The sequence below is a fragment of the Magallana gigas genome, chromosome 4, assembly GCF_963853765.1.
Source record: "Magallana gigas chromosome 4, xbMagGiga1.1, whole genome shotgun sequence".
Lineage (NCBI taxonomy): Eukaryota > Metazoa > Mollusca > Bivalvia > Ostreida > Ostreidae > Magallana > Magallana gigas.
In genome coordinates, this window is record NC_088856.1 from 49,228,628 (window position 1) to 49,300,716 (window position 72,089).

Consider the following 72,089-nt stretch of genomic DNA (forward strand, 5'->3'; position numbering starts at 1 on the left):
AGGAGAAGGAAAAAAGTGTATTCACAGTGTGTGATACAAGTTTGTTACTGACTGAAGATGTAAAATTTCCCAAAAGGTTTTTTGTGTTTAGTAGCCTGCTATATGTCAAATGGCATAGAAAATAATAAAAAAAAATTTTTTTAGAATTTAAAAAAAAAGTAATCTTATTTTTATTAATGTAAAATTTAATCTATATTTGTATTTATACATTTTACAGATAAATGTTTCCTGATTGTGTTAGCCTATTGACAATATTTATTAAATCAGTCTCTGTACTTCTGTGTATTTGGGGTATTAGTCCAACCCATTGACCCACTTACTACCGTTTTGTAGAGGATCTAGATCTGTTTAGACAAAAAAAATTATAATAATTTTAACATTTACTGCAGAATTATAAACTACTAACAGCTTATCAACTAACTGTAATATCAGAAAAAAAGTAAATTAATAAACATCGTTTTTAAAATTACACCATCTCTGTCTAAGGAAATTCTGGCTAAGTTACCGATCACAAGAAACAGTTTACAACGCGGTAGTGTTGCACATATTCACAGTGCCTTTATGACTGCTGAATATACAATATATATTTAGAATAAGTATAGTTTTCTTTTAAGTTACGTTATTAATTTTGGGCGATCTCAAATTGGGGAAAACACTCAATTTTGGGGGAAAATATGCCTTTTCACGTTGGGAATGGGGCCGAATATCGCCCCCAATTAAAGAGAATCGAGAGGCTTGAAATTAACTGAAAAAAACTGAAAGTGTAAAAGTTAAGGTAATTTTTTCGTGAATGAAACCAATTTATGTGGTTTTTATTGATATTTTTCACTAGCCATTTTATTTTATTTTTTGTATTTCTTTAAATTTATGTCGGTCAGTAAAAAAAAATTTGGAAAAGTGCATTTTATTTTTTTTCCAAAAGTCAAAAAAATTCGGTCGGCGGATCCGTAATCCAACTAATAAAAAAACGTTCGCCTAAAACATATTAAGTATTATTATCCTGTAAGTTTTAACTAGTTTTTCTATATCTATTCAACACTTTCATGCTGTAACAGGTTGGGCACAGTTACCCTATTGACTCAGGCCATTTCAGTCATAATAAATTCCCGCAAATGCAGAATTTTTACACGTTTTTCCATTCATATTCTGTTTTCTTTAAACTGAACAATAAGCACAAGAATATTTTTACATTTTATTATTAACAAGGACCAATTAACTATGTGTATGCTTTAAACTCTAACATTTACAGCTGCATTTCAGTGAAATTCAGTAATAAACAAACTCTATTCAGCAAATTCCTTACGGTAGCCTCTATGTATGTGGTTATTCTGTGCACATGTTAAGTCGTACATAGAATTATTCCCTCAATATCTTTTTTATTGAAATAAGGAAAAAAATTCTTTTAATTATTGTTTGGTTTTGGATTGAATTTTTTTCTAAATAAAAATAGTTCATTAATATATACTTTTATTTTAAATGATAGTTTACAATATGTGTTAAATTCATTGCTGATACAAGCTTCCGTCTGTCCGTAGTTTTCCCAGAGATAAAACATTAATTCAACATAAACAACAATTTATATGCAATTAATTTAAATTTCTTGTGCATGGTCAAGTTGTGTCAACTCATTGAACACAAACTCAAAAAATTTGGGGGTTGAAGGCAAAAATAGCAAACTATTAATGGAAAATTCACAAGCACTGCAACAATACTCACAATTTCCATAAGTTCAAAATCGTCTTATATTCGTTTGCAGTGGTGGAAGACTGCAGTTTTAGGCCACGAAGGTCAGTTGTATGTAGTACTTTTGCACCACTTTGCATTTCCCATGCAGTTATTTTTATATAAATGGGATTTTTTATTTATTTGGGATACATCGAGGAGAAAATTCCATATTTGCGGGATTTTTTGTTACTTAATGGGGGAATAGTTCCCGTTCAGCGTAATCATTCATCAACTGGGTAACTATGCTCAACTTACATAAGCCCACATCTTTTTCGAATGAAATCAGCATTTTACTTACACGTTTTCTATGTAGGTCAGCTGTAGGTCTCTTTCTTATAGAACCTGTGGCCCAACTGTACAAAGTACTGCCTTTACAAACTATTCAACGTAACCAAGTATTGTGGTTGTAGTAGATCACTCCAATATTTACCAGTGTCGTCGATGTTGCTCAGATAGCTAGCTTCCAGCATGCGGTCACATACCACTATTTTTACCCCGTGCTCATTGACCACGCAAGTAGTTCCATTCTAAAAATGTATGTATTATTTCAAAAATTCCTAGGGGTACCAAATGGTCGAATTTGGTTCCTTTTATGGCATGGATGGAAAGAAGAAGGTTTGAAAAAAAATACAGGCAGGAAAAAATTTAGAAAAATTATCTTTACAGGCGCAATAGAAAGGGTGTAAAAAGGCCAATGTTTACACAAATTCCAAAGTGAAAGTGAATTTTTCATGGTAGGGGTTATTTTAGGGGCCATATCTCAGTCCCCTCTCGATTGATTTTCCTGTAGTTTGGATATGTTGTTGGACTAGTGTCATTCTATAGGTATGCTGTATTTGAACTCATTTGAGCCGGTGGAATTTTTAATATGATTTATTTTTGTATAAAGGAATAAGAGGGAAAAATAATTGTGGTCTGTGTCCATGCCGCACGAGGAATATGAGCTATTTTCGTACTCTCGAACCCGATGGAGTGGTTTTGCTAAACGACACGATTTTACCAATCTGATTAAAATCAGAATACTTTAGAATCAATTAAAAAGAAATAACATGAATAATTAAATCCTTTACCTTTTGTTATTGTCAGAGACGAATAAGTTATGTATGTCTTTGTTATTATTAAACATGATTTTCTATATGGCGTGTTTATATTTTGCATATTGATGCCACATAGGTCACGCCCTTTTTTCCTACTCAGTAATGACCTGCGTCATGTATAATGTTCATGGACACGAAAGCTAAAATAATTATTCGTAGAAAAATTACTGTATCAACTGATTTTTTACATACAATTTGTAGACTGTAAAAAATTAAAAATATGGTGCCTATTTTATATGCGGAACGATGAAGTATGTTCACCCCCACCCCCTCCCCCTCCCAACACCCCCCCCCCCCCCCAAAAAAAAAAAAACAAGAAAAGAAAAATCCATGATCTACTAATATTTACATATCTAATGTATACGTAATAAAAGAACTCCTTCCTCCGTTGATTTTGAATGCATCTTCATTAAAATTAAAATTAGATGAAATAAAAAAATATATATATATATATATATATATATATATATATATATATATATATATATATATATATATATATATATATATATATATATATATATATATATATATATATATTACACCTACATGTTATTGTAAATACTTATGTTACATACATGTAACTATTCAAACAAGTTGTAAAACTGAATAGTTTCTGGAACAAAACAAAACACAAAGCTTCTAGGTAATTCTGTTTGCGCATGATTAGTACTGCCTCTATACTGGAAGACAGATCATTGGCCTCGTTTTTAACCATGCACGGTCCAGCTTTTCAAGGTCAGATGGGAGATGATCATGCATATTGATCATAGTTTATAACAAGGCACTATATATGGAGTCCGCTCTAGTAACCTATCCACTATGTTATTCAAGAGAGCCACGGTTTAATATTTTAATCCGAACAAAAGGTAACATTATCTTTAAAAATTTAATTTTGATTACTTTATAATCTTTTTTAAACGTAGGTGTTATAAAACACGTACTTCCTATCGAAATAAACAATAAAATAAAGTATAATTTTATAAATGTTATATGCAATGGGCCATCTTTTGGAGCATTAATTAACTACTATTCTGTAAACTATAAGTTCGAATCCCGCTTTTATAATTTTTACCTTTGACACCCCCTTTTTCCTTTTTATTTAAAATGTCAGGAAAAATCATATCTAATCCCCCTCCATTTCTTCAACGCCTTCGTATACATTTCCAGTTGACTGATTAAGAACATTTCAGTAACACATTGTGAAAAGAAAGATAACTCCAGAAGTGTATAAGTAGTTACACTTTAATTTTCAGGGTAATATTTTCAAAAAATCATATTGAAGTAAGTAGTCATTCCTCGGACACAAAATTTGGTATGCCTACAGTATTTATGTTCTATTTTCTTAGAGCAAAGCGAGATAACTCTTTCAATTATTTTTTTTTTGAAATTTAAACAAGTTGTGATCTTTAGGCCTTCCAAACCCCAATAAGGAGTCAAAAAGTGGCCCCTCGGACCATAGTTTTAAGATTGTACTCTTTATTCTTAACAATATACTGAAAAGAGTTTTAAAATCAGAAGAGAAATAAAAAAGTTACAACTAAAGGGCTGTTTTGCACAGTGTCCCCTGCAGATCCCTTATGTTTTCGAATTCTCTACCCAAAAACTTTTCCGGTCTGTGCATTGGTAGTGTCATTACACAAAAGAAATATTGTAATTTTTACTTACAAACTTTTTGAGAAAACGAATCACGCGTGATTTTAGTTTAACATTGAAACTCCCATAGACATTTTTTCATAGGCTCATAAAACCGGAAGTACTCAATATTTTGTATTCAAATTTGGAATATATGTTAAATAGTGCTATCTAAACAATGTTTAGGCGTCTTATAAAATTTCTATGGTTTAAAAAAAAAAATTCTTTTTCACCCCCCTTTTCTCAAGTTCGAGCTTTAATATCTCAAAAATGATAAGAGATAGAGGAATGACTACGCTTACGATTTTGTACAACTGGACAAGATGCATCTAATTCTTAAATTTGAATGCTCTAACTTAAAACATAATAAAGATATTACGTTTCAATGAATTTTTAGTATTTTCCTTGTCAAAACCGGAAGTGTCGGAACCGGAAGTCCAAAACCTTACATACGCGTGTCATCAACAATTGCTATAAGACTATTGAATTATTGTTTAAATATTCCTTTCCGTTTTCAAAAAATCGCTGACGGAAATTCTGTCGAGAATATAGAATAATAACTAGAACTTTTTTTTGTCTTCAACAAAAAGTAAGGGCTTTTCGACAGCCCCATTATCCCCTTTTAATAAAATGTTTTAAAAAAATATTCTCTAGTTTATTTCCAAGTGTTCTAAACGCCTTGGTATCCCAAGTTGCTTAGATAGCAACTTATGAGTAGTGCAATGTGAAAAGAAAGATAACTCCAGAACTTTACAGGTAGCTATATTTCTAATTTCCAGAAAATTATATTCAAAAAATCATATTGAAGTAAGTATTCATTCCCCGGACACCAAATTTGGTATGCCTACAGTATTCATGCTCCTTATTCTTACAACAAAGCGAGACAACTCTTTCTAAAAAAAATTTGAAATTTGAACAAGTTCTGATCTTTAGGTCCTTCAAACCCCTATTAGGACTCAAAAAGTGGCCCTTCGGACCATAATTTTTAAATTGTACTCTTTATTCTAAACAATAAACTGAAAAAAAAATTGAAAATCGGATGAAAGGTAAAAAAGTTACAGCTAAAAGGCTGTTTTGCACGTTGGCCCCTGCAGATCCCTAATTTTTTTGAGTTGTCTACCCAAAACTTTTTCAGGTCTGCGGATTGTGTGTGTTATTATAAAGATGAAATATTGTAGCAATTACTTGAAAACCTTTTGAGAAAACGAACCACGTGTGATTTTTGTTTAACATTGCAACTCCCATAGGCGATTTCATTGACCTATAAAACCGGAAGTAGTCATAATATTTTAATGAAACTTAGAATATATGTTTATTACATCTATGTTAGTAATATTTAAGCGTTAAATAATTTTTTAGAGGTCATTTGAATTTTTTTGTTTTCTCATCCCCCCTTTTTCAAAGTTTAGGACTCTGTATCTCAAAAACAGTAAGATATAGAAAGTTGTGTACGCTTACAATTTTGTACAGCAAGACAAGATGCATCTAATTCTAAAAGCTGAACATTCTAATATAAACACTAAACAAAGCATTGCGTTTTAATCAATTTTTACATTTTTCCTTGTAAAAACCGGAAGTACCGGAACCGGAAATCAAAAACCTTACATTCCATGGAATAAGAGATTTGCTGTCAGACCGTTCCAAAATTGTATCAATATTGCTTCCAGTTTTTAAAAAATCGCTGACAAAAATCTGTCGAGAAAAATAATAATAACTAGAACCTTTTTTTGTCTTCAACAAAAAGTAAGGGCTTTTCGACAGCCCCATTATCCCCTTTTAATTAAATGTTCAAAAAAAAATATTCTCTAGTTTATTTCCAAGTGTTCTAAACGCCTTGGTATCCCAAGTTGCTTAGATAGCAACTTATGAGTAGTGCAATGTGAAAAGAAAGATAACTCCAGAACTTTACATGTAGCTATATTTCTAATTTCCAGAAAAATATTTTCAAAAAATCATTATGAAGTAAGTATTCATTCCCCGGACACCAAATTTGGTATGCCTACAGTATTAATGCTCCTTATTCTTACAACAAAGCGAGACAACTCTTTCTAAAAAATGATTTGAAATTTGAACAAGTTCTGATCTTTAGGTCCTTCAAACCCCTATAAGGACTCAAAAAGTGGCCCCTCGGACCATAATTTTTAAATTGTACTTTTTATTCTAAACAATAAACTGAAAAGATTTTTAAAATCGGATGAAAGGTAAAAAAGTTACAGCTAAAAGGCTGTTTTGCACGTTGGTCCCTGCAGATCCCTAATTTTTTCGAGTTGTCTACCCAAAACTTTTTCAGGTCTGCGGATTGTGTGTGTCATTACAAAAATGAAATACTGTAGCAATTACTTGAAAACCTTTTGAGAAAACGAACCACGAGTGATTTTTGTTTAACATTGAAACTCCCGTAGGCGATTTTCATTGACCTATAAAACCGGAAGTAGTCAATATATTTTATTGAAACTTAGAATATATGTTAATTACATCTATGTTAGTAATATTTAGGGGTTAAATAATTTTTTAAAGCTCATTAAAATTTTTTTGCTTTCTCATCCCCCCTTTTTCTAAAGTTTAGGACTTTATATCTCAAAAACGGTAAGATATAGTAAGTTGTCTACGCTGACAATTTTGTACAGAAGGACAAGATGCATCTAATTCTAAAAGTTGAACATTCTAATATAAAAAATAAACAAAGTATTGCGGTTTAATCAATTTTTACATTTTTCCTTTTAAAAACCGGAAGTACCGGAACCGGAAGTTAAAAACCTTACATTCCATAGATTGATAGATTTGCTGTAAGACCGTTCAAAAAGTGTATTAATATATCTTCCAGTTTTTAAAAAAATCGCTGACAGAAATCTGTCGAGAAAAATAATAATAATAACTAGAACTTTTTTTTGTCTTCAACAAAAAGTAAGGGCTTTTCGACAGCCCCATTATCCCCTTTTAATTAAATGTTCAAAAAAAATATTCTCTAGTTTATTTCCAAGTGTTCTAAACGCCTTGGTATCCCAAGTTGCTTAGATAGCAACTGATGAGTAGTGCAATGTGAAAAGAAAGATAACTCCAGAACTTTACAGGTAGCTATATTTCTAATTTCCAGAAAAATATTTTCAAAAAATCATATTGAAGTAAGTATTCATTCCCCGGACACCAAATTTGGTATGCCTACAGTATTCATGCTCCTTATTCTTACAACAAAGCGAGACAACTCTTTCTAAAAAAAAAAAATTGCAATTTGAACAAGTTCTGATCTTTAGGTCCTTCAAACACCTTTAAGGACTCAAAAAGTGGCCCCTCGGACCATAATTTTTAAATTGTACTCTTTATTCTTAACAATAAACTGAAAAGATTTTTAAAATCGGATGAAAGGTAAAAAAGTTACAGCTAAAAGGCTGTTTTGCACGTTGGCCCCTGCAGATCCCTAATTTTTTCGAGTTGTCTACCCAAAACTTTTTCAGGTCTGCAGATTGTGTGTGTCATTATAAAAATGAAATATTGTAGCAATTACTTGAAAACCTTTTGAGAAAACGAACCACGCGTGATTTTTGTTTAACATTGAAACTCCCGTAGGTGATTTTCATTGACCTATAAAACCGGAAGTAGTGAATATATTTTATTGAAACTTAGAATATATGTTAATTACATCTATGTTAAAAATATTTAGGCGTTAAATAATTTTTTAAAGGTCATTTAAATTTTTTTGCTTTCTCATCCCCCCTTTTCTAAAGTTTAGGACTTTATATCTCAAAAACGGTAAGATATAGAAAGTTGTCTACGCTGACAATTTTGTACAGAAAGACAAGATGCATCTAATTCTAAAAGTTGAACATTCTAATATAGAAACTAAACAAAGTATTGCGTTTTAATCAATTTTTACATTTTTCCTTGTAAAAACCGGAAGTACCGGAACCGGAAGTTAAAAACCTTACATTCCATAGATTGATAGATTTGCGGTAAGACCGTCACAAAACTGTATCAATATAACTTCCAGTTTTCAAAAAATCGCTGACAGAAATCTGTCGAGAAAAATAATAATAACTAGAACTTTTTTTTGTCTTCAACAAAAAGTAAGGGCTTTTCGACAGCCCCATTATCCACTTTTAATTAAATGTTTAAAAAAATATTCTCTAGTTTATTTCCAAGTGTTCTAAACGCCTTGGTATCCCAAGTTGCTTAGATAGCAACTTAGGAGTAGTGCAATGTGAAAAGAAAGATAACTCCAGAACTTTACAGGTAGCTACACTTTTAATTTCCAGAAAAATATTTTCAAAAAATCATATTGAAGTAAATATTTATTCCCTGGACACCAAATTTAGTATGCCTACAGTATTAATGCTCCTTATTCTTACAACAAAGCGAGACAACTCTTCCTAAAAAAAAAATTTGAAATTTGAACAAATTCTGATCTTTAGGTCCTTCAAACCCCTATAAGGAGTCAAAAAGTGGCCCCTCGGACCATAATTTTAAAATTGTACTCTTTATTCTAAACAATAAACTGAAAAGATTTTTAAAATCGGATGAAAGGTAAAAAAGTTACAGCTAAAAGGCTGTTTTGCACGTTGGCCCCTGCAGATCCCTAATTTTTTCGAGTTGTCTACCCAAAACTTTTTCAGGTCTGCGGATTGTGTGTGTCATTATAAAGATGAAATATTGTAGCAATTACTTGAAAACCTTTTGAGAAAACGAACCACGCGTGATTTTTGTTTAACATTGAAACTCCCATAGGCGATTTTCATTGACCTATAAAACCGGAAGTAGTCAATATATTTTAATGAAACTTAGAATACATGTTAATTCCATCTATGTTAATAATATTTTGGCGTTAAATAATTTTTTAAAGGTCATTTAAATTGTTTTGCTTTCTCATCCCCCCTTTTCTAAAGTTTAGGACTTTATATCTCAAAAACGGTAAGATATAGAAAGATGTCTACGCTGACAGTTTTGTACAAAAAGACAAGATGCATCTAATTCTAAAATTTGAACATTCTGATTTAAAAACTAAACAAAATATAGCGTTTTAATCAATTTTTACATTTTTCCTTGTATAAACCGGAAGTACCGGAACCGGAAATTAAAAACCTTACATTCCATAGATTGATAGATTTGCTGTAAGACCGTCTAAAAATTGTATCAATATACCTTCCAGTTTTCAAAAAATCGCTGACAGAAATCTGTCGAGAAAAATAATAATAATAACTAGAACTTTTTTTTGTCTTCAACAAAAAGTAAGGGCTTTTCGACAGCCCCATTATCCCTTTTTAATTAAATGTTAAAAAAAAATCATTCTCTAATTTATTTCCAAGTGTTCTAAACGCCTTGGTATCTCCAGTTGCTAAGATAGGAACTTATGAGTAGTGCAATGTGAAAAGAAAGATAACTCCAGAACTTTACAGGTAGCTACACTTCTAATTTCCAAAGGAATATTTTCAAAAAATCATTTTGAAGAAAGTATTCATTCCTGGGACACAAAACTTGGTATGCCTATAGTACTTATGCTCTGCATTCTTACATCAAAGCGAGATAAATCTTACTAAAAAACATTTTGAAATTTCAACCAGTGATGGTCTTTGGGCCCTCCAAACCCCTATAAGAAGTCAAAAAGTGGCCCCTCGGACCATAATTTTAAAAGAGAACTCTTTATTTTAAACAATAAACTGAAAAGATTTTTAATATCAGATGAAAAGTAAAAAAGTTACAACTAAAGGGCTGTTTTGTACGTTGGCCCCTGCAGATCCCTTTTTTTTTTCGAATTGTCTACCCAAAAACTTTTCCGGTCTGCGCATTGGTAGTGTCATTACACAAAAGAAATATTGTAATTTTTACTTACACACTTTTTGAGAAAACGAATGACGCGTGATTTTAGTTTTACACTGAAATTCCCATAGACGATTTTCATCGACTTATAAAACCGGAAGTAGTCAATATTTTTTACTGGAACTTAAAATATATCTTAATTACTTTAATCTTAATAATGTCAAGGCGTCAAATATAATTTTTAATTTCATTTGAATTTTTTTATTTTGTTCACCCCCCTTTTCTAAAGTTTGAAGCCTTATATCTCAAAAACGGTAAGATATAGAAAAATGTCTACGCTTACGAATTAGTACATTTAGCCATGATGCATTTAATTCTAAAATTTAATTGCTCTAACTCAAAAAATAAACAAAATATTTTGTTTAATATATTTTTTACAATTTTCCTTGTAAAAACCGGAAGTACCAAAAGCGGAAATCCAAAACCTTACATTCCATAGATTGATAGATTTGCTATAAGATCCATGCATAATTGTATCGTCGTGTCTTCTAGTTTTCATAAAATCACTGACAAAAAACTGTCGAGTATAATAATAATAATAACTAGAACTTTTTTTGTCTTCAACAAAAAGTAAGGGCTTTTCGACAGCCCCATTATCCCTTATTAATTAAATGTTCAAAAAAAAAAAAAATTATAATTTATTTTCAAGTGTTTTAAACGCCTTTGTATCCCCAGTTGCTTAGATAGGAACTTACGAGTAGTGCAATGTGAAAAGAAAGATAACTCCAGAATTTTACAGGTAGCTACACTTCGAATTTCCAGAGGAATATTTTCAAAAAATCATATTGAAGTAAGTATTCTTTTCTCGGACACAAAACTTGGTATGCCTATAGTACTTATGCTCTACATTCTAACAGCAAAGCGAGATAGCTCTTACTAAAATGAAATTGAAATTTAAACAAGTAATGATCTTTTGCCTTCCAAACCCCTATAAGGAGTCAAAAAGTGGCCCATCGGACCATAATTTTAAGATTGTACTCTTTATTGTAAACAATAAACTGAAAACATTTTTAAAATCAAATGAGAAATAAAAAAGTTACAGCTAAAGGGTTGTTTTATATGCTGGCCCCTTCAGATCCCCAAATTTCTCGAATTATCTACCCAAAAACTTTTCCGGTCTGTGCATTGTGTGTATTATTATACATCTGAAATATTGTAATGTTAACTAGAACAGTTTTTGAGAAAACGAACGACGCGTGATTTTAGTTTAACACTGAAACTCCCATAGACAATTTTTCATAGGCTCATAAAACCGGAAGCACTCAATATTTTTTATTCAAACTTGGAATATATGTTAAATAGGTCTATTTAAACAATATTTAGGCGTCTTATAAAATATCTAAGGTTTCTAAAAAAAGATTTTGTTTTTCATCCCCCCTTTTCTCAAGTTTGAGCCCTAATATCTCGAAAAGGGTAAGAGATACAGAAATGCCAACACTAAAGATTTTGTACATCTATACAAGATGAATCTAATTCTAAAACTTGAATGCTCTATCTAAAAAAATAATGGAGATTTTGAGCTTCAATGAATTTTTAGCATTTCCCTTTTCAAAACCGGAAGTGCCGGAACCGGATGTCCAAAACCTTACATACGCGTGTCATTTAAAAGTCCTATAAGACTGTTGCATAATTTTTTCAATATGTCTTTCCGTTTTCAAATAATCGCTGACGGAAATTCTGTCGAGAAAAAGAATAATAAGAAACATCAGAATAACAATAGGTCTTTTCGACCGAAAGTCGAAAAGCCCTAACTAGACCTATTTTTGTCTCCAACAAAAAGGAAGGGCTTTTCGACAGCCCTTAAAACCCCTTAATTAAATTTATAATATTTTCTGTCAGAATCTGTATATTAAAAATTAGGAAAATATCATGAGCATATACCCACACGTTAGCATTTCAGAAATTAAATGCCCAAAGAAAGACAACTTCAGAATTTTTTATCCAACTATATCGTTTGTTTCCTGAAATAAAAGTTCTAAAAATTCATATATAAGAAAGTACTCATTTAAGATTCAAGAGTTTTGGTATGCCAAAAGCTCTAATGCTAATCATTCATTGAGCAAAGCGAGATAACTCTTGAATTTGAATTTTTTGGAATGTGATAAAGTTATCATTTTCAGACCCTTAAAACCCCTATAAGGAGTCAAAAAGTGCCCCCTCGGACCATATTTTTTCAATTGCACTCTTTATTCCAAACTATAAACCGAAAAGATTTTGAAAATCGGATAAACAATAAAAAAGTTACAGCTAAAGGGCCGTTTTTGATATTGACCCCTTTAGATCCCTTATCTTTTAGAACTTTTTTCCCAGGACCTTTTCCGGTCTGCGCATTAGGTCCCTTATTGCAAATACAAGATATAAAAATATTTGCTTGAAAACTGTTTGAGAAAACGTTACATGCGTGAATTCAATTTAACATAGAAACTCCCATAGACAGTTTTCATCGGCTCATAAAACCGGAAGTACTCAATACTATTCAATGAAACTTGGAATATATCTTAATAACATCTATATAAACAATGTATATCCGTCTAAGAACAATCCTGAGCTTTTCTGAGTTTTTTATTTTTTCATCCCCCCTTTTCTCAAGTTTGAGGCCTAAAATCTCAAAACTGATAAGAGATAGAAACTCGCCGACGCTTTACTTTTTATACAACTCGACATGGTTGATCTAACTGTAAAATTACAACGAATTTCCTTTAAAAATAAAAACAATATATTGATTCATTTAATTTCTACTATTTTGTTTGTGTAAACCGGAAGTAACGGAACCGGAAATCCAAAACCTTACATACTGGTGACATTTAAAAATGCTATAAGACTAATGTATAGTTATTTCTGAAATCCTTTCCGTTTTCAAAAAATCGCTGACGGAAAATCTGTCGAGAAAAAGAATAATAATAACTAGAACTTTTTTTGTCTCCAACAAAAAGTAAGGGCTTTTCGACAGCCCTAGTTTCCTTTTTTAATGTTTAAAAAAATTTGTCTTATCTATTTCCAAATTTTCTGAACACCTTGGTATAACCAGTTGCTTAGATAGGAATTCATGGGTATTGCAGTGTGAAAAGAAAGATAACTCCAGAACTTAACAAGTAGCTACACATCAAATTTCCATTAGAATATTTTCAAAAAAATCATTTTAAAGTAAGTATTCATACCTTGGACGCAAAACTTGGTATGCTAAGAGTATTTGTGCTATACATTCTTAGAGCAAAGCGAGATAAATCTTCCAAAAAATAATTTTGAAATTTAAAAAAGTAATGATCTTTAGACCCTTCAAACCCCTATAAGGAGTCAAAAAGTGGCCCCTCGGACCATAATTTTTAAATTGTACTCTTTATTTTGTACTATTAACCGAAAAGATTTTGAAAATCGGATGAATAATAAAAAAGATACAGCTAAAGGGCTGTTTTTAATACTGACCCCTGCAGATCCCTTATTTTTCAGAAGTTCTTTTCCAGGACCTTTTCCGGTCTGCGCATTAGGTCCCTTATTGCAAATACTAAATATAAAAATATTTGCTTGATAACTGTTTGAGAAAACGTTACACGCGTGAATTCAATTTAACACAGAAACTCCCATAGACAATTTTCATCGGCTCATAAAACCGGAAGTACTCAATACTATTCAATGAAACTTGGAATATATCTTAATTACTTCTATTTAAACAATACCTATCTGTTTTATAGCATTCCTAAGCTTTTTCTGAATTTTTTGTTTTGTCATCCCCCCTTTTCTCAAGTTAGCGGCCTAAAATTTCAAAACTGATAAGAGATAGAAACTCGCCGCCACTAAACTTCTTAAACAACTCAACAAGGTTAATCTAACTCTAAAATTACAACGAAATTCCTCTAGAAATAAAAACAATATATTGATTCTTTTTATTTCTTGTATTTTCCTTGTGTAAACCGGAAGTTCCGGAACCGGAAGTCCAAAAAGAGACATACGCGTGCCATTTAGAAATGCAATTTGTCCATTCCATAATTGTTTCAATATTCCTTTCCGTTTTAAAAAAATCGCTGACGAAAGTTTGTCGAGAAATAAAAAATAATAATAAAACAGAAGAATAACAATAGGTCTTTTCGACCGAAAGTCGAAAAGCCCTAATAACTAGACCTATTTTTGTCTCCAACAAAAAGGAAGGGCTTTTCGACAGCCCTTAAAACCCCTAAATTAAATTTATCATATTTTCTCTCAGAATCTGTATATTCAAAATTAGGAAAATATCATGAGCTTATACCCACACGTTAGCATTTCAGAAATTAAATGCCCAAAGAAAGACAACTTCAGAATTTTTTATCCAACTATATCGTTTGTTTCCTGAAATAAAAGTTCTAAAAATTCATATATAAGAAAGTACTCATTTAAGATTCAAGAGTTTTGGTATGCCAAAAGCTCTAATGCTAATCATTCATTGAGCAAAGCGAGATAACTCTTGAATTTGAATTTTATGGAATGTGATAAAGTTATCATTTTCAGGCCCTTAAAACCCCTATAAGGAGTCAAAAAGTGCCCCCTCGGACCATATTTTTTATATTGTACTCTTTATTCCAAACTATAAACCGAAAAGATTTTGAAAATCGGATAAACAATAAAAAAGTTACAGCTAAAGGGCCGTTTTTGATATTGACCCCTTTAGATCCCTTATCTTTTAGAACTTTTTTCCCAACACCTTTTCCGGTCTGCGCATTAGGTCCCTTATTGCAAATACAAAATATAAAAATATTTGCTTGAAAACTGTTTGAGAAAACGTTACATGCGTGAATTCAATTTAACATAGAAACTCCCATAGACAATTTTCATCGGCTCATAAAACCGAAAGTACTCAATACTATTTAATGAAACTTGGAATATATCTTAATTACGTCTATTTGAACAATATATATCCGTTTTAGAACATTCCTAAGCTTTTCTGAGTTTTTTTATTTTTTCATCCCCCCTTTTCTCAAGTTTGAGGCCTAAAATCTCAAAACTGATAAGAGATAGAAACTCGCCGCCGGTTTACTTTTTAAACAACTCGACATGGTTGATCTAACTCTAAAATTACAACGAATTTCCTTTTAAAATAGAAACAACATATTGATTCATTTAATTTCTACTATTTTGCTTGTGTGAACCGGAAGTACCGGAACCGGAAATCCAAAACCTTACATACTGGTGACATTTAAAAATGCTATAAGACTATTGTATATTTATTTCTATAATCCTTTCCGTTTTCAAAAAATTGCTGACGGAAATTCTGTCGAGAAAAAGAAAAATAATAATAACTAGAACTTTTTTTGTCTTCAACAAAAAGTAAGGGCTTTTCGACAGCCCCATTATCCCTTTTCAATTAAATGTTACAAAAAAATTATTCTCTAATTTATTTCAAAGTGTTCTTAACGCCTTGGTATCCCTAGTTGCTTAGATAGGAACTTATGAGTAGTGCAGTGTGAAAAGAAAGATAACTCCAGAATTTAACAAGTATCTACACTTGTAATTTTCAGAGGAATATTTTCAAAAAATCATATTGAAGTAAGTATTCATTCCTCGGACACAAAACTTGGTATGCCTATAGTATTCATGCTCCACATTCTTACAGCAAAGCGAGATAACTCTTACTAAAAAACATTTTGAAATTTAAACAAATGATGATCTTTGGGCCTTCCTAATCCCTATAAGGACTCAAAAAGTGGCCCCTCGGACCATAATTTTAAGATTATACTCTTCATTTTGAACAATAAACTGAAAAGATTTTTTAAATCGGAAAAGAAATAAAAAAGTTACAGCTAAAGGGCTGTTTCGTACGTTGGCCCTTGCAGATCCCTATTTTTTTTTAATTGTGTACCCAAAAACTTTTCCAGTCTGCGCATTGTGCGTACCATTATAAATCTGAAATATTGTAATGTTAACTTGTAAACTTTTTGAGAAAACGAACGACGCGTGATTTTAGTTTAACATTGAAACTCCCATAGACAATTTTTCATAGGCTCATAAAACCGGAAGTACTCAATATATTTTATTGAAACTTGGAATATATCTTGAATACTTCTATCTGAACAATGTCTCGGCATCTTATAAAATTCCTAAGGTTTTTAAAAAAAAAATTCTGTTTCATCCCCCCTTATCTCAAGTTTGAGCCCTAATATCTCAAAAACGGTAAGAGATAGAGAAATGGCTACGCTTATGATTTTGTACATCATGACAAGATACATCTAATTCTTAAACTTGAATGTTCTAACTATAAATATAATAAAGATATTGTGCATCAATGAATTTTTAGTATTTTCCTCGTCAAAACCGGAAGTGCCGGAACCGGAAGTCCAAAACCTTACATACGCGTGTCACTCAGAGATGCTGTAAGACTATTGTATAATTGTTTCAAAATTCTATCGCGTTTTCAAAAAATCGCTGACGGAAATTCTGTCGAGCATAAGAATAATAATAAGAAACAGAAGAATAACAATAGGTCTTTTCGACCGAAAGTCGAAAAGCCCTAATAAAACAGAACAAAAACAATAGGTCTTTTCGACCGAAAGTCGAAAAGCCCTAATAATAACTAGACCTATTTTTGTCTCCAACAAAAAGGAAGGGCTTTTCGACAGCCCATAAAACCCCTGATCTAAATTTATCATATTTTCTCTCAGAATCTGTATATTAAAAATTAGGAAAATATCATGAGCATATACCCACACGTTAACATTTAAGAAATTAAATGCCCAAAGAAAGACAACTTCAGAATTTTTTATCCAACTGTATCGTTTTTTTCCTGAAATAAAAGTTCTAAAAATTCATATATAAGAAAGTACTCATTTAAGATTCAGGAGTTTTGGTATGCCAAAAGCTCTAATGCTCATCATTCATTGAGCAAAGCGAGATAACTCTTGAATTTTAATTTTTTTTGAAATGTGATAAAGTTATCATTTTCAGGCCCTTAAAACCCCTATAAAGAGTCAAAAAGTGGCCTTTTGGACCATTATTTTTAAATTGTACTCTTTATTCTAAACCAATGAAAAGAGTTTGAAAATTGGATGAGTAATAAAAAAAATATAGCTAAAGGGTTGTTTTTAATACTGACCCCTTCAGGTCCCTTATTTTTCGGAATTTTTTTCCTCAGACCTTTTCCGGTCTGCGCATTTAGTCCCTCATTACAAGTACAAAATATAAAAATATTTGCTTAAAAACTGTTTGAGAAAACGTTACATGCGTGAATTCAATTTAACATAGAAACTCCCATAGACAATTTTCATCGGCTCATAACACCGGAAGTACTCAATACTATTCAATGAAACTTGGAATATATCTTAATTACGTCTTTTTAAACAACATCTATCATAATCATTTATTGAGGAAAGCGAGATAACTCTTGAAATTGAATTGCGATAAAGTTATCATTTTCAGACCCTTAAAACCCCTACAAGGAGTCAAAAAGTGCCCCCTCGGACCATAATTTTTATATTGTACTCTTTATTCTGAACTATAAACCGAAAAGATTTTGAAAATCGGATAAACAATAAAAAAGTTACAGCTAAAGAGTTGTTTTCAATATTAACCCCTTCAGATCCCTTATTTTTTTGAATTTTTTTCCCAGGACCTTTTCCGGTCTGCGCATTAGATTCCTAATTGCAAATACAAAATATAAAAATATTTGCTTGAAAACTGTTTGAGAAAACGTTACATGCGTGAATTCAATTTAACATAGAAACTCCCCTAGACAATTTTCATCGGCTAATAAAACCGGAAGTACTCAATACTATTCAATGAAACTTGGAATATATCTTAATTACATCTATTTAAACAATATCTATCCTTAGAACATTCCTAAGCTTTTCTGAGTTTTTTATTTTTTCATCCCCCCTTTTCTCAAGTTTGAGGCTTAAATTCTCAAAACTGATAAGAGATACAAACTCGCCGCCGCTTTACTTTTTAAACAACTCGACATGATTGATCTAACTGTAAAATTACAACGAATTTCCTTTAAAAATAAAAACAATAGATTGATTCATTCAATTTCTACTATTTTGCTTGTGTGAACCGGAAGTACCGGAACCGGAAATCCAAAACCTTACATACTGGTGACATTTAAAAATGCTATAAGACTATTGCATAATTATTTCTGAAATCCTTTCCATTCTCAAAAAATCGCTGACGGAAATTCTGTCGAGAAAAAGAATAATAATAATAATAATAATAATAATAATAATAATAATAAAACATCAGAATAACAATAGGTCTTTTCGACCGAAAGTCGAAAAGCCCTAATAAAACAGAACAAAAACAATAGGTCTTTTCGACCGAAAGTCGAAAAGCCCTAATAATAATAATAATAATAAAACATCAGAATAACAATAGGTCTTTTCGACCGAAAGTCGAAAAGCCCTAACTAGAACTTTTTTTGTCTTCAACAAAAAGTAAGGGCTTTTCGACAGCCCCAGTTTCCCTTTTTTATTTAAAGTGTCAAACAAAAAATATCTCTAATCTATTTGCAAATTTTCTAATCGCCTCGGTATAACCAGGTTCTTAGATAGGAATTTATGAGTACTGCAGTGTGAAAAGAAAGATAACTCCAGAATTTAACAAGTAGCTACACCTGTAATTTTTAGAAGAATATTTTCAAAAAATAATTCCAAAGTAAGTATTCATTCCTTGGACGCAAAACTTGGTATGCTAAGAGTATTTGTACTCTACATTCGTAGAGCAAAGCGAGATAACTCTTCCAAGAAATAATTTTGAAATTTAAACAAGTTGTGATCTTTATGTCCTTCAAACCCCTAAAAGGAGTCAAAAAGTGGCCCCTCGGACCATAATTTTTAAATTGTACTCTTTATTCTAAACTATTAACCGAAAAGATTTTGAAAATCGGATGAATAATAAAAAAGATACAGCTAAAGGGCTGTTTTTAATACTGACCCCGACAGATCCCTTATTTTTCAGACGTTTTTTTCCAGGACCTTTTCCGGTCTGCGCATCAGGTCCCTTATTGCAAATATTAAATATAAAAATATTTGCATGATAACTGTTTGAGAGAACGTTACACGCGTGAATTCAATTTAACATAGAAACTCCCGTAGACAATTTTCATCGGCTCATAAAACAGGAAGTACTCAATACTATTCAATGAAACTTGGAATATATGTTAATTACTTCTATCATAATACTATTCAGGCGTCAAATAAATTTTTTAAGGTCATTTGAATTTTTTTGTTTTTTCATCCCCCTTTTTTTAAAGTTTAGGACTTAATATCTCAAAAACAGTAAGAGATAGAAAGTTGTCTACGCTTACACTTTTGTTCAACTATTTATGATAAACGTAAATCTAAAATTTGAATGCTCTACATTAAAAAATAAATAAAGAATTGAGTTTCAAACAATTTTTGCAATTTTCCTTGTAAAAACAGAAGGTACCGGAACCGGAACTTCAAAACCTTGTATTTCATAGACTGATACATTTGCTGTAAGACCAATTTATACTTGTATCAATATTCCTTCCAGTTTTCAAAAAATCGCTGACAGAAATTTGTCTTAAAATAATAATAATAAAAAAAGACAAAAACAATAGGTCTTTTCGACCGAAAGTCGAAAAGCCCTAATAATAATAATAAAACATCAGAATAACAATAGGTCTTTTCGACCGAAAGTCGAAAAGCCCTAAAAAAAAACAATAACAATAGGTCTTTTCGACCGAAAGTCGAAAAGCCCTAATAACTAGAACTTTTTTTGTCTTCAACAAAAAGTAAGGGCTTTTCGACAGCCCCATTATCCCTTTTTTATTAAATGTTCAAAAAAAAATTATTCTCTAAGTTTTTTCCAAGTGTTCTAAACGCCTTGGTATCCCCAGTTGCTTGGATATGATCTTATGAGTAGTGCAATGTGAAAAGAAAGATAACTCCAGAATTTTACAGGTAGCTACACTTCTAATTTCCAGAGGAATATTTTCAAAAAATCATTTTGAAGCAAGTATTCATTCCTCGGACACAAAACTTAGTATGCCTATAGTATGTATGCTCTACATTCTTACAACAAAGCGAGATAACTCTTACTAAAAAAAAATTTGAAATTTCAACAAGTGATGATCTTTGGGCTTTCAAAACCCCTATAAGGAGTCAAAAAGTGGCCCCTCGGAGCATAATTTTTAGATTGTACTCTTTATTCTGAACAATAAACTGAAATAATTTTGGAAGTTAGATGAAAGGTAAAAAAGTTACAGCTAAAGGGCTGCTTTGAACGTTGGCCCCTGCAGATCCCTTATTCTTTCGAATTGTTTACCCAAAAACTTTTCCGGTCTGCGCATTGGTTGTGTCATTATTAAAAAAAAATGTTGTAATAATTACTCCAAAACTTTTTGAGAAAACGTGACACGCGTGATTTTAGTTTAACATTGAAACTCCCATAGACAATTTTTCATAGGCTCATAAAACCGGAAGTACTCAATATCTTTTATTCAAACTTGGAATATATGTTAAATAGTTCTATCTAAACAATGTTTTGGCGTCTTATAAAAATTTGAAGGGTTTTTGAAATTTTTTTGGTTTTATATCCCCCCTTTTCTCAAGTTCGAGCCTTAATATCTCAAAAATTGTTAGAGATAGAGGAATGCCTACGCTTACGATTTTGTACAACTGGACAAGATGCATCTAATTCTTAAATTTGAATGCTCTAACTCAAAAAATAATAAAGATATTATGTTTCAATGAATTTTTAGTATTTCCCTTGTCAAAACCGGAAGTGCCGGAACCGGAAGTCCAAAACCTTACATACGCGTGTCATATTAAGGTGCTATAAGATTATAGCATTCTTGTTTTAATATGTTTTTCGGTTTTCAAAAAATCGCTGACGAAACTTTGTCGAGAATAAGAATAATAATAAACAGAAGAATAACAATAGGTCTTTTCGACCGAAAGTCGAAAAGCCCTAATAATAAAAAAAGACAAAAACAATAGGTCTTTTCGACCGAAAGTCGAAAAGCCCTAATAATAATAAAACTAGAACTTTTTTTGTCTTCAACAAAAAGTAAGGGCTTTTCGACAGCCCCATTATCCCTTTTTAATTAAATGTTAAAAAAAAAAATATTCTCTAAGTTTTTTCCAAGTGTTCTAAACCCCCAGTTGCTTGGATATGATCTTATGAGTCGTGCAATGTGAAAAGAAAGATAACTCCAGAATTTTACAGGTAGCTACACTTCTAATTTCCAGAGGAATATTTTCAAAAAATCATTTTGAAGTAAGTATTCATTCCTCGGACACAAAACTTTGTATGCCTATAGTATGTATGCTCTACATTCTTACAACAAAGCGAGATAACTCTTACTAAAAAAAAATTTGAAATTTCAACAAGTGATGATCTTTGGGCTTTCAAAACCCCTATAAGGAGTCAAAAAGTGGCCCCTCGGAGCATAATTTTAAGATTGCACTCCTTATTCTGAACAATAAACTGAAAATATTTTGGAAATTGAATGAAAGGTAAAAAAGTTACAGCTAAAGGGCTGTTTTGAACGTTGGCCCCTGCAGATCCCTTATTCTTTCGAATTGTCTACCCAGAAACTTTTCCGGTCTGCGCATTGGTTGTGTCATTATAAAAAAAAAATGTTGTAATAATTACTCCAAAACTTTTTGAGAAAACGTGACACGCGTGATTTTAGTTTAACATTGAAACTCCCATAGACAATTTTTCATAGGCTCATAAAACCGGAAGTACTCAATATCTTTTATTCAAACTTGGAATATATGTTAAATAGTTCTATCTAAACAATGTTTTGGCGTCTTATAAAAATTTGAAGAGTTTTTGAAATTTTTTTGGTTTTACATCCCCCCTTTTCTCAAGTTCGAGCCTTAATATCTCAAAAATGGTAAGAGATAGAGGAATGCTTACGCTTACGATTTTGTACAACTGGACAAGATGCATCTAATTCTAAAATTTGAATGCTCTAACTCAAAAAATAATAAAGATATTATGTTTCAAAATATTTTTAGTATTTTCCTTCTCAAAACCGGAAGTGCCGGAACCGGAGGTCCAAAACCTTACATACGCGTGTCATAAAAAGGTGCTATTAGATTATAGCATTCTTGTTTTAATATGTTTTTGGGTTTTCAAAAAATCGCTGACGAAACTTTGTCGAGAATAAGAATAATAATAAACAGAAGAATAACAATAGGTCTTTTCGACCGAAAGTCGAAAAGCCCTAAAAAGACAAAAACAATAGGTCTTTTCGACCGAAAGTCGAAAAGCCCTAATAACTAGAACTTTTTTTTGTCTTCAACAAAAAGTAAGGGCTTTTCGACAGCCCCATTATCCCCTTTTAATAAAATGTTTAAAAAAAAATATTCTCTAGTTTATTTCCAAGTGTTCTAAACGCCTTGGTATCCCAAGTTGCTTAGATAGCAACTTATGAGTAGTGCAATGTAAAAAGAAAGATAACTCCAGAACTTTACAGGTAGCTATATTTCTAATTTCCAGAAAAATATTTTCCAAAAAAAATATTGAAGTAAGTATTCATTTCCCGGACACCAAATTTGGTATGCCTACAGTATTTATGCTCCTTATTCTTACAACAAAGCGAGACAACTCTTTCTAAAAATATTTTTGAAATTTGAACAAGTTCTGATCTTTAGGTCCTTCAAACCCCTATAAGGACTCAAAAGGTGGCCCTTCGGACCATAATTTTAAAATTGTACTCTTTATTCTAAACAATAAACTGAAAAAAAATTTAAAATCGGATGAAAGGTAAAAAAGTTACAGCTAAAAGGCTGTTTTGCACGTTGGCCCCTGCAGATCCCTAATTTTTTTGAGTTGTCTACCCAAAACTTTTTCAGGTCTGCGGATTGTGTGTGTCATTATAAAGATGAAATATTGTAGCAATTACTTGAAAACCTTTTGAGAAAACGAACCATGCGTGATTTTTGTTTAACATTGAAACTCCCATAGGCAATTTCATTGACCTATAAAACCGGAAGTAGTCATAATATTTTAATGAAACTTAGAATATATGTTTATTACATCTATGTTAGTAATATTTAGGCGTTAAAAATTTTTTTAGAGGTCATTTGAATTTTTTTGTTTTCTCATCCCCCCTTTTTCAAAGTTTAGGACTCTATATCTCAAAAACGGTAAGATATAGAAAGTTGTGTACACTTACAATTTTGTACAGCAAGACAAGATGCATCTAATTCTAAAAGTTGAACATTCTAATATAAACACTAAACAAAGCATCGCGTTTTAATCAATTTTTACATTTTTCCTTGTAAAAACCGGAAGTACTGGAACCGGAAATCAAAAACCTTACATTCCATGAAATAAGAGATTTGCTGTAAGACCGTTCCAAAATTGTATCAATATTGCTTCCAGTTTTCAAAAAATCGTTGACAAAAATCTGTCGAGAAAAATAATAATAATAACTAGAACTTTTTTTGTCTTCAACAAAAAGTAAGGGCTTTTCGACAGCCCCATTATCCCCTTTTAATAAAATGTTTAAAAAAAAATATTCTCTAGTTTATTTCCAAGTGTTCTAAACGCCTTGGTATCCCAAGTTGCTTAGATAGCAACTTATGAGTAGTGCAATGTAAAAAGAAAGATAACTCCAGAACTTTACAGGTAGCTATATTTCTAATTTCCAGAAAAATATTTTCCAAAAAAAATATTGAAGTAAGTATTCATTTCCCGGACACCAAATTTGGTATGCCTACAGTATTTATGCTCCTTATTCTTACAACAAAGCGAGACAACTCTTTCTAAAAATATTTTTGAAATTTGAACAAGTTCTGATCTTTAGGTCCTTCAAACCCCTATAAGGACTCAAAAGGTGGCCCTTCGGACCATAATTTTAAAATTGTACTCTTTATTCTAAACAATAAACTGAAAAAAAATTTAAAATCGGATGAAAGGTAAAAAAGTTACAGCTAAAAGGCTGTTTTGCACGTTGGCCCCTGCAGATCCCTAATTTTTTTGAGTTGTCTACCCAAAACTTTTTCAGGTCTGCGGATTGTGTGTGTCATTATAAAGATGAAATATTGTAGCAATTACTTGAAAACCTTTTGAGAAAACGAACCATGCGTGATTTTTGTTTAACATTGAAACTCCCATAGGCAATTTCATTGACCTATAAAACCGGAAGTAGTCATAATATTTTAATGAAACTTAGAATATATGTTTATTACATCTATGTTAGTAATATTTAGGCGTTAAAAATTTTTTTAGAGGTCATTTGAATTTTTTTGTTTTCTCATCCCCCCTTTTTCAAAGTTTAGGACTCTATATCTCAAAAACGGTAAGATATAGAAAGTTGTGTACACTTACAATTTTGTACAGCAAGACAAGATGCATCTAATTCTAAAAGTTGAACATTCTAATATAAACACTAAACAAAGCATCGCGTTTTAATCAATTTTTACATTTTTCCTTGTAAAAACCGGAAGTACTGGAACCGGAAATCAAAAACCTTACATTCCATGAAATAAGAGATTTGCTGTAAGACCGTTCCAAAATTGTATCAATATTGCTTCCAGTTTTCAAAAAATCGTTGACAAAAATCTGTCGAGAAAAATAATAATAATAACTAGAACTTTTTTTGTCTTCAACAAAAAGTAAGGGCTTTTCGACAGCCCCATTATCCCTTTTTAATTAAATGTTCAAAAAAAAATTAGTCTCTAAGTTTTTTCCAAGTGTTCTAAACGCCTTGGTATCCCCAGTTGCTTGGATATGATCTTATAAGTAGTGCAATGTGAAAAGAAAGATAACTCCAGAATTTTACAGGTAGCTACACTTCTAATTTCCAGAGGAATATTTTCAAAAAATCATTTTGAAGTAAGTATTTATTCCTCGGACACAAAACTTGGTATGCCTATAGTATGTATGCTCTACCTTCTTACAACAAAGCGAGATAACTCTTACTAAAAAAAAATTTGAAATTTAAACAAGTGATGATCTTTGGGCTTTCAAAACCCCTATAAGGAGTCAAAAAGTGGCCCCTCGGAGCATAATTTTAAGATTGTACTCTTTATTCTAAACAATAAACTGAAAAGATTTTGGAAATTAGATGAAAGGTAAAAAAGTTACAGCTAAAGGGCTGTTTTGAACGTTGGCCCCTGCAGATCCCTTATTCTTTCGAATTGTCTACCCAAAAACTTTTCCGGTCTGCGCATTGATTGTTTCATTATAAAAAAAAAATGTTGTAATAATTACCCAAAAACTTTTTGAGAAAACGTGACACGCGTGATTTTAGTTTAACATTGAAACTCCCATAGACAATTTTTCATAGGCTCATAAAACCGGAAGTACTAAATATTTTTTATTCAAACTTAGAATATATGTTAAATAGTTGTTTCTGAACAATGTTTTGGCGTCTTATAAAAATTTGAAGGTGTTTTGAATTTTTTGGGTTTTACATCCCCCCTTTTCTCAAGTTCGAGCCTTAATATCTCAAAAATGGTAAGAGATAGAGGAATGCCTACGCTTACAATTTTGTACAGCTGGACAAGATGCATCTAATCCTTAAATTTGAATGCTCTAACTCAAAAAATAATAAAGATATTATGTTTCAATGAATTTTTAGTATTTCCCTTGTCAAAACCAGAAGTGCCGGAACCGGAAGTCCAAAACCTTACATACGCGTGTCATATAAAGGTGCTATAAGATTAAAGCATACTTGTTTTAATATGTTTTTCCGTTTTCAAAAAATCGCTGACGAAACTTTGTCGAGAATAAGAATAATAATAAACAGAAGAATAACAATAGGTCTTTTCGACCGAAAGTCGAAAAGCCCTAATAAAAAAAGACAAAAACAATAGGTCTTTTCGACCGAAAGTCGAAAAGCCCTAATAAAAAAAGACAAAAACAATAGGTCTTTTCGACCGAAAGTCGAAAAGCCCTAACTAGAACTTTTTTTTGTCTTCAACAAAAAGTAAGGGCTTTTCGACAGCCCCATTATCCCCTTTTAATAAAATGTTTAAAAAAATATTCTCTAGTTTATTTCCAAGTGTTCTAAACGCCTTGGTATCTCCAGTTGCTTAGATAGCAACTTATGAGTAGTGCAATGTGAAAAGAAAGATAACTCCAGAACTTTACAGGTAGCATTATTTCTAATTTCCAGAAAAATATTTTCAAAAAATCATATTGAAGTAAGTATTCATTCCCCGGACACCAAATTTAGTATGCCTACAGTATTCATGCTCCTTATTCTTACAACAAAGCAAGACAACTCTTTCTAAAAAAAAATTTGAAATTTGAACAAGTTCTGATCTTTAGGTCCTTCAAACCCCTATAAGGACTCAAAAAGTGGCCCCTCGGACCATAATTTTTAAATTGTACTCTTTATTTTAAACAATAAACTGAAAAATTTTTTTAAATCGGATGAAAGGTAAAAAAGTTACAGCTAAAAGGCTGTTTGCACATTGACCCCTGCAGATCCCTAATTTTTTTGAGTTGTCTACCCAAAACTTTTTCAGGTCTGCGGATTGTGTATGTCATTATAAAGATGAAATATTGTAGCAATTACTTGAAAACCTTTTGAAAAAACGAACCACGCGTGATTTTTGTTTAACATTGCAACTCCCATAGGCGATTTCATTGACCTATAAAACCGGAAGTAGTCATAATATTTTAATGAAACTTAGAATATATGTTTATTACATCTATGTAAGTAATATTTAGGTGTTAAATAATTTTTTAGAGGTCATTTGAATTTTTTTGTTTTCTCATCCCCCCTTTTTCAAAGTTTAGGACTCTATATCTCAAAAACGGTAAGATATAGAAAGTTGTGTACGCTTACAATTTTGTACAGCAAGACAAGATGCATCTAATTCTAAAAGTTGAACATTCTAATATAAACTCTAAACAAAGGATCGCGTTTTAATCAATTTTTACATTTTTCCTTGTAAAAACCGGAAGTACCGGAACCGGAAATCAAAAACCTTACATTCCATGGAATAAGAGATTTGCTGTAAGACCGTTTCAAAATTGTATCAATATTGCTTCCAGTTTTCAAAAAATCGTTGACAAAAATCTGTCGAGAAAAATAATAATAATAACTAGAACTTTTTTTGTCTTCAACAAAAAGTAAGGGCTTTTCGACAGCCCCAGTTTCCCTTTTTAATTTAAAGTGTCGAAAAAAAAATATCTCTAATCTATTTCCAAATTTTCTAAACGCCTCGGTATAACCAGTTGCTTAGATAGGAGTTTATGAGTACTGCAGTGTGAAAAGAAAGATAACTCCAGAATTTAAAAAGTAGCTACACTTCTAATTTTCAGAAGAATATTTTCAAAAAAATCATTCCAAAATAAGTATTCATTCCTGGGACGCAAAACTTGGTATGCCAAGAGTATTTATGCTCTACATTCTTGGAGCAAAGCGAGATAACTCTTCCAAAAATTAATTTTGAAATTTAAACAAGATGTGATCTTTGGGCCTACAAAAACCCTTTAAGGAGTCAAAAAGTGGCCCCTCGGACCATATTTTTTAAATTGTACTCTCTACTTTCAACTATAAGCCGAAAAGATTTTAAATATCGGATGAAAAATAAAAAAGTTACAGTTGAAAGGCTGTTTTGCACGATGGCCCCTGTAGACCCCTCATTTTTAGGAATTGTGTACCCAAAACTTTTTCCGGTCTGCGGAGTGTGTGTCTCAATATACAGATAAAATATTGTAATATTTAAATGGAAACTTTTTGAGAAAACGAATGACGCGTGATTTTTGTTTAACATTGAAACTCCCATAGACGATTTCACCGACCTATAAAACCGGAAGTAGTCAACATATTTTTACAAAACTCGGAATGTATGTTAATAACTTCCATCTTAATAATATTCAGGCGTCATTTAACCTTTTAAATGTCATTTGAATTTTTTTGTTTTTTCATCCCCCCTTTTCTGAAGTTTAGGGCTTTATATCTCAAAAACGGTAAGATATAGAAAGTTGCCTACGCTTACAATTTTGTACAACTAGTTATGATAAATGTAATTCTAAAGTTTGAACGTTCTGGATTGAAAAATAATCAAAATATTGAGTTTCAATCAATTATTGCTATTTTCCTTGTAAAAACCGGAAGTACCGGAACCGGAAATCTGAAACTTTACATTTCATAGAGTGAAAAATTTGCTATAAGACCGTTGAAAAATTGTATCGATATATCTTCCAGTTTTCAAAAAATCGCTGACAGAAATCTGTCGAGAAAAATTATAATAATAATAATAATAATAATAATAAAAAAACACAAAAACAATAGGTCTTTTCGACCGAAAGTCGAAAAGCCCTAATAATAATAATAATAAAAAAAGACAAAAACAATAGGTCTTTTCGACCGAAAGTCGAAAAGCCCTAATAAAAAAAGACAAAAACAATAGGTCTTTTCGACCGAAAGTCGAAAAGCCCTAACTAGAACTTTTTTTGTCTTCAACAAAAAGTAAGGGCTTTTCGACAGCCCCATTATCCTTTTTAATTCAATGTTCAAAAAAAAAATTATTCTCTAATTTATTTTCAAGTGTTCTAAACGCCTTTGTATCCCCAGTTGCTTAGAAAGGAACTTATGAGTAGTGCAATGTGAAAAGAAAGATAACTCCAGAACTTTACAGGTAGCTACACTTCTAATTTCCAGAGGAATATTTTCAAAAAATCATATTGAAGTAAGTATTCCTTCCTCAGACACAAAACTTAGTATGCCTATAGTGTTAATGCTCTACATTCTTACAGCAAAGCGAGATAACTCTTACTAAAATAAAAATTGAAATCTAAACAAGTGATGATCTTTGGGCCTTCCAAACCCCTATAAGGAGTCAAAAAGTGGCCCCTCGGACCATAATTTTAAGATTGTGCTTTTTATTATATACAATAAACTGAAAAGATTTTGAAAATCGGAACAGAAATAAAAAAGTTACAGCTAAAGTGCTGTTTTGTACGTTGGCCCCTGCAGTTCCCTAATTTTCCCGAATTGTCTACCCAAAAACTTTTCCGGTCTGCGCATTGTGTGTATTATTATACATCTGAAATATTGTAATGTTAACTTGTAAACTTTTTGAGAAAACGAACGACGCGTGATTTTAGTTTAACATTGAAACTCCCATAGACAATTTTTCATAGGCTCATAAAACCGGAAGTACTCAATATATTTTATTGAAACTTGGAATATATCTTGAATACCTCTATTTGAACAATGTCTAGGCGTCTTATAAAATTCCTAAGGTTTTTTGAATTTTTTTTCTTTTTCATCCCCCCTTTTTTCAAGTTTGAGCCCAAATATCTCAAAAACGGTAAGAGATAGAGAAATGGCTACGCTTATGATTTTGTACATCAAGACAAGATGCATCTAATTCTTAAACTTGAATGCTCTAACTAAAACAAATAATAAAGATTTTGCGTTTTAATGATTTCTTAGTATTTCTATTGTCGAAACCGGAAGTGCCGGAACCGGAAGTCCAAAACCTTACATACGCGTGTCATTAATAATTGCTATAAGCCTATTGCAAAATAGTTCAAATATGTCTTTCTGTTTTCAAAAAATCGCTGACGGAAATTCTGTCGAGAAAAAGAATAACTAGAACTTTTTTTTGTCTTCAACAAAAAGTAAGGGCTTTTCGACAGCCCCATTATCCCCTTTTAATAAAATGTTTAAAAAAATATTCTCTAGTTTATTTCCAAGTGTTCTAAACGCCTTGGTATCCCAAGTTGCTTAGATAGCAACTTATGAGTAGTGCAATGTGAAAAGAAAGATAACTCCAGAACTTTACAGGTAGCTATATTTCTAATTTCCAGAAAAAATATTTTCAAAAAATCATATTGAAGTAAGTATTCATTCCCCGGACACCAAATTTGGTATGCCTACAGTAGTCATGCTCCTTATTCTTACAACAAAGCGAGACAACTCTTTCTAAAAAAAAATTTGAAATCTGAACAAGTTCTGATCTTTAGGTCCTTCAAACCCCTATAAGGACTCAAAAAGTGGCCCCTCGGACCATAATTTTAAAATTGTACTCTGTATTCTAAACAATAAACTGAAAAAAAAATTAAAATCGGATGAAAGGTAAAAAAGTTACAGCTAAAAGGCTGTTTTGCACGTTGGCCCCTGCAGATCCCTAATTTTTTTGAGTTGTCTACCCAAAACTTTTTCAGGTCTGCGGATTGTGTGTGTCATTATAAAGATGAAATATTGTAACAATTACTTGAAAACCTTTTGAGAAAACGAACCACGCGTGATTTTTGTTTAACATTGAAACTCCCGTAGGCAATTTTCATTGACCTATAAAACCGGAAGGAGTCAATATATTTTAATGAAACTTAGAATATATCTTAATTACATCTATGTTAATAATATTTAGGCGTTAAATAATTTTTTAAAGCTCATTTAAATTTTTTTGCTTTCTCATCCCCCCTTTTCTAAAGTTTAGGACTTTATATCTCAAAAACGGTAAGATATAGAAAGTTGTGTACGCTTACAATTTTGTACAACAAGACAAGATGCATCTTATTCTAAAAGTTGAACATTCTAATATAAAAACTAAACAAAGTATTGCGTTTTAATCAATTTTTACATTTTTCCTTGTAAAAACCGGAAGTACCGGAACCGGAAGTTAAAAACCTTACATTCCATAGATTGATAGATTTGCTGTAAGACCGCCCCAAAACTGTATCAATATATCTTCCAGTTTTCAAAAAATCGCTGACAGAAATCTGTCGAGAAAAATAATAATAACTAGAACTTTTTTTTGTCTTCAACAAAAAGTAAGGGCTTTTCGACAGCCCCATTATCCCCTTTTAATTAAATGTTTAAAAACATATTCTCTAGTTTATTTCCAAGTGTTCTAAACGCCTTGGTATCCCAAGTTGCTTAGATAGCAACTTAGGAGTAGTGCAATGTGAAAAGAAAGATAACTCCAGAACTTTACAGGTAGCTACACTTTTAATTTCCAGAAAAATATTTTCAAAAAATCATAATGAAGTAAATATTTATTCCCTGGACACCAAATTTAGTATGCCTACAGTATTAATGCTCATTATTCTTACAACAAAGCGAGACAACTCTTTCTAAAAAAAAATTTTGAAATTTGAACAAATTCTGATCTTTAGGTCCTTCAAACCCCTATAAGGACTCAAAAAAAGGCCCCTCGGACCATAATTTTAAAATTGTACTCTTTATTCTAAACAATAAACTGAAAAGATTTTTAAAATCGGATGAAATGTAAAAAAGTTACAGCTAAAAGGCTGTTTTGCACGTTGGCCCCTGCAGATCCCTAATTTTTTCGAGTTGTCTACCCAAAACTTTTTCAGGTCTGCGGATTGTGTGTGTCATTATAAAGATGAAATATTGTAGCAATTACTTGAAAACCTTTTGAGAAAACGAACCACGCGTGATTTTTGTTTAACATTGAAACTCCCATAGGCGATTTTCATTGACCTATAAAACCGGAAGTATTCAATATATTTTAATGAAACTTAGAATACATGTTAATTCCATCTATGTTAATAATATTTAGGCGTTAAATAATTTTTTAAAGGTCATTTAAATTGTTTTGCTTTCTCATCCCCCCTTTTCTAAAGTTTAGGACTTTATATCTCAAAAACGGTAAGATATAGAAAGATGTCTACGCTGACAATTTTGTACAAAAAGACAAGATGCATCTAATTCTAAAATGTGAACATTCTAATTTAAAAACTAAACAAAGTATCGCGTTTTAATCAATTTTTACATTTTTCCTTGTATAAACCGGAAGTACCGGAACCGGAAATTAAAAACCTTACATTCCATAGATTGATAGATTTGCTGTAAGACCGTCCAAAAATTGTATCAATATACCTTCCAGTTTTCAAAAAATCGCTGACAGAAATCTGTCGAGAAAAATAATAATAATAATAATAATAAAAAAAGACAAAAACAATAGGTCTTTTCGACCGAAAGTCGAAAAGCCCTAATAATAAAAAAAGACAAAAACAATAGGTCTTTTCGACCGAAAGTCGAAAAGCCCTAATAATAATAATAATAAAAAAAGACAAAAACAATAGGTCTTTTCGACCGAAAGTCGAAAAGCCCTAATAACTAGAACTTTTTTTGTCTTCAACAAAAAGTAAGGGCTTTTCGACAGCCCCAGTTTCCCTTTTTATTTAAAATGTCAAAAAATTATCTGTAATCTATTTCCAAATTTTCTGAACACCTTGGTATAACCAGTTGCTTAGATAGGAATTTATGAGTAGTGCAATGTCAAAAGAAAGATAACTCCAGAACTTTACAGGTAGCTACAATTCTAATTTCCAGAGGAATATTTTCAAAAAATCATATTGAAATAAGTATTCATTCCTCGGACACAAAACTTGGTGTGCCTACAGTATTCATGCTCTACATTCTTACAGCAAAGCGTGATAACTCTTTCTAAAAAAAATTTTTTAATTTAAACAAGTTGTTATCTTTAGGCCTTTCAACACCCAATAAGGAGTCAAAAAGTGGCCCCTCGGACCATAATTTTAAGATTGTACTCTTTATTCCAAACAATTGACTGAAAAGATTTTGAAAATCGGAAGAGAAATAAAAAAGTTACAGCAAAATGGCTGTTTTCAACGTTAACCCCTGCAGATCCCTAATGTTTCAATATTATGTACCCAAAACCTTTTCCGGTCTGCGCATTGTTTGTGTCATAATACTAGTGAAATATTGTAATGTTAACTTGAAAACTTTTTGAGAAAACGTGGAACGCGTGATTTCAATTTAACATTGAAACTCCTATAGACAATTTTCATCAACCCATAAAACCGGAAGTACTACATATTTTTTGTTAAGACTTAAAATGTATGTTAACTACTACTACACTAACAATATGAAGGCGTCTTCTTAAATTTCTAAGGTCATTTGATTTTTTTGGTTTTTTTAATCCTCCCTTTTCTCAAGTTTGAGGTCAAATATCTTAAAAACGATAAGATATAGAAAAATATAACAGCTAACAAATTTGTACAACTTGACAAGATACATCTTATTCTAAAATTTGAATGCTCTAACTCAAAAAGTGAGTAAGATATTGCGTTTCATTCAATTTTTAGTGATATCCTTGTAAAAACCGGAAGTAACGAAACCGAAAGTTCAAAACCTTACATACGCGTGTCTTCAACAATTGCTTCAAGACAGTTGCATAATTGTTTCAATATGTCTTTCCGTTTTCAAAAAATCGCTGACACAAATTCTGTCGAGAATAATAATAAAAAAAGACGAAAACAATAGGTCTTTTCGACTGAAAGTCGAAAAGCCCTAATAATAAAAAAAGACAAAAACAATAGGTCTTTTCGACCGAAAGTCGAAAAGCCCTAATAATAATAAAAAAAGACAAAAACAATAGGTCTTTTCGACCGAAAGTCGAAAAGCCCTAATAACTAGAACTTTTTTTGTCTTCAACAAAAAGTAAGGGCTTTTCGACAGCCCCAGTTTCCCTTTTTAATTTAAAGTGTGGAAACAAAAATATCTCTAATCTATTTCCAAATTTTCTAAACGCCTCGGTATAACCAGTTGCTTAGATAGGAGTTTATGAGTACTGCAGTGTGAAAAGAAAGATAACTCCAGAATTTAAAAAGTAGCTACACTTCTAATTTTCAGAAGAATATTTTCAAAAAAATCATTCCAAAGTAAGTATTCATTCCTGGGACGCAAAACTTGGTATGCCAAGAGTGTTTATGCTCTACATTCTTGTAGCAAAGCGAGATAACTCTTCCAAAAAATAATTTTGAAATTTAAACAAGATGTGATCTTTGGGCCTACAAAACCCCTTTAAGGAGTCAAAAAGTGGCCCCCCGGACCATATTTTTTAAAATGTACTCTCTACTCTCAACTATAAGCCGAAAAGATTTTAAATATCGGATGAAAAATAAAAAAGTTACAGTTGAAAGGCTGTTTTGCACGATGGCCCCTGTAGACCCCTTATTTTTAAGAATTGTGTACCCAAAACTTTTTCCGGTCTGCGAAGTGTGTGTCTAAATATACAGATAAAATATTGTAATATTTAAATGGAAACTTTTTGAGAAAACGAATGACGCGTGATTTTAGTTTAACATTGAAACTCCCATAGACGATTTCACCGACCTATAAAACCGGAAGTAGTCAACATATTTTTACAAAACTCGGAATGTATGTTAATAACTTCAATCTTAATAATATTCAGGCGTCATTTAACCTTTTAAATGTCATTTGAATTTTTTTGTTTTTTCATCCCCCCTTTTCTGAAGTTTAGGGCTTTATATCTCAAAAACGGTAAGATATAGAAAGTTGCCTACGCTTACAATTTTGTACAACTAGTTATGATAAATGTAATTCTAAAGTTTGAACGTTCTGAATTGAAAAATAATCAAAATATTGAGTTTCAATCAATTATTGCTATTTTCCTTGTAAAAACCGGAAGTACCGGAACCGGAAATCTGAAACCTTACATTTCATAGAGTGGAAAATTTGCTATAAGACCGTTGAAAAATTGTATCGATATATCTTCCAGTTTTCAAAAAATCGCTGACAGAAATCTGTCGAGAAAAATAATAATAATAACTAGAACTTTTTTTGTCTTCAACAAAAAGTAAGGGCTTTTCGACAGCCCCAGTTTCCCTTTTTAATTTAAAGTGTGGAAACAAAAATATCTCTAATCTATTTCCAAATTTTCTAAACGCCTCGGTATAACCAGTTGCTTAGATAGGAGTTTATGAGTACTGCAGTGTGAAAAGAAAGATAACTCCAGAATTTAAAAAGTAGCTACACTTCTAATTTTCAGAAGAATATTTTCAAAAAAATCATTCCAAAGTAAGTATTCATTCCTGGGACGCAAAACTTGGTATGCCAAGAGTGTTTATGCTCTACATTCTTGTAGCAAAGCGAGATAACTCTTCCAAAAAATAATTTTGAAATTTAAACAAGATGTGATCTTTGGGCCTACAAAAACCCTTTAAGGAGTCAAAAAGTGGCCCCCCGGACCATATTTTTTAAATTGTACTCTCTACTCTCAACTATAAGCCGAAAAGATTTTAAATATCGGATGAAAAATAAAAAAGTTACAGTTGAAAGGCTGTTTTGCACGATGGCCCCTGTAGACCCCTTATTTTTAAGAATTGTGTACCCAAAACTTTTTCCGGTCTGCGAAGTGTGTGTCTAAATATACAGATAAAATATTGTAATATTTAAATGGAAACTTTTTGAGAAAACGAATGACGCGTGATTTTAGTTTAACATTGAAACTCCCATAGACGATTTCACCGACCTATAAAACCGGAAGTAGTCAACATATTTTTACAAAACTCGGAATGTATGTTAATAACTTCAATCTTAATAATATTCAGGCGTCATTTAACCTTTTAAATGTCATTTGAATTTTTTTGTTTTTTCATCCCCCCTTTTCTGAAGTTTAGGGCTTTATATCTCAAAAACGGTAAGATATAGAAAGTTGCCTACGCTTACAATTTTGTACAACTAGTTATGATAAATGTAATTCTAAAGTTTGAACGTTCTGAATTGAAAAATAATCAAAATATTGAGTTTCAATCAATTATTGCTATTTTCCTTGTAAAAACCGGAAGTACCGGAACCGGAAATCTGAAACCTTACATTTCATAGAGTGGAAAATTTGCTATAAGACCGTTGAAAAATTGTATCGATATATCTTCCAGTTTTCAAAAAATCGCTGACAGAAATCTGTCGAGAAAAATAATAATAATAATAATAATAATAATAATAAAAAAACACAAAAACAATAGGTCTTTTCGACCGAAAGTCGAAAAACCCTAATAATAATAATAATAATAAAAAAACACAAAAACAATAGGTCTTTTCGACCGAAAGTCGAAAAGCCCTAATAATAAAAAAAGACAAAAACAATAGGTCTTTTCGACCGAAAGTCGAAAAGCCCTAATAATAAAAAAAGACAAAAACAATAGGTCTTTTCGACCGAAAGTCGAAAAGCCCTAATAAAAAAAGACAAAAACAATAGGTCTTTTCGACCGAAAGTCGAAAAGCCCTAATAATAAAACATCAGAATAACAATAGGTCTTTTCGACCGAAAGTCGAAAAGCCCTAATAAAACAGAACGAAAACAATAGGTTTTTTCGACCGAAAGTCGATAAGCCCTAGCTAGGAACTCACCATAAGTGGACAACTTTAGACACGCTATACACACCATCAGCGTGTCTGTATGGTGTTCCGATAGGGCCACTTCGACCTTCGCACTTTCGCCTTTAGGTCGAAGATGCGAGAGTGCGAAGTTGCAAAGGTGAAAGTGCGACGGCGAAAGTCCAAAGATGCGATGGCAAAAGTGCGAAGGAGTGATACTACTATCGCGCCTTCGCAACTTCACACTTTCGCCTTCGCCTTTTCTGATAGCATTCAGAAAGTCTCGGTCAGGCCATTGTGCTTATTATGAATGTTTATAAATATTTTAATGTTAATATGTGACATATGTGACATATATGTTTACCAGTGCTGGCTATGCCTAATCATTATATACTCCATATAAAATGTGATGTCCGCCATAATGTAAACATGCACATATGCACTTTCAGACTCCTGTCTGTTTACCGTGGATCAAACACTGTTACATAAATTTCATTATGCGACGACACTCCTTGCTCATGTATGGATCTAGAGGAGGACCCCCCCCCCCCCCCCCCCTGGAAAATTATGGTGTTCCAATGGGGCCACTTCGACCTTCGCACTTTATGTCGAAGATGCGAGAGTGCGAAGTTGCGAAGGCGAGAGTGCGACGGCGAAGGAGCGAGAGTGCAAAGATGCGACGGCGAAGATGCGATGGCGAAAGTGTGAAGGCGAAGGAGCGATACTACTATCGCTCCTTCGCCTTCACAACTTTGCACTCTCGCCTTTGCAACTTCGCACTTTCGCCTTCTCATTTATAGCATTCAGTAAGTCTCGGTCTATTACTTAGAAGTTGATGCAAGCACAGTACTCGCAGGCTTTCCGATTAATCCATGATATTATTGGTACGCATGCGCTAGGACATTGTGCTTACTATGAATGTTTATAAATATTTTAATGTGTATATGTGACATATATGTTTACCAGTGCTGGCTATGCCTAATCATTATATAGTCCACATAAAATGTAATGTCCGCCATAATGTATACATATGCACTTCCAGACTCCTGTCACTTACCAGCTGTCTGTTTACCGTGGATCACAGTAATATTCTTATTTCATTATGCGACACTCCTTGCTCATACAGTATGGATCTAGAGGGGGAGCGGGGATACGCCCCCCCCCCCCCGGAAAATTCAATATTAACAACTTCACACATTCAGTAAAGGGGGGGAGAGGGTCCGGATCTCAACCCCAACCCCCCGGAAAATTTGATTTTATCAATTACATATATAATAAAATCTCCAAAATATGTTTGGCTAGAATAGCTGTAACTTCTGTGGAAGCATCCTCAGGTAGTGTAGATTTACGTTTCTTCAAATCATGATCCCCCAGGTTAGGGTAGGGTCACATTACTTAGGATTATACATAGAAAAAAGTCTTAGAAAATCTTCTTCTCAGAAACCAAATTGGCCAGAAAAGCTTTAACTTATGTGGAAGCATCTTCAGATATAGTAGATTCAAGGTTCTTCAAATCAAGAACCTTTTGGTAGGGTGGGGGCCACAATGGGGGTCAAAATTTAAGGTATTTTATACTGGACCACTTCTAATAAATTGTCCAAATATTTTGTATATGAGTCCACAAAGCTGATTTTGTTTTGGCTATTTTTTTCTCAGGTGAGCAATGTGGCCCATGGGCCTCTTGTATTATTTATATTTACATCTCTCTCTCTCTCTCTCTTAATTTCTCTCTAAATCTTAATTATTCATTAAAAGCAAGTATGCAAGTTATCAGTTTTTCTCAATTAGTACATTGCATAGAAGTTACAATCAATTTTTCCATAGATATGGTCATATACAATATCTATTTGTAATTCTGATGTCAGTCCGTCCTATCTATGTTGCTAGGTTACCATCAATTACAAAATAATCCAAACTTTCATAGATACGGACTTACACGGGCTGACCTCAGACTTTCAAGTAGTTATAGTAACCATGGTAACCTTAATATATGGAAGAATTGGCTTTTACTTCTGTGAAATGTGCTGATCGACAATAATGATCAATTTCACAAAACCAGCTAAGGCAATTGAGAGTTATATATTTTGTCTGCAATTCTCACTGTCTTCATTATCAATATGACACATGAAAGCATTTCATTGTTTAATTGCATGAGGCCTGATTAAGCACCTGATAATTTAAATATTTCCTCTCAGTGATAGATGGTTTTCCTAACTATGAGATGATGTACTTTTATATAGCAGTGTAAAGTTAAGAGAACTTTCTACCTCTGAGAAAAAAATGTATGTAATGTCAAGAGTCTATGTTATTGATGTAATCAACCACACTTCATAATTATACAGTTTATTTACATTGATTATTTAATATACACACATAAACAGTATACATTGTATTGCATTTAGATTTAACATATATTGGATATAATAATATTACACACACAGTTTGATGGTATATGCAATGTTTGAAGTTTCAATAACAACTCTTGCATGGTCTGTTGACAATCTTACCCAATATATAAACACAGTTAGTTTACATTCAATGAATAAAACAATCAGTCAGCTAGTTGACATACATTATGTAAACACAGTAAGTTATATATAGTTTGTTCACATACAAGATGTAAACAGTCAGTTTGTTTACACGTAAACATGTTATCAAACAAATTTAATTTATTTACATGTAACATTTAGCTGTTGTCAGTTGAGAACTTAATTTAAATATAATTCAATATCATGAACCGTTTGATTATTACAAATCATGGTTTGTTTCATTTGTAATATGGATTTCCTTCACTAATGTTACATGTAAATAAATAAACAAATAGTTTGATTATCATAAACACAGTTTGTTTATATGTTATATTGTATTTTCTTCACTTTACCTGTTATCTCAGCCACAAAGAGGTTGTCTCTGGTGTCCACACATAAACCCCATGGATGCTGTAAATGACAGTTGTCAATGTAGCGGAGGAACTGTCCGTCCTGGTCAAGGATGTGGATACGGTGGTTGTTACCGTCTGCTGTCAGGATCCGACCCTGGCCGTCTGTTGTGATGCCGAGTGGATCAAATGATCCCTTGGTAGTAGAGGGAAGACCAGTGTAAGTAAACCGGAGTTTCCCGGCCTGATTGACCACCACTACTGCACGGGCGTCATAGTCTGACACACAGATATCTAGGTTCCTGTTCTCACTGATGTATTTAATGTACTCACCAGATGAATAGAGAGGTTGTCCTTTGTCGTTGTACTGAATACTTTGTTTCTCTGTGGATCCAGAGTAACACACAACTTTTGATGGTTTATCATCATCACTGTCCATAACAACCAGGAGGTCACCAAAGGAGGTACTACAGACACTGTGAGGTCTCCACCCCCGTAGTCTGATCACTACCTTTATCTTTTTATTCTTCACTATGTTCACAGTTCTATCACCATAATCAGTATAAACTAGATCCCCACTCCTTGTCACTGCTATGTCCTGTGGACGGTTCCCTGACTTGGTTTGGACTGACTTCACTAGTTTCCCACTGAGGTTGTACAGTCTCAGGATTTTGTCACCACCACACGTCCACATGATCTCTTCATCACTCAGACAGGACACACTGCGTAATCCTACATACTTGGTGTATATCTGTGTGATGATCCGTGGTACATCAATGAGCGGTCTGTCCGGGGGAGAGGACTCAGCACCGGGAGATTCCATGGTGTAGCCATGTTCTTCTGTTTTGATAGATAACGCTGACAGAGAACCAAACTGTTGATAAAGCTGTTCTTTGTTGATCTTCTGAGGGGTAAAACTTGGTAATGACACTGTGTGTTTTGGAGGCAATCTTCTGAATTCATCATTCTTGGATTTGTACGCACAGACACGGCTGACATCATTGGAGTCCAGTAATGTCTTCAGTTCAGCAATGGTCTGTGTGATTTCAGAAATGGTGTGTTTAATTTCATCTTCCTGTTTGTCTAAGACGGCCAGGTGTTTGGTGTCCATATCCTCCACGTTAGATTTCATGTTAATGATTATGGTGTCTATTTCTCTGTGCAAGTCTTCTCCATGTTTGTCGATTTCTGTTGTTAATTTCTGGGAGTTTTCATTCAGAGCAGATTTCTGGACTGGGATAATAGAAGCAATCTCTTGGTATTTAAGATAAATGGATTTCTCTAGTTCTTGTAAATCTTTTTGAATGATTTCTTTCTTGTTATCCATAGTTTTAGCTATATCAATAAATTTATGGCCATGGTGTTCTTCAGAGGAATCACATGTTGCACAAATAGGAATTTCACATTGCTCACAGTAATGTTCACATATTTTTGAGGAATGCTTTTGACACTTAAGAGTATATACCCTCTTTTCAAATGGCACCACTTTGTGTTCTTTGGATTGATCAGATAAATGGTCCACCTCACAGGCTTTACACAGATATTTGTCACAAATGGCACAGTACATAGGGGGGCCCGGGGTCTCACAGAGATGACACCGTAACACATCCTGAAGGCTGTAATCCGTGTCCATGGTCAGACACTTTAATGTGATTTTAACAGATATTCTAAAGAAAAAAATCGATCACTAATAGTTTATCATACATATCATTATTCAATTAATGTCAATATAATTTCCATGTTGAAAGTGCACACGTATACAAAATTTCGAGCTTCTTGATTAAGACCTTCTTAACACTGCTTAACGCATTTTATTATTTATTCCATTTTGAATTTTTTGAAAAATGAAATAGTAATTAATTAACTAATTAAAAAAACAAACCTCAACAAATATCCAAAATGGCGATTACGGTATTTTTCTTCCTGGTCTTGTTGGCCTTTGTGATCGTCATGTGATTAATTTAAATATATAGCAGGGGTGGATTTATTTAGGTCGTCAAAACATCGCTGAGACAAAAATAATTCCGGAATTCCCCTTTGACATTGGTGCGTTTCCGCCCCAGACAGGAGCTGATTTCTTTTATGAGATGAAAAATAAGGTGTAATATATTTGACTATTCCAGTTTTGTAATAGTGCGAGATCATATGAGTTTTTGATAGGTTTTTTTTGGGGGGGGAGAGGGGGGGGGTTGGATTGGCCGTTCGTTCGCCCTAAAACGCGTTCGCATTTGACGCCGGTCGCCCTATGAATTTAAATAGAGAATAATAGATACCATTTTCCATATCACAGCTTGTATCAGCCCGAGACTCTAATATCAACCCGAGGGCCGAAGGCCTGAGGGTTGATATTGGTCGAGGGCTGATACAAGCTGTTATATGGAAAAGGGTATCTATTATTATATTTATTACATACTTAGTAATAAATTTAAAAAGAAAACCCATCAACTTGAACAAATTGATTATTCATATCATTTGAAAAAAGTCAGGACATGTACATGTATTTAATAAAAATATGAGTTCTTCTTGTTTTAACAAACATGAAGCTACAGAACGGAATTTCATCAGGTTTTAAATGTTGACTGCTTTAAAACATTTGCTAGCATTTGAAGTTTTCAACTGCACTTAAAAATGTCGACTGTAACTGAAAATGTTTTATTTTTCGTCTGTTAACATGCAAAAATGTTGAAGCGAAAAAAGGCAGAGGAGTTCCGCAAGGGGTGTGATACGGATCCGTATCAGCCCTGGAGGGCTGATAACCTGTATCAGCCCCGGAGGCCGATACGGATTTTGTGATGTCATCTGTATCACATGTGCAAAAAACCTGTATTTATTACTAAGTATGTAATAAAAAGGATTAATATATAGAGAATAATACATACCCTTTTCCATATCACAGCTTGTATCAGCCCGAGACTCCAATATCAGCCCGAGGGCCGAAGGCCCGAGGGATGATATTGGTCGAGGGCTGATACAAGCTGTGAAATGGAAAAGGGTATCTATTATTATATTTATTACATACTTAGTAATAAATTTAAAAAGAAAACCCATCAACTTGAACAAATTGATTATTCATATCATTTGAAAAAAGTCTGGACATGTACATGTATTTAATAAAAAATATGAGTTCTTCTTGTTTTAACAAACATGAAGCTACAGAACGGAATTTCATCAGGTTTAAAAGTTGACTGCTTTAAAACATTTGCTAGCATTTGAAGTTTTCAACTGCACTTAAAAATGTCGATTGTAACTGAAAATGTTTTATTTTTCGTCTGTAAACATGCACAAATGCCGTAGCCAAAAAAGGCAGAGGAGTTCCGCAAGGGGTGTGATACGGATCCGTATCAGCCCTGGAGGGCTGATAACCTGTATCAGCCCCGGAGGCCGATACGGATTTTGTGATGTCATCTGTATCACATATGCAAAAAACCTGTATTTATTACTAAGTATGTAATAAATTTAAATATTTTTGTATCCTGACCAATTTAACATTATGAAGAGATTAATTAATAAAAACAATACCACCCTTTGACTGACTGTGAGATGATAGCGATATACGAAGACTTGTGAATTGATTTAATACATTGTCTTTAATTTTTTTAATGTTACTTTATTTTATATTGTTCTGTTATTATTTTGTAATTATTTTAAATTTCACCTCATAATATAACCATATTAATTATAATTATGAAATCTCCGTATATATCTAATTAAGAGATTAAAGGATCGTGTTATGTAAATTCTTCAAAGATATGTGATAATCATATGATTGGCTTCTGAATGAGCCAATTAATTAATTAAGGTCTCAATTTCTTTAATTGTTTAAAAAACATCAAGCAAATCATTATCAAAACAACAGGACGGTTATGGACAATAAAATCTTACAGTTATACCAATTAAGTTTTTTTAATGAAGGAAAAACATGAAATAACGTTATACGAATAATTAATAAAAGTTAACAAAAGTAAATGAAATAACTTTTGATATGGTTTATTAAAAAAAAAGGCCCGGGCTTAATTTTCAAGCTCATGTGGTACTTTGACGTAAATAAGTAGTATGCCTTTCTGGATCCACATGTGTGGATTTTTGTTTAAATATCAAGAGGATTTTTGTGCAATTTTGGTAATATTAAATGTTAAAATTGATATTGACACCTACATAATACGCCTCGCTTAATTAATAATTAAGACTCTTAATATGGATATTATATAATACGTATATCAGCGTATCAATGTAATAACAAGAAAACTAACATAGAAAAATTATTTCTGAAACTTATCAAAAATATCAAATTTTAACGTTAGTAAACAAAGTGATTTGAAGAGGAAAAATTAAAGATGGTGACAAAACATCCAATCTCAAAATGAATTATTATGCCCTTTTTCTCAATTGTTTTTTATTTTCTTTTTCCTCTTACTCAATGGACGTGTGCGAACATTTTACCTACCATATACTACATGTACCTTCTAGCAATTTTAAGTTAGGTCTCCTTCTTAAATAAAGCAACAGGAACACCTGGAATAGTTTGAACCAAGCACTTTTTACGAATTGTCCGGATTTTAGCCCCCCACCCCCCGGAAGATCAAAACACAATGTTTTTTTCAGCTTTTCGTCTTGGATTTTTGTCCATTTTTCTCTCCGTCTGTCTATCTTTCTGTGTACAAAATCTTCTTAATTTAGCTTCTACGAATGAACTGAGTAGTCCTGTATATTTCACTACATGTGTCAGATTCTACGAAAATTTTGTACTGCAATAAAAAGTTATGCCAAGGATTACTCCTCACACCAAGTCTGACAAGTGGGGTGAATGATAACATTTAAACCTTTTCTCTTGTTCTCCTTTTTAATTTTACTTATTTCTTCTTTTTTCATCTTTTACAGGTACCAATGGCCACACTGGGAGTTCACTGTTGCTGCACCAGAATCCCTGCTTTTATATATTATTAGGAATAAATTATAAATCGTGTTTTTAGTATTTTATGTCTTTTTTACAAAAACCACCCAACACTATCGTTTTTTAAATTTTTTGTCAAAAAATGACGGACACAAAAATGTGCATACAACTGATGGCAACATCGTAACTTTTAGTTTTATATCATTGATGAAGATGGACAAACGTAGAATGGACATTTCTTTTGGCGCTGCGCACTCCTTTTTAGCTCACCTGAGCTGAACATTTTTATCTGAAACCAATGAAAAACTCCACACATTTATTGATAAATGGAATACATGTATAGCGATGAGCTACATGTAATATAAAGATTGTGGCTTGAAAATGTTTTGGTGAATAGAACGTTTAGGTACAAATATTGTTATGTTTTGCTAAAACAGCATCTTGGTTTTCTGGCTGTCATGAAATGTAAGGTGACAGTATATTAAATGAAAGAAATCATTAAAATGCAAAGTAACTACAATTTTAAAGGCAATTCAAAGCACCCCTTTGTCTTTGGAACAATCTTTGTAAAAATGGTCCTCTTTAGAAATTGTATTAACTGTATGCAGGGAAATATTCGAAATATTCGCCCCCATTTTATTTTCGCCCTCGTTGTCAGTGGGGAAATTTAAGACTGGGTGAATTCCAAAGTCTCAAATATATATCCCTTTAATCACAACTTTGTCTGGGCAAATTAAAGACGTGTCAAAACCGTTCACAACCAAAGAAGGGCGAAAATAACCCTTTATACATCAATAACACTGCAACACACGAGATGAATGGTAGGATAAATTTATATCAATTAAACAAGTGAATTCTGATGAAACTGTTTGGCACCTTGTGTGAACACATAGGGAATTTTGTCAATGGATGAATTTTGACAATTTAGCAGAACAACTGAATGATTTTAATCACTTAGTATGAAAAAAAATATATGTAAAGCTTCATGACAAAAAGTCTTTTTTGACACTACTGGATCAACTTTGATCAATATTAAAATTGTTTCTTATATTGTCACTCTCTAAAGGATAGTTTAAATCGTGATTAAATCTTTAAAATAACAGACTACCAAAAATCCCTTTTCAGGTGGATGATGGGAATGTCTTCATTTTGAACTTCACCTGAGTAATCTGTGCCACCGTCTTGAAAATAAATTCATAAACTGAAGAAAAAAGGTTTTTAAATTAATTTGAAATGGTATGGCCTTTTGAGAATATTCAGCTTGGGAAATGATCTGTGGAAATTCCCTTTCTGAATTATATCTAGTGATGTTCTCTTGCTAGTATAAAAGACGTTCATGATCCCAAATTGGTCGCCATTACTGAAAGAAATTGTTAATATTGTATAAATCAGCCACCTATTTCATCCATGTATCTGTGTTGTCTTTTTTATAAATGTTGTCCTGGTTCTTAATTGTCATCCGGATGGCGATTTCTGGCTGTCAATTCATAATTCCGGATTCAAGATTTAAAATTATTTTTAAATGGGAAAGCTAACAGTCAGCTGCATGTCGATAATAATACTCTGTAGATTAGTTCATATAGGAAGACCATCAAATCAAATGCATGACTGTTAAAATGAAATTTTCTGACAGTTTTTGTTTAGATAGAAAAAAAACCTATCTCCTGTAAACCTTTATTATTTATTTACAAATAGCAATACCCATAGCCGAAGTAAGTAAATATATATATATATATATATATATATATATATATATATATATATATATATATATATATATATATATATATATATATATATATATATATAATAATAATTAAGGGGTAAAATTGAAACCCCGAAACAAGGTTTCATACAAGGTCCCCGCAACTATCATGGTATATATCTTTTTTTTACGTGTACATTATCCAATACTGGTTAAGGGGGCGTAGTTCGAATGTTACTCTAAATATTTTTTAGCAGTGATAATTTTATAACAGGTTTAACCACTTTGAACTCTGTTCAGAATCGGATATGGCTGTTTTACTAGGCTTTGCTTACTGTCACACTTGTATCAGATGAAAAACACTATTGTCATATTTTGATATATTATTAATGGTTCAGTTGTAAAGATGATTAGGGAATAAGATGAAAACGCAGGAAAGTGATGATGATCAGAAGGTCTAAAGCGGGTTTAGATCGTTAAAGATCATCATTAAGTACATGATCTAGTCAATGTACTTCTAATTCTAATTTGAATGTGATTTATAATTAATAACCTGATTGGTTTTTATTTATCGAAACAGAAGAATATTCCACAATGGATTCTCAAGGTGCAGAGTCCGACCTCTTTGATAAACCGCTCACTGATGAACCAAAATTTCTCACCGAAATAAAGACAGAGTATGGGTTTTTCAGTCAGTTACGATGTATATCCTTGGTGGGCGATGAGGATTTCTGGATTTGTGGTAGTGACAAAATCACGAGACTCTACAACATCCGGAGTGAACTATTGAAGACAACCGAAACCAAGACCGGAAACATGCCAGAGGACATAGCAGTGATAAAAATTAATGAACTAGTTTATACAGATAAGAAGGAGGGAACTATAAACGTTTTAAAAAAAAACCCTCACAGATACAGACAGTGATCAGCTTACATGGATGGAAACCTTTCGGTGTCTGTAATACCTTCTCTGGAGATCTCCTGGTCATTATTGAAAGTGATAATAAGCAAACAAAAATTGTACATTATTCTGCTTTCACAGAGAAACAAAGTATTCAGTACGACGACAAAGGACAACCTCTCTTCTCATATGATGGAACTAAATACATAAGTGAGAACAGGAATCTAGATATCTTTGTTTCAGATTTTGGAGCCAATGCTGTGGTGGTTGTCAATAAGGCTGCATGGGGAAGATCGATTTACCTACGATGGTCTTCCCTCTACTATCATGGAATGCTTTAGACCAATCAACATTAAAACAGACAGGGGCTTTAGGAATGGTTTGAATTCTACGGCGAACTGTACACGCATGATTTACGCGCATGTAACAATTCGTTGTGTTACTTAATGCCAAGTGTGCTGTTACCGCTGAGGGTAAAGCCCCTTTCACAATTGTCGCACGAGCAGAAGCAAGAAAATTTTCGTGCGACTGAAAAAATTAATTCAGATGTAGCTTGTAAACTGTTGCCAAAATAATCATTATAAAAAAGTACTCGTACAAAAACTGCACAAATCAGAGCGACCGTTTTGCGATGTAAACGGAAGTTGAAACTTAAGATATATCTTGCGTCTATATGCAACTGTTGTTCAATGAAAGCGAGTGATGTAATATAATACGATAGGATCGCACGAAATACCAGATGATCGGACGATTGAATGTGCACCAATGCGATTGGACAAGCGGGGTGATCGACCGATCATGCGTTTCATCGTGCGAGTCAAAGGGGGTATATATACCCTCGTTTCCCATGCTCTTTAGTAGACAAAGCTGAATGTAAGAGAAGATATCACCAAAAATAATAACAGCCAAAATCAATGTGACCTGAAACAGATTTGCGTATACAGTGTAAACTGTATAAGGAGTATTCGCTCCCGTTTTATTTTCGCTCATTTCACTCTTTTTGTCAGTTAGCGGATTAAGAATAGGCGAATTACAATGTCTCACATCATCTCTCTTTTACCACAGTATTACTGGAGCGAATACAGGACGAAGCAAAACCGTAAGTAGAAGCAAAAAGATCACGGGGCAAAACTAAACCTGTAGCAAACATGGAAACTGAAATTTACAAAAAAATCTTGCAATGATAGTAAAACGTTGCAAGGTTACATGCGATTACATTATGTAACAGTCTCATGGTCGTACAACACACGCATAACAGCTAATATTTATCATACGATCTTCAAAAATCATGCATTACTCTTGCAAGTACACAAAACGTTGTACAGTGTTCGTGCAAATGTTCGTGCGTTGCTTTGCAATAATTTAGATCTCATTCGGTTGCATGCGAATACGCTTGTGCAACGTAATTTTCGATAGCTCTTGCGAAGCCAAAACATTTCGATCGCAAAGTGTTGCAAAGTGCTCGTGCGCCAAATTTGAAAGGGGCTTAATAGAACAATAGATTATAAACTGCGTCTTAACCGACCAGATTTCAGTATTTGCATGAAAGTATAATAAATCAGCATATTCAACACTGCTGGAAAAATGATTTTTTATTATAATGTTTCTTGTCTGATCAGATTCAAGTTATTATACAATAAAGTATTGATCAAGAATAAGAATATTACGTGAATATTTGATAAATACGCGATTTCATATAAATATGTAAAACAGTTAATCAATATGTAATGTTTACATTAAATTATATATAAACTAATATTTTCTAAGTTCGTTGTCTGTGATATATGTTTTGAATTGCTATGCAGCACGAGATAATACACTGTGTGCACTGAATTAGAATATGATTATCAAACGACATACACTGTTATTAGTAAATCCACCCTCCTGTGCCGTCATACATTTTACATAAACCATGAATTCAATAAAATTCTTGCAAGTAGATTTGTAATTTCTAAGTTATTATAGGTGCACATCAAAAACTCAAATCAGTGTTTACTTGGAGATATTTTATAAGCGTTTTTCATCCTTATATTCAACATAATTCAATAATGACAAAGGGAAATAACTCTTTTCTATTTTTCTCTAAGTGATATATCTAAATGCTATAATTTTTCTAATGTAAACAATTTTTTCTTTTTTTTTATATTAATTTTAGTTTTCTGGCATAGTAAGCAATAAAATTTAAATATATAAACAAGTATCCATCCACTTTTAATTAATTTTTAAACAAGAAAAAGTGTGATTTTCAGATGATAATTTTAGCCTTTGGTTTTTATTACCTTACATCTTAAATAGTATGGATACATATATATTTCATTTATTTTTTGATGAAATTCAAGTCCAATAAGTTAAAAAAAGTTAAGTTTTTTAACTTTGAACCCATAATTTTATAGGTACGGAGTTACCTTTAGTAAAACCGTAAGAAAATAGTTACACAACAATCAGATATATTTTGTAAATATACACATCTTATTCTATATATTTACATATGCATCTGATCAAATGTTCCATGAAGCCCTTTGGACTATATTAGACCTGATCACATGACTTACTCCCACATAATCCAAGAACTGATTTAAATTCATTAAAATAAAAGAGTCAGTTTGCCTTCATATTTTGGCGGCATAAAATATATACATAAACAAAATCAGTTTGATAAAATTTATGATTCATATTGACCCCCTAACGTAATTGGTTAATTCTCAATTACTATGTACACATTGTCTCTAATTAAAACCTTTAAACTGTTGACAGTGTACATGTAGTTGTATAAATTCAACATGTTTTTACGTGTTATATTGGATTTGTATTACTTCACTTGTAACCAGTTCGCCTACAAAGAGGTTGTCTCTGGAGTCCACACATAAACCCCATGGAGCGCATAAATGACAGTTGTCAATGTAGCTGAGGAACTGTCCGTCCTGGTCAAGGATGTGGATACGTTTTTTGTACCAGTCTGACGTCAAGATCCGACCCTGGCTGTCTGTTGCGATGCCATATGGACTAAATGATCCCTTGGTAGAAGGAGGACCAGTGTAGATAAACCGGAGTTTCCCGGCCTGATTGACCACCACTACTGCACCGGCTCCATTGTCTGACACACAGATATCTTGGTTCCTGTTCTCACAGATGTATTTACTATTGCTATATCCACCAGATGAATAGAGAGGTTGTCCTTTGTCATTAAACTGAATACTTTGTTTCTCTGTGGAGCCAGAGTAACACACAACTTTTGTTTCTTTATTATCATCACTGTTCATGACTAGCAGGAGTTCACCAGAGAGGGTAATACAGACATAGCAAGGTCTCCAGCCATGTAGTCTTACCACTGATTCTATATGTGTATTTTTCACTATATTCACGGTTCTCTCTTTTTCATCAGTATAAATCAGATCCCCACTCCTTGTCACTGCTATGTCTTTTGGTTTTTTTCCTGACTTGGTTTCGATTGTCTTCAATTGTTGTCCCCGGAGATTGTAGAGTCTCATTTTTTTGCAACCACCACAAACCCATATTTTGTCATCGTTCAGACAGGATATACCGGGTAATTCATTAAAAAATCCATGCTTTGTCTTTATTTTAGTGATAACCCGTGGTTCATCAATGAGCAGGTTGTCCGGAGGGGAGAACTCTGCAGTAGGAGGATCCAATGTGGAATACTGTTCTGTGTCGATAGATAACGCCGAGAACTCTGCACCAGGAAAATCCAATGTGATATAATGTTCTGTGTCGATAGATAACGCCGAGAACGCTGCACCAGGAGAATCCAATGTGGAATAATGTTCTGTGTCAATAGATAACGCCGACAAAGAACCAAACAGCTGAGAAATCTTTTCACTATTGATTTTCTGAGGGTTAAAGCTTGGTAAAGAAACTAATAGTTTAGGGGGCAATCTTCTGAATTCAGCATTCCTGGATTTGTAAGGGAAGACAAGGCTAGCATTATTGGAATTTAGTGATTTCTTTATATCAGCAGTGATCTGTGCTATTTTAGAAATGTTACGCTTGATTTCATCTTCTTGATTATTTAGTACATCGAGGTATTCGGAGTTCATTGCACTGAGATCTGATTCCAGTTTCTCGATAAAAGCGTCTATTTCTTTATGCATGTCTTCTCTATGTTTGTTAAAAGCTGTTGTCAATTTTTGGGAGTTTTTCTCGAAATCGGCTCTTTGAATTGGGATGTTAGATACAATCTCTTGATATTTAGGATAAATGGATTTCTCTAATTCTTGTAGATCTCTCTCGAGGACTTTTTTTTTGCTTTCAAGAGTTTCCTTTATGTCGACAAATTTATGACCTTGATGCTTTTCAGAGGAAACACACTGTACACAAATAGGAACGTCACATTGTTCACAGTGAAGTTCAGATTGTTTATTGGAATGTTCTCGGCATATAGGAGAAGATCCCCTATTTTCAAATGGCACCACTTTGTGTTCTTTGGATTGATCAGAAAGATGTTCCCCCACACAGGCTTTACACAGATGTATGTGACAAATGTCACAGTACATAGGGGTCCCCGGGGTCTCACAGAGATGACATCGTAACACGTCTTGGCACCAACTCCAGGGGTCCATAACGAGCCTCAATGAGCTTTAAAACAAATTCTGAAAAAAACAATCACGTTCTTGATAATGACCTTAAGGATAGAAACCCGATTTATTTCGTTTGACTTAATTTGTAGTTTACTAATAGACCTATCTCATTTAGGAATATAATTTATGCCAAATAGTTGGTAATTTTACCTTATATTTATCAGAATCTAGTTCAGTATTAAACAATCAACAAACCTCTGCAATCCACCTTTCTGTCAAGCTGCCAATAGCTATCTGCCACGCCGGCCACTGTTTCTTGCTTCGTTCTGGATAATGCATTCTCATGGGGGCGGGATTTATTATCTATTTATGTATTGTATGCTCAAAAAATAAAAATATCAGCGTTTCAAGGAAAAAACCCACAAAAGCAATGCTTTATAATACACTTTGTAGATAATCAAAATTAATTTATCCTTAATGTAAATCAAGGATATTGTGTCATGAATATTTATGAGATAATATAATGGTACTTATATCTATTTATGAATAAAATTTGCTAATAATCTAGGAAATGTCTTCACCAGAGGAAATGCTAACATCTTTATATTTTAACATATTGGAAATGATGTTCGTAAACTATGAGTGATTTCTACCGTATAAGCAATAATGGGGAAATTAATTGAAAGCCTTCTTTCATTTTCGGTAAACTGCATGCCAACAAAAAGAGGAAGACAGGCTTTGGTGGATTTCTGTTAATGTGAGTTTGTATCAATGTGACAGCTTGCAATGATATAATATTAAACGATTACTTTAAAACTGCATACACTAATTATCCGCAAATGATTTGAAGTATACATAGAAATAGGGATATGACAAGTTGAAGTACAATTAAAGTAAATAAAATGCGTAAATTCGTTTCTTCAATCTTCTTTAGTATCTATGTTGTCTCTGTTTTGTATAAATGTTTTTCCCCAAACGTGAATTTTTGGGGGTAATTTTCAAGTCGAGCACATGCTAAAAATACATATCTTTAAGTAGTTTAGAAGGATGGGCTTGTATGCAGAACTGGAGGACCTTTAAATCAAAAGCGTTTAAAGCAGGTTTATTCTTGTTTGCGGTATTCGCAGTGATTTTGAATAGAGATCATTTAACCGTAACGCACAGTGTTTGTACACATTGACGTAATGTCAAAATACTGTGTAAAAGATCAAAAAGATATTTGCGAAGCGTTTCGATAAATGACAAACCTGTTTACATTGAGAAGAGAAATGATAAATGATAAATATTTTCAAAATAAATCTAAGTGGTGGAAACGTGGGTTTTTGTTTAACATTTAAAATATTGAAAAGAGTTTCCCTTCCCCTTCGCCACAAGTTTTTCAGCCCCATACGCAACGTGGGGTTTTCGATCAAATACTCCATAATTCATAATTTGGTATAGTTTTCATTAAGAATTTCGATTTCCTATTCTAAGAGAACGATTTTGGCCGAAAAAAATGCAGTAAGATTCAAACGTTTTCATAAATGACACAAAAATAATACGTGGCGCCTATCTTGATGACCTACTTTCACTGTATGTGCGTTTGTACATGGTGTTTTAACTTACAAATCATTAGTGGCTACGAAGTATTTCATTTGTAAAATATGGAGGTTTAAATATTTAATACGGGCAATTCTATTCAATAATATTGATTTATATAGTGTTTTTATTCGAATCTTTGAAATTGACGTACTCAGCTTTGAAGAAGGAGAAAATAATCAGCACTTCTGGCATCGCATCGTTTTGCGCACAACCCATGCAAGATAGAACTTAATTTATGGTAGATAAAGCAATGAAATACTGTGAGCATATATGGACAAAGAAACAATTTAACGTCAATATTTTCACTCCTTGGTGGCGTCGAGTGCACCAGTTCTTCAACATGTAATCATGTAACAAGTTGATCTACTTAAACTTAATTTAATTAACAGTTGGACACGGACCTAAACGATACTTTACAGAAAAATGTTCGTCAAAAATATTATAAATGCAATTCAAATTGTTTCAAAAACTTCCAACTGAGAATTTACCACGTTACATTCTAGGAGACAAAACATTACAAGTTCCAAATTTGAAATTTTGAAATCTGTATTAAAACCGCCCATTTGACCAATGGAAAATCATGTGATTAGCTTTCTACTTTTTCAAGCTTGCAGACCGAGCTCTCTGGTAGGATTTTTGTGATGAACATTGTATTTACCAGTTAGCTATAGATAGCTAGCTTGACTAAAGCATTACATTGCCAAGGTGGATTGTGGAGATTTGTGAAGCTTGCAGACCGAGTTCTCTAGTAGAATTTTTATGCTGAACATTAATTGTTATTGGCAGTTAGGAATTTTAAGTTCACTTAAAATGCTTTATATACTGTAGATTAAAATCAACTCCCATCAGTACCTCTCTACTTTGATAACAATTTGAAATCTTGTAATTAAAACATGACTTGTCAGTGTCAGAATTTTTATGAATTTAAAATCAAGTTATTATCCTTAAGTTTGCGTTTGTTTTACTTTAGGCCTTGCATTTGTGTGCACTTGAAAGTGGAGAAAATATGGTATGTAAAATACAAAGACTTTTGCTGGGTTTTAACTTTAATTCATGAAATTTAAAGTCCCTGTAATATCAGACCATCAAATCTCTATATTTCAAGACAGTAAATACAAATTCACTGTTTTCAGATATATAAAACTTTCTTTCAAATTGATTATTATTTTGTAGTGTTTTGATTTGTGACCTCATCAATAACATTGTATCTACTTGTTGTTTATTATATAATTTACTACAATTTTTTTTAAGTAGCAGTATACATGTTTGTTTATTTTCAAACCAACTTTTTATTTTTTTGGATTTTGTTTCTTTTCAGACACTTGTAGAAAATTCGGTATTGTGGTATTATGCTAATTCATTTTCTCCCTCAACTCTGTCCTTTTTTTCTCCCCATGTGTTCTTTCATTAACATTCCTGGTGTCTCTCTGTGATCACATCAGCTACTAACATTCAAACATCCTCAGTATTTCTCATCCCTTCTTATGATCAGTGTGATTTTTCATGTTCTTTATGTTTTTTACTAAAAATTGTGTTTGCTGTAATGCTTGCTTCTTCTGAAGCATTCATAAATTATTTATGGTATTTACATTAATATATTATGCATATTTCCATTAATAGTTTCATAATTCTATCTTCAGTAAGCAATTAAAATGGTGATTGTAATGATTATTTTATCTCAATACATATGTACTAGGTTTTTGGTTTTTAATAGAACTCAGTATTAACTAATGCAAGAAATGTTTCTCTAAAACCAGTCATTGTAAATCTTAAGCTGGCATGTGCTTTCAAAGTTGGAAGATTTCAGTTTTCTAACAGTTTTGCTACATTTTATTATGGTTTGAATTTCATCTTGTAAGAATATGAAATATTTATAAACGATACCCATATATTTAAGACCTCCAAGACAAAGGGATTAGTAGATAAAAGTATCAACTGAAAGTAATATTTTGTTTGATAATTTTGTAATAATAATTAATCTGCTTATGATACATGTACTTGGAATAATTAAGTATTTTTATGGGCTTAATTTCAATTATTCTCATTATAATATGTTAATCTAAAATGAAAGTGATTACATCAAGATATGAGTTCCTGGTATTTTCTGTACTTTTGGTTTAATATATTCTTGTTTGGTTAAATATGTTACATTGATTATTCTTAAAAGATTTGAGAGTCTAACAAAATCTGTTTTGTTTTTTGAAGCACCAGTACCATACTAAAATAGAGGATTTTTTGGATAGGATACAAGTTTAAATGGTCAAATGTTTGATAGAAAAGGTAAAGTATGATAATGTGTGTTTGATGTGTAGGTTTGTGCCAGGGGAATAAAACGAAAGAAAGAGGCAAGGGTAGAATGAAGAGAGAGAGAGAGAGAGAGAGAGAGAGAGAGAGAGAGAGAGAGAGAGAGAGAGAGAGAGTTTAAAATTAAAGTAATTGCAGTTCTGACAAGTAAAAAAGAGAAAGAGAAGAGGAGAGATATTAAAGTTAATAGTCCTCCCAATAGTGAAGATAGTAGATGATATGAGAAAGAGAGAGAGAGAGAGAGAGAGAGAGATATGAGTGATGAATGAACAAATCAGAAGAGAAATAAAACTCGAAAACCTGATTCATTAGAACGTTTGAGAAGAAGGTGAATATTTGTCATTTCAGCTGTTGTCAGTACTGGAGTCAGTGCTGAGTAAACTTGCCAGATATGATGAGGGAACATTCTTTTCTTCAATATTATCACTAACAGTATGTACTCTCTCATTACATATTTGAAATATCTCAAATAAATACATTAAAACTTTTCAATAAATGCTATATATCAATGTATTAATTTCAACTGCATTTAATTGAATAGAAACCAGTGAATGAGCTGGGCAAAGCTTATGTTGATTTCATGAGAGGAAATCTGGACATTCTTAGGCAGAAAATTGCAGATGAGTTATTTACTCTGTCTATTTTTGAGGTGAGGTGCCCAATTATTAAAGAAGTCAGGCTTTCCTTAATAACAGTATTCTAGCAATGATGCAGATTTTTGTGAAATGAATTTGTTGAAATTTAATAATGAAATTAACATGGATGTGAATCTTCATAAATTATATTTATATCTACCTTACTGTCAAAAGTAGTCTTAGGGACAAAAATCGTAAAATAAGATTTTAAGAAATTGATTTAGTTAAAGTGTATTGGTAAATCTAAATACTGATGATTTTCTGCCTTGGACATTACAGCAATGGTACACAGGTCAGATGAAGATGATCTGCGATTGGTTGTCTGACCGACTGGACCTGAGTCTCCACCCCTACCAGTTAACCTGTGTCATGACCATCAACAGGGTGAGTCCCGGGCCTCCATATCTCAATGTGAGGCTGGATGGTCAACAAATTAACCATCAGATCTTCCTAAAATTTTAAGACATGATTTGTTAAGCTATAAACTATGATTCAGTAAAGAAGAAATCCATATATTTTACCTTTCAGATTAGGGTATTTTCCTATAGTTTTGAATAGAGCTCTTCTTTAAAGGGAGAGCAATGGAGTCTAAAAATGGCCACAACCATTGGGCCCTCTTGATGTGAAAACGGGATCTATATTTTGTCAACTCTCAATGAATTGAAATTGTAATCATGTCTTCATTAATTTTGCTATCCATATTTTGTGGATTGTCCTAATTATTTGCTCATGTATATGATAGTCTTATTATGAACCTCAAAGCAAAGCAGAATCAATGTAATGTAATCAATTCTACAATTCATGACTCTATGTAGTTTGGCATCCTTTTTAATTTAAATTTGTGGACTGTCAAGTAATTACTGTGTAATTTGGACTTATTAGTGGTCGTTAAACTAGTGTGGTGTGTTTTGTTTCAGAAATGTTTCTCTGACTTTGAGCTGCAAGGTGTTCCAGAGAATGCACTCAATGCCAAAACCTACCAGACCATCTGTAGCAGACTACAGGTATTGCTTCTGCCCATACTCTGTAAAGATAATGGTCAAATAAAAAATCCTATGCAATGTGTGATTTTGATTTGATTCTTATATATATTTCTTTGAATACAACTAAAGATCATGAGTGGTTTTGCTTGATATCAATACAAACCTGAATTCAAATGATTTACTTAATAAAGGATTGATTGAATTTTGTTAAGTGTAAGCATTTTTCAGTGAAAGAATTTAAAAGATGAAGCATGTACAATTCAAAATGAAGTAGACTGTTTCACAAAATTTTTATTTTATTAAATTTTGTCCATAGATGTACTGTAAATGTTTGTTGTACTTGTATAAGTATAATATTCTGTTTGAATTTAAGGTTGAGGAGGCCACACAATCTGTAACTCAGTCAGAGAACAGTAGTAAGACTTCAAGATTCCTGGGGGGTGGGGGTAGCTCCATGGGATGAGCCAGCAGTGGTACTGGGAGCCAGGCCAGTGGTGACGAGTCTGACTGAGGGAGAGGCGGGTTTTTTATGATGGAGAGGTGGAGTTTCGAGAGGGAGCAGGATTATGAGGAAAGGGTAGTGTTCTATGATGGTGGTTCATGAGGTTATAAGAGTTAGGGGTTGGGGCTTTATGAGGGAGGGGCGGGGTTATAGTTCTGTGATCTGCTGTTTTACACGTCATCTTTGTTTTCCTGTTGAGGTCGACACACTTCTCAGTTCTATGGAGTTTAGCTTTACTGTGTGAGAAGTTTAGACTAGATGTGTTCAATTCAGACTTTACGGTGTGTAGAAAGTTTTATTTCATGTATCTGAGTGCGTTAGAAAAATTTACAAGACTTAATTGTTGCTCTCAAAGGCTCCGATCTGTCTGACTGATTCACTTTGTGCTAAAGTTTATCAAAATTTTTGTAATTCTTTTTTTTTGCAAAGGGCAACAAATTGCTTTATAGACAAATTCATGTTTAGAATAGAATATCTTCGTCTTTGCTAAAGCAAAATTTTATACATGTATTTTATGAGTACATTAGTCAAGATAAAGAAGGCATAATTATTTCTTAATTTTTCAACGTGATTCTGTTAGTAAAATTTTCCTTTCTCTCCAATTCTTGTAACAAGGTATTGATAATTTTTACTTCTTAATATCAATACATGTACTTATAGGCCTAAAATAAATCAGAGTAAATGATGACATTTTCTTATGTTGAAGCATAATACTAATATATTGTATATTTAAATATGTATTTAGATTGTAGTATTGTAACTGCTGCTTGGTTTTTATATCAAATCAATGAGCCCATGATTGAAAACTGTGTAAAATATTTTTTCCTTTTGTTAATTGCCATATTTTTTTTTTACAAGAAAGGGAGTAGAAGTAAGCTATAAAATTGGAAGGGTAGATTCTGTATTTAAACCATATAAGTGTTGTGGAGCCGTAAAGGAGAATAAGTTATATTTTACATTATACAGATTTATTTACTAAGCTAAAACTATCATGCCTTTGGGTGAAGCTTTGTTGAATTGCAAGTGGAAAATTTCTGTCTAAGCTTTGGTAATAATTTCCACTTTTGATGGAATACTTTTGTCATATCACTGCCAATTCTTTATTAAGTAATTAATCATTTACTATTTATTCGTTTGATGAGATATCGGCTCTTCTGATTGGTTGAAAAATTTCTTTGATACCTGCATCAATAAAATTTTTGCCGGATCTACTTTTCTCAACTGCTCTGATCTAACACTATTTATAGAACGGGAATTTCCAGGATAAACACTGTCAACAAAATGTTAAGTTGTGTCTGTTTTATTGTCAGCAAACAAAATGCAAACTTGTGAATATAAAAACTTGAAAGTTTAACCTTCAAAAATAAACAAAACACTTTGTTTGATTCACGAAATAGAAAATTAAGCGTCTTCTCACGATTTCGTCTGCTTGAGATCAATCAACATTTACAGCGAGGCTGGCTGTTCCTTTTCCAGGAATATTATAACGAATATATAGGCCTATAAACTTTCACGGTAACACTGCTGTTCAAATTTGGTAACGATAATTTTTACATTTACACACTTAGATGATCGGTCATCAAAATAAGCGTCGTAAAGAAAAGCTATGAGTGATGCATCAACTCCTTCTGCGCATTCCAAGCGGCTGATATACCATTTAAGTGCATCACTGGCTATCTAGTTACCACAAAGTTTACAAAAGTCGCTTATACATACTATTCTCTGTCGGCATATCAGCTATTTTCGTCCACGATCGCTTTTCCTTGGATGGTTATTCCAGCGATCTCACATGAAAACTAGTTTTAATACGAGTTTTTCTGCACAGTGAATGATATCACAAGCTATCGCATGTATTTTCCTTTTGTTTTCAATTCAGCTGGTTCAGATTTTAACTCACTATTTGTGTTTAATCCATTAAATTCAGCCCAGTAGCTCTGCATCAGCTGAAGGCGAATCCATTTTGAATTTTGTTGCTGTTGTTGTTTTGTATTCATACGCGCCGCTTCATTTACATTATTTACATTTCTGATCAATGACACTTCACATTTTTTTATTTGAAAATGTTTTATTAAATGATAAGAAATGAAGATAATAATTTTTCTATTGATCGACGTATCAAAGAAAAAATTGACCGGAAAACTTTTTCATCAATGCACTTCGCGCATTGATGAAGTTTTCCGGTCAATTTTTTCTTTGATACGTCGATCAAAAGAAAAATTATTATCTTCATTTCTTAAATCACTGGTAAATGATGTTATTGATAAAAACTGGTTGTTTTTTTCTTATACATGTATACAAAATATCAAGATGCAGAATGATGCAATTTTTTGAAACATTTTGTTTATTTTTGATTGTTTGTGAGATTACTAGTATAAACATGTACAAGGTTGTTTTTGTTTTTACTGTGAACTTATTTCAGAATATTTTATTTTTATCAGGCATTCCAGACTGTTTTTGATTATATTTATAATATTATGTCACGACATAACATAGTTATGCATTCCAAGTTATTTTTTTTGTGTAAAGAACATTCCAAAAATTTAAGTACAAAATCTCTTTATAAGCGATCACAAATGTGATGGCACTGATTTGGACTTCTCAACTTTGTCTTTTTACGGAGTAAGAACCAGTAACTGTTGAAATTTGACAGATTTTTCAAATCAAGGAGCTATATTATGTAATTTCAATATAAACAATTGAAATAATTGTAGCTGCTTTATGATATATGTCAAAATGTGCTGGTTTAGTAATTAAGACCTTCCTGTGGTGTTTTTCTATCAAACAAAAGGCTCATTCATGCTTTTTAAAATAGGTCATCAAAATGTGTAGCAATTAAAGAAGCAATGTGGATTAATTACATGTATCTAGAGACTTTATGTAGCTGTTTGTAATTTATTGCTGTGAAGTTCATATATGTATAGCATTCCTTTAGGATAAAGGTTAGTAGATCTGATAATTGATCAATTTTCCTGCAAAATTTTGATCCAGAATTTCTCTCTACATTAACTATGACCAAAGATGTCTAGCATTTTTTGGTTTCATTTATATCATCCTCCTGAGGCTGTTGCTGTGCTACATTTGTATTTTTGGTTGAGCTCATGCATTTAATTTTGTGTTCTATTGAGTGATAGTAGAGATTATTATTTTTTCTGCAGAATTTTCACTAGTTTACATCATGAAATCTACAATTTTACATGAACAGTTTTAATTCAACATGAAATCCATATAATACATAGGAAAAATTTGCTTTTATGACTAGAAGTTACAGTATTTCTATGTGAGAAGAAATCCAATTTAATAAAGACAGAAAACTAAGATACAAATTATAATGTGCTTTTTACATGTACAACACAATGCTGTCAATCTGTGCTAGAAAATCAAATTTATACAAATAGCTTAAGGTTACATTTATGAAATCCATCTGGATGTCAGTTGGAATGATCCAGTTGGCCCCATTTCAAGGCGGTCGTTGGAATCAGTCTTCATGTTGTTTCTTCTTGTTATTGAGAATTATGCAATCTGCGTGCAATATTTATTAAAGTCTGATGACCCATATTAAAGATGTAGAATAATGGTATTGCGTTAATTTTTTTCAAACCTAGTAAATTTACTATCGAGAAGAGGAACGGTTTTTATGGTGTTGTAGATACTATTTGCTGCAGTTTTCCAACCAACAGAACAATTTGCTTTTTTTAAATGGAAGCGTCTTGGAAAACAGGGATGTAAATCTCGCAAATATCTTGGTTTAATGTTGTTCTCCTTACGTTTAAAGTTGTTAACGAAAAGAATTTGGTTATAAAGCTTTTACCGTAACATTTGGTAGCTATGAACCAATTCATTTTGAGGAATATGATGTCTTCCATGAAGGTTTATACATCTTCGATTCTTTGCGATAAAATGTAAGAAAAAGTAATAATTCTTTCAATCCAATAAAGCCCGAAGTGATATATGATAAATTTGATCACTCTCTACCGTATTTGATCACCTCATAATACTCAAAAATGATTCATTATTACTTTTATTAATTGATATTCCTCATTTCTTATATTAATTAATATTGATGAAATATTAAAAACGTCATTGATGAAATGTCTTGGACAAACATTACAAAATCGATTCGTAGTGTACAGACAAAGGTACCGGAAAATTTAAGTATTGACCTTACGACATTATATCCATCGTTTGATTTTTTTTATAACATGCTCGAGTATGCAGAAGAGAAAAAAAATGACACTTGCATCTAACATGTTGCACTTGATGTATCTTACTTTTGCTTAACACGCACAATTAGATGGAACATGGACTTTGTCACATGTATCATGTATGTAAAGACAAAGTAATTGATAGCATGTTCTCCATCAAAACAACCGAAAGAATCGTGGTTTATATGCATGATTAATCTAGTCTGCAATTAAAATCTGTAAAGGTAGTATGCATTTTGCTTATCCATGAAAGCTAGGGAAATTTACCACATTTCCCGTGAATTACTGAGTCAAACTTTGTGTTCATGTTTTTGATTATAATTTGGTATATGTTTACAGAATTAGGGAATGAGGCCAAGAATTATTTTTACCACATATATAATTGAACTTAAACGTTTTGAAGATTAGTACAACATGAGTTTAAATAACGTTCAGTCTTGCATAAGTTGTACAAAAGATGCAGTGGTAGGAGTGCTAAAATGCAATGCTGTCCTTCTGCATATCCGAGTATTGTTGTGATTACGTATATTGGTTACGTAATGTAACGTAAATAAAAATATCCGGTTCGAGAATTTAGAATTTATTAAAGTCCAAAATCACAATTAAACAAACATCATTTTTAAAAGTAATCCAAAGTGAGAGTGTAGATTAAATTATTATCAAGCCCGCATGTCTCATCTTTGACAACTCCTCCCCTTTTTCTATAAAGTACCAATGAAATAACTTCAAGATGGAACCCAAAATTTAGGGGTCGTTCGAAGACATAAATTTTCAGAGCAGGATACAGCAGGATATTACCATAATTAATTGAAAGACACACCTCTCTAGGATCTGACCGTCAACCAGATAAACGAAAATAAACAAATGACAATAAACAATAAAAACAATGTGACAATGTGAAAAGGGGATATGGGAGAGGAGGGAGATGTCAACATATGAGAGATCACAAACAGATGCAGCAATGTATTTCTACCATGAAGAAGCAAATGAAACAAAAATAAGATAACATTCAGTTTACAAAAGAAAACATAATTTGATATAAGTGAAATATATAACAAAGTTGTCTTTATCAATAAAATATATGTATGTATAAAACAGTATGTCCTTATTAAGGAATCTTAATAAGGTAAGAAAAAACACATAGATCATAATAAATAATAAAGCAATCAATTACCAGTAGTTAATTTCTTATTGAAGTTATTTGTAACGCTCAGCTTATATTTAGTCTCTGTACCGGGTATGACAGATAGAATCATTAACAAATTTTTACATCTTCCAAGTATGATTCCCTTTACTTCTTACGGAACTTTATAGTCAATTCATAGCTCTATAGAAACAGTCAGACTAAAATCTACACGCCCCGTTTATCGATTGGTCGATATCTACTGCACGACAGGACTTAATCGACACGCCCTGTTTATCGACTGGTATGAAACCTATGTAGTCCTATGTATACTACCCCCCCCCCCCCCCCCACGAATTAAGAATTACATGATTTGGGAAATTGTTTTGGTATGTAAGATTTTTTAAGCCCCCCCCCCCTCGCGCGGATTATGATTTCTATGATTTTGGGAATAAATAGTTATTTTTTTGCTTGTCACGAGATTCCTGATGTTAAGTGTAGCCCTCTACTTTCGATTTGCTTCCGACGCCAATGTAATCATGATGATGTGAGACTCAGAGTCTCAAAGGAGACGATTTGGCTGGGTGTTTTTTCAGCTAACGTACATGTACCTATGTACATTAACAGTAATTTAGCGAATTTTGCTTTCTTTTTATAAATAATTTATTAATTAGTGAAAAAAGATGTAAATATAAACAATAAAATGCTTTCTTTGATGATTCGTAGGGGTTATGAAGGTGGCTAGTTATGTATTTTTTTGCAATGTCGCCACCTTCATATCCCAAATGAATCACCAAAGAGAGCATTTTATTGTTTAAATATCAAACAAAAAAGGCCATAAATACATTTACTTCAAAAGGTATCTGCATGAAAACAGAATGAAATAGCGTATTCAACACTGCGGGAAAAATGATTTGTTATACAATGAGTCTTGATCAATCAGACTCAAGTTACTTGAGAAATAAAGTACGAGTTTTCGTGAATGTTGCAGAATAACCTCCAAGGTCGAGAAATGTTGTTTTGAAATATAAAAGCCGAGGCGTTATTAAACTTTAGCGACTCAAGTCGGGTATAAATATTTATACACTATAGTAATTACGTAAAACCGTACAAAATAGTCAGACAACGGTTAAATATAATTTGTAAATATACACATCTTATTTTATATATTTACATATGCACTTTATCAAATGTTCCATGAAGCCCTTCGGACTATATTAGACCTGATCACATGACCTGCTCTTATTATTGCTCTTACATAATTCAAGAACTGATTTAAATTCATTTAAATAAAAGATTCAGTTGGACGACATATTTTGTTGACATTAAATATATGAAAAAACAAAATCAGTTTGATAACATTTATGATTCATATTGACTACCTAACGTTATTGGTTAATTCTCAATTACTATGTACACATTGTCCCTCATTTAAACCTTTAAACTGTTGACGGTGGTGTAAATTCAACCTGTTTTTACGTGTTATATTTGATTTTGTGTACTTCACCTGAAACCGATTCGCCTACAAAGAGGTTGTCTCTTGTGTCCACACATAAACCCCATGGACCGTATAAATGACAGTTGTCAATGTATCGGAGGAACTGTCCATCCTGATCAAGGATGTGGATACGAACTTTTTTCCAATCTGCCGTCAGGATCCGACCCTGGCTGTCTGTTGTGATCCCGCGTGGACTAAATGATTCCTTGGTAAAAGGAGGACCAGTGTAAATGAACCGGAGTTTCCCGGCCTCATTAACCACCACTACTGCACCGGCTCCATTGTCTGACACACATATATCTAGGTTTCTGTTTTCACTGATGTATCTACTGTTGTCATATCCACCAGATGAATAGAGAGGTTGTCCTTTGCTATTAAACTGAATACTTTGTTTCTCTGTGGAACCACAGAAACGCACAACTTTTGCCTGCTTACCGTCGTCACTGTCCATGACAACCAGGAGTTCATCAGAAGCGGTACTGCAGACATAGCAAGGTCTCCAGCCCTGGAGTATGACCACTGATTCTATCTGTGCATTTCTCACTATGTTCACGGTTCTCTCCTTTTTATCTGTATAAACTAGATCCCCATTCCTTGTCACTCCTATGTCTTTTGGGTTTTTTCCTGACTTGGTTTCGATTGTCTTCAGTAGTTGTCCTCGGAGATTGTAGAGTCTCATTATTTTGCAACCACCACAAACCCATATATTGTCATCGTCCAGACAGGACACACCGTGTAATTCATTAAAAAATCCATGCTTTGTCTTTATTGTAGTGATAATCTGTTGTCCATCCATGAGTTTGTTATCCGGAGGAGAGGACTCTGCACCAGGAGGATCCAATGTGGAATTATGTTCCGTTTCAAAAGATAATGCCGACAAAGAACCAAACATCTGAAAAATCTGTTCATAGTTGATTTTCTGTGGGTTAAAGGTTGGTAAAGAAACTATTAGTTTAGGGGGCAATCTTCTGAATTCAGCATTCCTGGATTGGTAAGAGAAGAAAAGGCTGGCATTATTGGAATTTAGTGATTTCTTTATATCAGCAATAATCTTTGTTATTTTAGAAATGTTACGCTTGATTTCATCTTCTTGATTATCTAATACATCCAGGTATTCGGAGTTCATTGCACTGAGATCAGATTTCAGTTTCTCGATAATAGCGTCTATTTCTTTATGCATGTCTTCTCCATGTTTGTTAAAAGCTGTTGTCAATTTTTGGGAGTTTTTCTCCAAATCGGCTTTTTGAATTGGGATGTTAGATACAATATCTTGGTACTTAGGAAAAATGGATTTCTCTAATTCTTCTAGATCTCTCTCCAGGATTTTTTTTCTGCTTTCAAGATTTTCCTTTATGTCGACAAATTCATGACCTCGATGGTTTTTAGAGGAAACACACTGTACACAAATAGGAACGGCACATTGTTCACAGTGAAGTTCACATTGTTTAGAAGGATGTTTCTGGCATTTTGGAGCAATTCCCCTATTTTCGAATGGCACCACTTTGTGTTCTTTGGATTGATCAGAGAGATGTTCCCCCACACATGCTTTACACAGATGTATGTGACAAATGTCACAGTACATAGGGGGCCCCGGGGTATCACAGAGATGACACCGTAACACGTCCTGGGCCCAACTCCGGGGGTCCATAATGAGACTTTGTGAGCTCTGAAACAAGTTCTGGAGAGAAAAAAAGACTTCCTGAATTCCTTTCCAAATAAAACTTCAATACGCCGGGCGTCAGCCAAATCACGTTCTTAATAATGACCTTAACGATTTAAACCCGATTTACTTCTTTTGACTTAATTTGTAGTTTACTTATAGACCTATCTTATTAAGGGATATAATTTATGTCAAATAGTTGGTATTTTTACCTTGTAATTATCAGTAACAATATAGTTCATTATTAAACAATCAACAAACCTCTATATTCCACCTTTCTGTCAAGCTGCCAATGCTATCTGTCACGTAAGCCACTGTTTAATGCTTCCGTTCTAAATAATGAATAAACATAAATGCACCTTTATGGGGACGGAATTCAGTATTTATTTGTTTTGCATGCTCAAAAAAAGAAAAAAATCGGCGTTTTTAAGAAAATGCAATCCAATTCATAATACATTTTGTTGATAAGCACAATTAATCCTAAATGTAACGCACAGAAATTAATTCGTATTTTTGTGATATGAATATTTATGTAATAACGTCATGATATTTATAGCTATAAATAAATAAAATTTGCCAATAAACAACAAAATGACTTCATTAGAGATACTGCTTACACCTTTATGTTTCAACATATAAGGGATGATGTTCAAAAATTATTAGTGTTTTCTACCTTACCAATAATTATGGGGAAATATATTAAAATTCTACTTTCATTTTCGATAAACTGCCAACAAAATTAAAGTGCATATATGTTAATCCCTGACCAAGAACAGCAACATATAACAGTAACTGGCTATGTGGTGTATACATGTAGCTACTGACAGTTTCACAGAAACTCGCTAAGGTGGCTTCTGGAAGCTTGTTATTTGTTAATGAAATAGTTACTGATAAATAAGGTACCATTATCAACTATTTGACATAAATTATGTTCCTGTATTAGACAGTTCTAATAGTAAAGTACACATTAGGCCGACAGAAGTAAAACGGGTATTAATCTTTCAGGTCATTATCCAGAACATGAATTTATTGACGCAATACATATTGAAGTTTTATTTGGAAAGTGATTGAAGAATTTATAAGCTTTTTTTTGTTTTTCCAGAATTTGTTTTAAAGCTCATTGAGGCTCGTGATAGACCCCCAGAGTTGGGCCCAGGACGTGTTACGGTGTCATCTCTGTGAGAGACCCTAGGCCCCCTATGTACATTTGTCACATACATCTGTGTAAAGCCTGTGTGGGGGAACATCTCTCTGATCTATCCAAAGAAAACAAAGTGGTGCAATTTAAAAAATAAGAGATCTGCTCCAAAGTACCAAAAACATCCTGCTAATCAATGTGAACTTCGCTGTGAACAATGGGACGTTCCTATTTGTGTACAGTGTGTTTTCTCTGTAGAGCATCGAAGTCATTATTTGCCGACATTAAGGAAAATCTTGAAAGCAGAAAAAAGTCTTAGATGGAGATTTACAAGAATTAGAAACAGTAATCTATCCTAAACAGCAAGAGATTGTATCAACCACCCAATTTCAGAAAGCCGATATGCATGAATACTTCTGAAAACTGACAACAATATTCAACAGAAAGAGGACCTTCATAGAAAAATACACGCCATTATCAAGAAACGGAAAAATGGACTCCAAACAGCACCCTGTCTAATAACCAAACATAAAGATGAAATATCACACAAAATTTCTAAACCAAATCGAGCATTGTTGATCTAAAGAAGTTGCTAATTTTCAGTGACGTCAATCTTGTCTCTGCCTAAAAATCAAGAATTTAGAAGATTACCTCCTAAACTCAAAAATTTTCTATCCAAGTTTTACCCAACATGATATCATCAGAGCACAGAATAATCAACCGTTTGTTCCTTTGTGAGGGTTATCTATCAAAACAGTAGAACGCGGACTCTCCTGGTTCATTCCATGGACAAACCACTCATTTGTAAACCAATTATCATTACAGAAATAAAGACGTTTATATTTTAATTAAACGACAATAATATACTGTGTCCTGTCTTCGTGATGGAAATATATGGACTAGTGGCGACGACAAAATTATGAGGCTCCACTCAACAACCTCAGGGGCAAACTAGTAAAGTAAGTCGAAACCAAGTCTTGGAACTATCAAAGGGACATAGCTGTGACAAGGAGATGGGATCTACTTTACACTGATAAAAAGGAGAGAACTGTAAACATAATGAAAGAAAAACAGAGTCTTAGTACCGCTTCCGATGACCTCCTTGTTTTCATAGACAGAATGATGATACACAAGCAAAGTTGTGCGTTACCCTGGCTCCAAAGAAAAAAAAGTATTTTAAAACAATAAAATCCTTTCTTTGGTGATTCATTCGGGAAATGAAGGTAGCGACATTGCTGGAAAAATATACATAACCCGCTAACGCAGGTTATGTATTTTTCCTGCAATGATCGCTACCTTCATAACCCGCATGAATCATCAAAGAAAGCATTTTATTGTTTATATCAACATCTTTCTTTAACTAATTAATAAACTGATTATGAAAAGTTAGTAAAATTCACTAAATTACTGTGAATGTACAAAAATACGTTAGCTAAAAGAAACAGCCAAATCGTCTCATATGAGTCTTTGAGTCTGGCATCGTTATGATTATTTCGTGCAGTCCGGGATTTTACTAAGGTCGCTGTAGAATCAGACCAATCGATAAACAGGGCGTGTCAATTTCAGTCCTGTCACTTTCAGCCGCTGTAGATTTCGACCAATCGATAAATAGGGCGTGTAGATTTCAGTCTGGCTGTTTCTATAGAGCTATGAATTAACAACAAGTTTTCGTAAGAAATAGAGGACATCATGCTTGGTAGATGTAAATATAGTTTGATGACAAAGGACATTGTATCTATTCATCTGGTGACATTAGATATACTAGCGGAAAAAAGAAACTGTGCATTATAAAATTTAGTATAATTTTTTTATATCTATTGTTTGTATTTATAAAATCTAAAAAAATCGACAATGGTAATGTTTTTGACAATATCGGATGATAAGCGTCCGGGTTCACGGACCTTTTCATGGTTAGTGAGCACCTGTTGTTTATTAAGGAATTTGTACGCACGAGTTTTACGGGCAAATACTGTTTGGAATAAGAACTGTAAAGGATTTGTTTGAACTTTTTTGTTAAGGGAATCGCTTTAGTTTCAACAAAATTTACCCCTATGTCATGCCACAACTCAAAGAAAACCAACGTAATCGTGCTGTTGGGATGCTGCAAGCTGGAATGGCACAAAATACTGTAGCAAGACACTTTGGAGTTCATCGAAACACCATCCAGTCATTATGGAGACGTTTTCAACAATCTGGCATCACTCAGGATCGACCGCGCTCTGGACGACCTCGTGTGACGTCACGTCAACAGGCCAACCACATTAGACTTGTGCATCTGAGAAATCGTTTCCAGACAGCAAGTTTGACTGCCAGTAGCATTCCAGGGCTTCGACCAATTAGTCCAAGAACTGTGCGTAATCGTCTGCGCGAGCAAAACATCATACCAAGACGTCCAGCGGTGCGCCCAGTACTGCTTCAACGTTATCGTATCGCCAGACTAGCGTGGTGCACACGACATCTGCCATTCAGAATACAGGACTGGGCCAATATTCTGTTCACTGATGAATCCAGATTTCATTTGGATATCAGTGACGGCCGTTGTAGGGTGTATCGTCGCGTTGGGGAGCGTTACCAGGACGCTTGTGTTGTGCAACGTCGACAATTTGGTGGAGGTAGCGTTATGGTGTGGGTGGAATATCAGCTCGTGAAAGGACCCCTATACAAATTGTCAATGGAAATCTCACCGGCGTACGTTATCGAGATGAAATTATTCAGCGTCATGTGATACCCTTCATACAGACACATCCCAATCACATCACTCTGCAGCAAGACAACGCAAGGCCACACGTTGCATGTGTAGTCGGGAACTTGTTTGTTCAACAGAATGTCGATGTCTTGCCTTGGCCAGCTGTTTCGCCCGATTTGTCGCCGATCGAGCACGTCTGGGACGAAATGGAAAGACGTTTACGCCGTTTACCAAATCAGCCAGTGACATTGTCTGATTTAGGCCAGGCTTTAACCAACATCTGGAACAACATCCCTTAAGCATTTCTGAACACTTTAGTGGCATCATTGAGGCGTCGCTGTCAAGCATGCGTGAATGCAAATGGTGGTCACACGCGTTATTAATTTTGTTAATTCAATTTCAAATAACAGTGACTTTCGAGTGTGCTGAAATTGACGTTATTCGACGTTGACATTAATGTGTTATGAGATGTTGTTACGAATACATGTGTTAACAGTATTACAAAAAATAAAATTTGTTCATTGTAATTTTTAAATGTTTTTTTTTCATATATTAAATAATGCAGTTTTTCTTTTTTCCGCTAGTATACCCCAGTGACAAGTATAGACTATAAGTGCTTTTGCTTCATATCAATGCAAACCTGAATTCAAATGATTTTCTTATTGAAAATTGATTGAAATTTTGTAAACATTTTTCAGTGAAATATTTCAAAAAAATAAAGCAAATATATTCAAAACGAAGTAGACTGTTTCACAACTTTATTTTATCAAATTTTGTTCATCATTTGAAAAACATCAGTCCCTAAAAGTACTGTAAAATGTTTGTTGTACTTGTACAAGTATATTATTCTGTTTGAATTTAAGGTTGAGGAGGCCACACAATCTGTAACTCAGTCAGAGAACAGCAGCAAGACTTCAAGATTCCTGGGGTGGGGGGGGGGGTGGGGGGTGGAGCCAGCAGTGGGACCGGGAGCCAGGCCAGTGGGGACGAGTCTGACTGATGCAGGGGTGGAGTTTCGAGTTTCTACATGACATAACATAGTTATGCATTCCGAGTTATTATTTTTTTTGGTAAAGAACATTCCAAAAATTTAAGTGCAAAATCTCTTTATAAGCGATCACAAATGTCAGTTGTGATGGCACTGATTTGGACATCTCAATTTTGTCTTTTTACGGAGTAAGAACCAGTAACTGTTGTAATTTGACCGATTTTTCAAATCGAGGAGCTATATGTAATTTCAATATAAACAATTGAAGCAATCATACTAGTAGCTATTTTATGATATATGTCAAAATTTTGTCAATGTGCCGTTTTAGTAAGACCATCCTGTGGTGTTTTTCGATCAAACAAAAGGCTCATTCACGCTTTCTAGAAAAGGTCATCAATACGTGTAGCAATTAAAGAAGCCATGTGGAATAATTATCTAGAGACTTTATGTAGCTGTTTGTTATTTATTGCTGTGAAGTTCATAATGTTTAGCATTCCTTTAGGATAAAAGCAAACTCATTGGTTAGTAGATCTGATAATTGATGTAGGGCAATTTTCCTGCAAAATTTTGATCTAGAATTTCTCTCTATCTTAACTATGACCAAAGATGTCAAGCATTTTTTTGTTTCATTTATATCATCCTCCTGAGGCTGTTGCTGTGCTACATTTGTATTTTTGGTTGAGCTCATGCATTTAATTTTGTGTTCTATTGAGTGATAGTACGTATAGATTATTATTTTTTATGCAGAATTTTCACTAGTTTACATCATGAAATCTACAATTTTACATGAACAGTTTTAATTCAACATGAAATCCATATAATACATAGGAAAAATTTGCTTTTATGACTAGAAGTTACAGTATTTCTATGTGAGAAGAAATCCAATTTAATAAAGACAGAAAACTAAGATACAAATTATAATGTGCTTTTTACATGTACAACACAATGCTGTCAATCTGTGCTAGAAAATCAAATTTATACAAATAGCTTAAGGTTACATTTATGAAATCCATCTGGATGTCAGTTGGAATGATCCAGTTGGCCCCATTTCAAGGCGGTCGTTGGAATCAGTCTTCATGTTGTTTCTTCTTGTTATTGAGAATTATGCAATCTGCGTGCAATATTTATTAAAGTCTGATGACCCATATTAAAGATGTAGAATGATTTTATGCCTACGTTAGTTTTTTTTAATTTTTTTGTACCTCACGAAACATTTGGTGGCTACGAACCAATCCATTCGTAAAATATGCATTCTTGAAAATTTGCACGGACGATTTTATTCAATAATGTCTGATTCGGGTATTTAGAAGGACATCTTAACACTTCTGCTATCTTTTGCACAAATCGTGCAAGATGGGATAAAATTTAAGGAGAATCAAGTATGTGGAGGCAAAAAAATTGATATCACTGTTCTTTGTCTGCAAAATGGCCAAAAGAGTATGATAGATGTAGTCTGCAATTGAATTCTGTAGGGGAAGCATGCATAAATCATACATTTGTGCTAATATTTTAAAATGTAGTTATTATATATGTTTTCAGAATTTGGGATCTTAACAAGCAAGAGAGTTTATTAAGTGTATCCCATTCCCATAAAT

General features: G+C 32.9%; 4 protein-coding genes across 6 annotated transcripts; 1 reads left to right on the forward strand and 3 right to left on the reverse strand.

Moving 5' to 3' along the window:
* Positions 1–38,548: 38,548 nt before the first annotated feature.
* Positions 38,549–40,796, reverse strand: LOC136275099 (E3 ubiquitin-protein ligase arc-1-like). The gene is made up of 3 exons (XM_066083408.1): positions 40,039–40,796; positions 39,675–39,948; positions 38,549–38,554 (listed from the first exon to the last, which is right to left on the reverse strand). Exons 1-3 carry the CDS (start codon positions 40,794–40,796, stop codon positions 38,549–38,551), a joined length of 1,038 nt encoding a protein of 345 aa, XP_065939480.1.
* Positions 40,797–48,316: 7,520 nt separating this feature from the next.
* On the reverse strand, positions 48,317–51,565 carry LOC136274882 (tripartite motif-containing protein 3-like). Of its 2 annotated transcripts, none has more exons than XM_066082684.1 (2): positions 51,450–51,565; positions 48,317–51,266 (listed from the first exon to the last, which is right to left on the reverse strand). In XM_066082684.1, the coding sequence occupies exon 2, from the start codon at positions 51,234–51,236 to the stop codon at positions 49,446–49,448; it is 1,791 nt and encodes a 596-aa protein (XP_065938756.1). In that variant the 5' UTR covers positions 51,237–51,266; positions 51,450–51,565; the 3' UTR covers positions 48,317–49,445. The 2 variants fall into 2 exon arrangements, with proteins under 2 accessions (XP_065938756.1, XP_065938757.1); XM_066082685.1 differs by having other exon boundaries at positions 51,405–51,512.
* Positions 51,566–53,744: 2,179 nt separating this feature from the next.
* On the forward strand, positions 53,745–58,787 carry LOC136274885 (calcium-dependent secretion activator 1-like). Of its 2 annotated transcripts, XM_066082709.1 has the most exons (7): positions 53,745–53,784; positions 54,981–55,055; positions 55,428–55,511; positions 55,621–55,728; positions 55,994–56,098; positions 56,632–56,718; positions 57,071–58,787. In XM_066082709.1, the coding sequence occupies exons 2-7, from the start codon at positions 55,032–55,034 to the stop codon at positions 57,158–57,160; spliced, it is 498 nt and encodes a 165-aa protein (XP_065938781.1). In that variant the 5' UTR covers positions 53,745–53,784; positions 54,981–55,031; the 3' UTR covers positions 57,161–58,787. The 2 variants fall into 2 exon arrangements, with proteins under 2 accessions (XP_065938781.1, XP_065938780.1); XM_066082708.1 differs by lacking the exon at positions 53,745–53,784 and having other exon boundaries at positions 54,878–55,055.
* Positions 58,788–62,938: 4,151 nt separating this feature from the next.
* LOC117682721 (tripartite motif-containing protein 3-like) lies at positions 62,939–66,023 on the reverse strand. The gene is made up of 2 exons (XM_034450938.2): positions 65,944–66,023; positions 62,939–65,700 (listed from the first exon to the last, which is right to left on the reverse strand). The coding sequence occupies exon 2, from the start codon at positions 65,668–65,670 to the stop codon at positions 64,000–64,002; it is 1,671 nt and encodes a 556-aa protein (XP_034306829.2). The 5' UTR covers positions 65,671–65,700; positions 65,944–66,023; the 3' UTR covers positions 62,939–63,999.
* Positions 66,024–72,089: the final 6,066 nt, after the last annotated feature.

Coding starts and splice junctions, on each gene's coding strand:
- LOC136274882 (XM_066082684.1), bottom strand. CDS start 51,236: ATGGACCCCTGGAGTTGGTGCCAAGACGTGTTACGATGTCATCTCTGT.
- LOC136274885 (XM_066082709.1), top strand. CDS start 55,032: ATGGTCAAATGTTTGATAGAAAAG. Junction 55,512..55,620: donor CTTCAATATTATCACTAACA/GTATGTACTCTC, acceptor TTAATTGAATAG/AAACCAGTGAATGAGCTGGG. Junction 56,719..57,070: donor CCATCTGTAGCAGACTACAG/GTATTGCTTCTG, acceptor TTTGAATTTAAG/GTTGAGGAGGCCACACAATC.
- LOC136275099 (XM_066083408.1), bottom strand. CDS start 40,796: ATGGACACGGATTACAGCCTTCAGGATGTGTTACGGTGTCATCTCTGT. Junction 39,949..40,038: donor AAAGAACAGCTTTATCAACA/GTTTGGTTCTCT, acceptor TCCCCCGGACAG/ACCGCTCATTGATGTACCAC.
- LOC117682721 (XM_034450938.2), bottom strand. CDS start 65,670: ATGGACCCCCGGAGTTGGGCCCAGGACGTGTTACGGTGTCATCTCTGT.